The 72,089-nt window shown below is 44.4% G+C and overlaps 1 protein-coding gene, 1 long non-coding RNA gene and 2 pseudogenes across 2 annotated transcripts; 2 read left to right on the plus strand and 2 right to left on the minus strand.

The window, feature by feature from the left end:
- Positions 1-4,185: 4,185 nt before the first annotated feature.
- On the minus strand, positions 4,186-4,304 carry LOC129623893 (uncharacterized; annotated as a pseudogene).
- A 14,667-nt stretch (positions 4,305-18,971) lies between these two features.
- On the plus strand, positions 18,972-20,163 carry LOC129622803 (N-acetyllactosaminide beta-1,3-N-acetylglucosaminyltransferase 2-like; annotated as a pseudogene).
- A 9,038-nt stretch (positions 20,164-29,201) lies between these two features.
- On the plus strand, positions 29,202-55,596 carry IL1RL2 (interleukin 1 receptor like 2). The gene is made up of 11 exons (XM_055539509.1): positions 29,202-29,436; positions 29,931-29,999; positions 31,039-31,270; positions 35,083-35,278; positions 38,639-38,798; positions 41,407-41,481; positions 43,139-43,268; positions 44,178-44,314; positions 48,255-48,398; positions 52,465-52,626; positions 55,131-55,596. Exons 2-11 carry the CDS (start codon positions 29,942-29,944, stop codon positions 55,583-55,585), a joined length of 1,749 nt encoding a protein of 582 aa, XP_055395484.1. The 5' UTR covers positions 29,202-29,436; positions 29,931-29,941; the 3' UTR covers positions 55,586-55,596.
- A 9,805-nt stretch (positions 55,597-65,401) lies between these two features.
- On the minus strand, positions 65,402-67,922 carry LOC129622341 (uncharacterized). Its single transcript, XR_008699915.1, has 3 exons — positions 67,677-67,922; positions 66,817-67,153; positions 65,402-66,386 (listed from the first exon to the last, which is right to left on the minus strand). It is a non-coding gene; the product is annotated as an uncharacterized LOC129622341 (long non-coding RNA).
- Positions 67,923-72,089: the final 4,167 nt, after the last annotated feature.

Here is a 72,089-nt window from a genome sequence, read left to right on the forward strand (position 1 = left end):
CAAAGAGAAACAGACTCACAGGATGAGCAGAGAGATTTATGGCTACCAAAGGGAAAGGAGATGGGCAAGAATGATTCAGGAGTCTGGGTATAATTTATACACAGCACTCGCTACAAAATACATAATTAATAAGGACCACAGGGAACTTTAACTCAATACTCTCTATATTGTATTTGAAAAAAACTGAAAAATAGACATATATATAAACAAATGCCTACACTCTGACAAGTAAAAGCAACACAGCATTGTAAATCAACAGTATTTTATTATCAATGCAAATCATATTAGGATGGTAAATGTTATGTTATGCATATTGTACCACATTAAAAAAAGTTGGAATGAAAGTGAAATGAAATAAAATGGTAGCAAAATATTAAATACATATAAGTCAACCTGACAAAAGAAGTGAAATGCTTATATCCTGAGTACTATAAAATAAGAATTTTTGAAATGGAAGAATATCACATGCTGTTTTATTGGAAGCACTAAATTGTTAAAATAGCCACAACCCCAAGAAATCTACAGATTTAATGCAATCTTGATCACCATATGCATGGACACTTTTTTTTTTTTACAGAGCTAGAACCATTAATAATGAAATTTATATGGACCATGAATGACCCAGTATTGCCAAAGAAATCCTGAGGATAAGAACAAATTGAGAGGCATAACCCTCCCCAGACTTCAGGCAATACTCCAGAGCAATGGTCATCAAAACAACGTGGTCTTGGCTCAAAAACAGACCTATGGATCAGTGGAACAAAAGAGAGAGCCCAGTTAGCAAACCCACACACCCACAGTCCATCTTCCACAAAGGAAAGAATATACAATGGGGAGAAGACAGTCTCCTCAGCAAGTGGTGTTGGGAAAGTTGGACAGCCACATGGAAATCAATAAAATTAGAATACACCCTCACACCATACACAACAATGAACTCAAAATACTTAAGAACTTAAATCCAGACATCATACCATGTAAGTTTTAGAGGGAATCATAGGCAAAACATTCTGTGCCACAAATCGTACCAGCATTTTCTTAGGCTAGTTTCCCAAAGCAATACAAATAAAAACAAACAGGGCTTCCCTGGTGGCTCAGTGGTAGAGAATCCACCTGTGAATGCAGTAGACGGTAGACACAGGTTCAATGCCTGGCTCAGGAAGATGCCACATGGGGCAGAGCAACAAAGCCCCTGTGCCACAGCTACTGAGCCTGTGCTCCGGAGCCCGGGAACCAGAACTACCGCAGCGCTCGAGCCCTAGAGCCTGGGCTCTGCAAATAGAGGAGCCACTGCAGTGAGAAGCCCATGCGCTGCAACTAGAGAGAGCCCACTCAGCAAGAAGACCCAGTACAGCCATAAATAAATAGATAAATAAAATTATATAAGAAAAAAATGTGGCCTAATCTAACTTGTGAGCTTTTGCACAACAACCTCTAATCAATATCCTATGTAACCTAGATGATAAAGAACCTGAAAAAAAGAAAAATAGATTTCTGTATGACCACATCACTAGGCTGTACAGATGAAATTAACACAACATTGTAAATTAGCTCTAAGCCAACATAAAACAAAATTTTTTTCAGTGATTAAGATGATAAATGTTATAATATGCATGTTACCACAATAAAGAAAATTTTAGGAATATAAAATAAAATCAGATTAATGTAAATAAAATACTTAGGTTTAAACCTGACTACAAAGATGAAAGATTTATATGCTGACAACCATATATCCCATGCTTTGAATTTATACCAGTAGTATTTTTAAATGGCCATATTACCCAAAGAAATCTACAGATTTCATGCAATCCCTATCAAATTCCCTAGCACATTTTTCACAGAAATAGAACCAATGATCATAAAATTTACATGGAAACATACATGACCCAGAATTGCTAAAGCAATCCAGAGGACAAAGAACAAAGCAGAAGGCATAACCCTCCCAGACTGCATACAACACAACAGAGCTACAATATTCAAACAAGGAGGTCCTGATATAGAAACAGTCCTATGGGACAATGGAAAAGAAGAGAGACCCTAGGATCAAACCTACACACTCATGGCCAGTCAATCTTCCACAGTGGAAGCAAGAATATATTGAGTTGGCCACAAATATCATTCAGATATTTCTGTATGATGCTATGGAAAAACTTGAAAGAACAATTTGGCCAACCCAACCCAAGTGAGAGAAGACTTGTCTCCTCATCAAGTGCTCTTGGGAAAGTGGCACAGCCATAGGACAGTCACTGAAATTACAAGCCACACACACACCATTCACCAAAAAGGAGCTAAAAATGGCTGAAGACTCAAATAAGAGGCAACAAATCATTAACTCCTAGAGGAAAAAGTAGGCTAAGCATTCTCATAGGTCAGTCTCTAAAGGCAGTAAAAAATGAACTCAGGATACACAAATGGGACCTAATCAAGCTTATGATGTTTTACACAGCAAGGGAAACCCAGAAAGAAAATGATAAAAAAAAAAAAAAAAAAAAAAACAACCCATGGGAGAAAATAGTTGCAAACTTTGAGATCAAGACTCAGATGTGAAGAACTGACTCCTTGGAAAAGACCCTGATTCTGGGCGAGATTGAGGGCAGGAGGAAAAGAGGGTGACAGAGGATGAGGTGGTTGCATGGCATCCCTGACTCAATGGACATGAGTTTGGGCAAGCTCAGGGAGATACTGAAGGACAGAGAAGCCTGGTGTATTGCAGTCAAAGAGGTCTCAAAGAGTTGGACACAACTGCACAACTGAACAACAAAAACATGCACATCACTACACAAAATATATAATCAACAATGACCACAGGGAACTTTTCTCAGTACTCATTATATGGTATTTTTTAAAATAGAAAAATAATAGATATATGTATAAATAAATCCTTAGGCTCTACAAGTGAAACCAGCAGAGCACTATAAATTGGCACTATTTTATTATCAATGCAAACCTTAAAAAATAATTAAGATGGTCAATGTTATGCTGTACATATTGTATCACAATAAAGAAACTTGAATAATACTGAAATGAAAACAAAATGATAGCAAAAGATTAAAGTATTTAGAAATCAACCTAAACAAAGAAGTGAAATACTTATATCCTTAGAACTATAAAATATTAGTAAAGGAATTTGAAAAAGATTTAAATAAAAGGAGGAATATCACATGTTCTTTTAGCAGAAGAATTAAATTGTTAAAATGGCCATACGACCACAAGAAATCTACAGATTTAATGAAATCTCCATCAAAATGGTCATGGACATTTTTATACAGAACTAGAACCAAAAATACTGAAATTTATATGAAATCATAAATGACCCAGTATTGCCAAAGAAATCCTGAGGACAAAGAACAAATCCCTCCCCAGACTTCAGGCAGTACTACAGAGCAACAGTCATCAAAACAATATGGTACTGGCACAAAGACCAACCTATGGATCAATGGAACAGAAGAGACAGCCCAGTAATAAACCCACAATCAGTTAATCTGGTGTAAAGGAAACAAGAATATACAATGGGAGAAGATAATTCCCTCAACAAGTGGTATTGGGAAAGCTGGACAGCTGCATGGAAATCACATGGAAATTATATCACAACATACACAAAAATGGAATCAAAATGATTAAGGCATCACACCATGTAAGTCTGAGAAGAAATCATAGACAAAACATTCTCTGACACAAAATGTATGAGTGTTTCCTTAGGCCAGTTTCCCAAAGCAATAACCATAAAATCAAAAAGAAATAAATCTTACCTAATCAAATTCAGGAGCTTCTGCACTGCAGGGTAACCATAAGCAAAATGAAAAGACCACCCACAGAATGGGAGAAAATATTTGCAAATGATGGACCAGACTAGGGGCCAGTCCTCAAAATATACAAACAGTTCATTCACTTCAATATTTAAAAACAACAGAAAATCCATTCAAAATATAGGCAGAAGATCTACATAGATATTTTCCCAAAGACATATGGCCAAAGTGAAGTTTCTCAGTCGTGTCCGACTCTTTGCGACCCCATGGACTGTAGCCTACCAGGCTCCTCTGTCTATGGGATTTTCCAGGCAATAGTACTGGAGTGGGTTGCCATGTCCTTCTCCAGGGGATCTTCCTGACCCAGGGATCAAACCCAGGTCTCCTGCATTGTAGACAGACGCTTTACCATCCTAGCCACCAGGGAAGTCCAAAGAAAAAAAGTCTAGGGCACCCGGTATTCCCAGGCGGTCTCCCATCCAAGTACTAACCAGGCCCGACCCTGCTTAGCTTCCGAGATCAGACAAGATCGAGCGCATTCAAGATGGTGTGTCGGTAGAAAAATATTTCTTTGAGCCCCTGTTTTGGGGCGGGGGAGGCAAGAATACTGGAATGGGTTGCCATTCCCTTCGCCAGGAGAGCTTCCCAACTCAGGGATTGAACCCGGGTCTCCCACATTGTAGGCAGATGCTTTACCGTCTGAGCCACCAGGGAAGTCCATATGACCAAAAGGCACATATAAATATGTTTGACATTGATAATTATTAGAGAAATGCTAATGGAGAAGGAAATGGCAATCCACTCCAGCACTCTTGCCTGGAAAATCCCATAGACGGAGGAGCCTGATAGGCTACAGTCCATGGGGTCGCAAAGAGTCGGACACGACCGAGCGACTTCACTTCACTTCAATGAAATCTACAATCAGTGATCACCACACAACTATTGTAATTTCCATAATTAAAATGTCTCCAAATAAATTCTGGGGAGGTTGTGGAGAAAAAGGAGCCCTTCTACACAGTCAAAATATATATTTGTTCAGCCACTATGAAAACAGTATGGAGGTTCCTTAAAAATTAATTTATTTAGGGCTTCCCTGGTGGCTCAGTGATAAAGAATCCCCTGCCAAAGTAGGAGACATGGTTTGATTCCTGATTCAGGAAGATCCCACATGCCAAGGTGCAGCTAAGCCCGTGCCCTACAACTACTGAGCCTGTGCCCTAGAGCCCAGGAGCCTCAGCTACTGAGCCCATGTGCTGCAACTGCTGAAGCCTGCAGGCCCCAGAGCCTGTGCTCTGCAACAAGAGAAGCCACAGCAACGAGAAGCCCACGCACAAACCTGATCACTGCAACGAGACAGAGGCTCACACAGCAATGAAGACCAGCACAGAAAAAAGTAAATAAGGTTATATGTTTTAAAGAATAACTTATTTATAAAACAGAAACACACAGATTTAGAGACCAAGAGAACAAACTTATCCTTACCAAGGGGAAAGGTGGTGGGAAGGGATGAATTAGGAGAGTGGTATTAACATATGCACACAACTATACCCAAAACAGATAATCGACAGGACCTAATGCATAGCACTGGTAAATCTGATCAATACACTGTATAACCTATATAGAAAAAGAATCTGAAAAAAAATAGATTTATGTATAAGCACACTCTAGGCTATACAAATAAACCTAATACAACAAAGCAAATTAACTCTTCTCCAATACAAAAGAAAAACTTAAGAAATGATTAAGATGATAAATGTTCTGTTATGCATATTTTACCATAATATAGGAATTTGAAAAAAAAAATAAAATTGCATCAAAATAAATAAAACACAGGAACAAAGCTGGCCAAAGAGGCAAAAGACTTATATACTATGAACCATAAAATATTAAGAAAGGAAACTGTAGGTGATGCAAAAAATTGGAAAGATAGGCCATGCTCTTGAATTGTAAACATTAGTATTGCTAAAATGGACATACTATGAAAGCAGTCCAAAGATTTAATGCAATCCCTGTCAAATTACCCATGATGTTTTTCACAGAATTCAAAACAATAATCCTAAAATTGACATGGAACCATACATGACCCAGAATTGCTAAAGCAATCCAGAAGACCAAGAACAAAGCAGGAGGCATAACCCTCCCAAAATTCACAAAACAGTAAAGAGCTACAGTATTCAAAACAAGGAGGTCCTGGCACAAAAACAGGCCTATGGGACAATGGAACTGAATATAGACCCCAGGCACAAACCTACACGTCTATGGTCAATTAATCTTTGACAGAGGAATAAGAATGCACAACGGGGGAAAGACAGTCTCCACAGCAAGTGGGGATAAGGAAGTTGGACAGCCACAGATAATCACTGAAGTTAGTTAAATAATCACACACCTACCAAAAAAAGGAACTCAAAATGGCTAGAGTACTTAAATAGGAGATATCACACCACAAACACCTAAAGAAAAATGAAGGGAAAACATACTCTGTTAGAAATCCTCCCACTGTTTTCTTATGTCAGGCTCCCAAGGCAATAGGGAAAAAAAAAAAAAAAAAAGAGAGACCTAATCAAATTTATGGCTTTTTGCACAACAAAAAGCAGATAAAATAACAGAGAATGGGAGAAAATAATTGCAAAGGATGTGATCCATAAGACACTAATCTCCAGAATGTACAAAAAGCTCACTCACCTCAATATCAAAACACTAGCAACCATATCAAAAACTGGATGGAAGATCTATAGAGACATTTCTCCAGAGAAGACCTTCAGATAGCCAAAATCACAGGAATAGATGTTCAACATCAATAATTTTTTAACAAAATGAAAATCAAGACCGTGGTAAGGTATCACCACAACTATCAGAATTTCCATAATTAAAATGCTCACAAATAAGAATTATTGGACAGAGAGTGGAGCAAAGGGAACCCTGCTAACTGCTGGTGGGAATGTAAAGTGGTACCACCACTAGAGAGAACAGTGAGGGACTTCCTCAAAAATTGAATGAACTTACAAAAAAGAAACAGAGACACCGACTCGAGAAACAGAGACACAGACTCACAGAGTATGTAAAGAGAGTTATGGTTACCAAAGTGTAAGAGATGGGTAGGAATAGTTTAGGTGTTTGGGGATAATTTATACACACTACTCTCTACAAGGTACATAATTAACAAGGACCACAGTGAACTTTACTCAACACTTTCTATATCATATTTTGAAAAGAAAAAAAAGAATAGACACATGTATAAATAAATCTGTAGGCTCTACAACTGAAACTAATGTAGCATTAAATCAATGCTATTTTAATATAAATAAAAATCTTTAAAAAATTATTAAATGGTAATTATGTTGTACATATTATATCACAAGAAATTTGAATAAAATTGAAATGAAAATAAAATGGTTGCAAAATATTATATAAATAGAAAATACTTAGAAACCAACCTGACAAAAGAAGTGAAAACTAAAAAATATTAATAAAGGAATTTGAAATGGAAGAATATCATGAGCTTTTTTATTGGAAGCATTAAATTGTTAAAATGGCCATACTACCCCATGAAATCTACAGATTTAATGCAATCTCTATCAAAATATCTGTGAACATGTTTTTCTATAGCTAGAACCAATAATACTGAAATTTATATGGAAGCATTAATGACCCAATATTGCCAAAAAAATCCTCAGGACAAAGAACAGATCAGGAGGCACAGCCCTCTTCAGACTTCAGGCAATACTGCAGAGCAACAGTCATCAAAACAATGTGGTACTGGCACAAAAACAGACCTATGGATCAATGGAAAAAAAGAGAGAGCCCAGTAGCAAACCCACACACCTACAGTCAATTAATCTTGCACAAAGGAAACAAAGATATGCAATGGGGAAAAGAGAGTCTCCTCAGCAAGTGATGGAAAAGTTGGACAGCTGCATGGAAATCAATGGAATCAGAACACACCATCACATCATACATGGCAGTGAACTCAAAACACTAAAGGACTTGAATCCAGGCATCACACCATATAAGTTTTAGAGGAAATCATAGACAACACAGTCTCTGACATAAAATATATGAGTATTTCCTTAGGCTAGTCTCTCAATACAATAAAAATAAAAGCAAAAAGAAACAAATGCTACCTAATCTTCGGTTCAGTTCAGTCCACTCAGTTGTGTCTGACTCTTTGTGACCCCATGGACTGCAACACACTGGGCCTCCCTGTCCATCACCTCATGTCCATTGAGTTGGTGATGCCATCTTCTCATCCACTGTCATCCCCTTCTCCTCCTGCCTTCAATCTTTCCCAGCATCAGGGTCTTTTCAAATGAGTCAGTTCTTCGCATCAGGTGGCCAAAGTAATGGAGTTTCAGCTTCAGGATCAATCCTTCCAAAGAATATTCAGGATTGATTTCCTTTAAGATGGACTGGCTGGATCTCTTTGCAGTCCAAGGGACTCTCAAGAGTCTTCTCCAACACCACAGTTCAAAAGCATCAATTCTTTGGCACTCAGCTTTCTTTATAGTCAAACTCTCACATCCACATATGACTACTGGAAAAACCATAGCCTGGATTAGATGGACTTCTGTTGGCAAAGTAATGTCTCTTCTTTTTAACATGTTGTATAGCTTGGTCACAGCTTTTTTTTTCCCCAATGACTAAGCATCTTTTAATTTCATGGCTGCAGTCACCATCTGCAGTGATCTTGGAGCCCCCCAAAACAAAGTCTGCCACTGTTTCCACTGTTTCCCCATCTATTTGCCATGAAGTGATGGGACCAGATGCCATGATCTTAGTTTTCTGAATGTTGAGCTTTACGCCAACTTTCCATTCTCCTCTTTCATTTTCATCAAGAGGCTCTTTAGTTCTTCACTTTCTGCCATAAGGGTGGTGTCATCTGCATATCTGAGGTTATTAATATTTCTCCCAGCAGTCTTGATTCCAGCTTGTGCTTCATCCAGCCCAGTGTTTCTCATGATGTATTCTGCATATAAGTTAAATAAGCAGGGTGACAATATACAGCCTTGACGTACTCCTTTCGCTATTTGGAACCAGTCTGTTGTTCCATGTCCACTTCTACTGTTGTTTCCTGACCTGCATATAGGTTTCTCAAGAGGCAGGTCAGGTGGTCTGGTATTCCCATCTCTTTCAGAATTTTCCACAGTTTGTTGTGAACCACACAGTCAAAGGCTTTGGCATAGTCAATAAAGCAGATGTAGATGTTTTTCTGGAACTCTCTTGCTTTTTTGATGATCCAGAGGATGTTGGCAATTTGATCTCTGATTCCTCTGCCTTTTCTAAAACCAGCTTGAACATCTGGAAGTTCACGGTTCATGCACTGCAGAAGCCTGGCTTGGAGAATTTTGAGCATTACTTTACTAGCATGTGAGATGAGTGCAATTGTGCGGTAGTTTGAGCATTCTTTGGCATTGCCCTTCTTTGGGATTGGAATGAAAACTGACCTTTTCCAGTCCTGAGGCCACTGCTGAGTTTTCCACATTTGCTGGCATATTGAGTGCCCCATTTTCACAGCATCATCTTTTAGGATTTGAAATTGCTCAACTCGAATTCCATCACCTCCACTAGCTTTGTTCGTAGTGATGCTTCCTAAGGCCCACTTGACTTCACATTCCAGGATGTCTGGCTCTAGGTGAGTGATCACACCATTGTGATTATCTTTGTCATGAAGATCTTTTTTGTACAGTTCTTCTGTGTATTCTTGCCACTCTTCTTAATATCTTCTGCTTCTGTTAGGTCCATACCATTTCTATCCTGTATTATGCCCTTCTTTGCCCTTGGTATCTCTAATTTTCTTGAAGAGATCTCTAGTCTTTCCCATTCTGTTGCTTTCCTCTATTTCTTTGCATTGATCGCTGAGGAAGGCTTTCTTATCTCTCCTTGCTATTCTTTGGAACTCCGCATTCAAATGGGTGTATCTTTCCTTTTCTCCTTTGCTTTTTGCTTCTCTTCATTTCACAGCTATTTGTAAGGCCTCCTCAGACAGCCATTTGGCGTTTTTGCATTTGTTTTTCTTGAGGATGGTCTTGATCCCTCTCTCCTGTACAATGTCATGAACCTCTGTCCATAGTTCTTCAGGCACTCTGTTATCAGATCTAATCCCTTGAATCTATTTGTTACTTCCACTGTATAATCATAAAGGATTTGATTTAGGTCATGCCTGATGGTCTAGTGGTTTTCCCTACTTTTTCAATTTAATTCTGAATTTGGGAATAAGGAGTTCATGATCTGAGCCACAGTCAGCTCCCAGTCTTGTTTTTGCTGACCTTATAAAGCTTCTCCATTTTTGGCTGCTAAGAATATAATCAATCTGGTTTTGGTATTGACCATCTGGTGATATCCATGTGTAGAGTCTTCTCTTGTGTTGTTGGAAGAGGGTTATTGCTATGACATGTGCGCTGTCTTGGCAAAACTCTATTAGCCTTTGCCCTGCTTCATTTTGTACTCCAAGGCCAAATTTTCCTGTCACTCTAGGTGTTTCTTGACTTCCTACTTTTGCATTCCAGTCCCCTATCATGAAAAGGACATTGGGTGTTAGTTCTAGAAAGTCTCGTAGGTCTTCATAGAACTGTTCAACTTCAGCTTCTTCAGCATTACTGATTGGGGCATAGATTTGGATTACTGTGATCCTGAATGGTTTGCTGTGGAAATGACAGAAATCATTCTGTTGTTTTTGAGATTGCATCCAAATACTGCATTTTGGACTCTCTTGCCGACTCTGATGGCTACTCCATTTCTTCTAAGGGATTCTTGCCCACAAGAGTAGATATAATGGTCATCTGAGTTAAATTCATCCATTCCAGTCCATTTTAGTTCACTGATTCCTAGAATGTTGATGTTCACTCTTGCCATCTCCTGTTTGACCACTTCCAATTTGCCTTGATTCATGGACCTAACATTCCAGGTTCCTATGCAATATTACTCTCTATAGCATCAGACTTTACTTCTATCACCAGTCACATAAAACTGGGTGTTGTTTATGCTTTGGCTCCATCTCTTCATTCTTTCTGGAGTTATTTCTCCACTGATCTCCAGGAGCATATTGGGCTCCTATTGACTGGAGGAGTTCAACTTTCAGGATCCTATCTTTTTGCCTTTTCATACTGTTCATGGGGTTCTCAAGGCAAGAATACAGAAGTGTTTTGCCATTCCCTTCTCCAGTGGGCCACATTATTTCAGAACTTTCCATCAGGACCCATCTTGGGTGGCCATACATGGCATGGCTCATAGTTTCATTGAGTTAGACAAGGCTGTGGACCATGTGATCAGGTTGCTTAGTTTTCTGTGATTGTGGCTTTCAGTCTGTCTACCCTCTGATGGAAAAGGCTAAGAGGCTTATGGACGCTTCCTGATAGGAGAGACTGACTGAGGGGGAAACTGGGTCTTGTTCTGATGGGTGGGGTCATGCTCAGTAAATCTTTAATCCAATTTTCTGTTGATGGGTGGAGCTGTGTTCCCTCCCTGTTATTTACCTGGGGTCAAACTGTACATGGTGATTGCAGCCACGAAATTAAAAGACCCTTACTCCTTGGAAGGAAGGTTATGACCAACCTAGATGGCATATTAAAAAGCAGAGACATTACTTTGCCAACAAAGGTCTGTCTAGTCAAGGCTATGGTTTTTCCAGTGGTCATGTATGGATTTGAGAGTTGGACTATAAAGAAAGCTGAGGGCCGAAGAATGATCCTTTTGAACTCTGGTGTTGGAAAAGATTCTCGAGAGTCCCATGGACTGCAAGGAGATCCAACCAGTCCTTTCTGAAGGAGATCAGTCCTGGGCGTTCATTGGAAGGACTGATGTTGAAGCTGAAACTCCAATACTTTGGCCACCTGATACGAAGAGCTGACTCATTGGAAAAGACCCTGATGCTGGGAAAGATTGAGGGCAGGAGGAGAAGGGGATGACAGAGGATGAGATGGTTGGATGGCATCACCGACGCAATGGTCATGGGTTTGGGTGGACTTCAGAAGTTGGTGATGGACAGGGAGGCCTGGCATGCTGCAGTTCATGGGGTCGCAAAGAGTCAGACAGAACTGAGCAACTGAACTGAATTGAACTTTGGTGGAGGTAGTGAAGATAATGGTGACCTCCTTCAAAAGGTCCCATGCACACACTGCTACACTCATTGCCCCCAACCCTGTAGCAGGCCACTGCTGACCCAGGCTTCCACCAGAGACTCCTGGACACTCCTGGGTAAGTCTGAGTCCATCTCTTGTGGGGTCACTGCTCCTTTCTCCTGGGTCCTGGTGTGTACAAGGTTCTGTTTGTGCCCCTCCAAGTGTCTGCTTCCCAGTCCTGTGTAAGTTCCAGCAGCTCAATGATGGGGTTAATGGTGACCTCCTCCAAGAGGGCCTATGCCATACCCAAGTCTGCTGCATCCAGGGCCCCTGGCCCTGCAGCAGTCCACTGCTGATCCGTACCTCCACAGGAGACACCCAAACACAGTTCTGGCTCAGTCTCTGTGGGATCTCTGGGTCCTGGTGCACACAATGTTTGTTTGAGCCCTCTGAGGGTCTCTGGGAGGAATGGGGTTTGATTCTAAATGCGAATTTACCCCTCTTACCATCTTGCTGGGGCTTCTCCTTTGCCCTTGGACATGGGGTATCTTCTCACAGTCACTCCAGCGCCACGCAGCCACCACTCCAGTGCATACCGTCTTGCTGGAGCTTCTCAGTTGCATCCAACTCTTTGTGACCCGATGTACTATACAGTCCATAGAATTCTCCAGGATGGAATAGTGGAGTCGGTAGCCTTTCCCTTCTCCAGGGGAACTTCCCAACCCAGGGATTGAACCTAGGTCTCCTGCATTGCAGGCAGATTCTTTACCAGTTGAGCCACAAGGGCAGCCTGAGATTCATTTACTCAGAGTAAAAGTCAAGGAGGACTTCTCATGTGGCTCAGTGGTAAAGAATCTGCCTGCCAGTGCAGGAGACATGTGTTCAGTCCATGAGTCAGGAAGATCCCCTGGAGAAAGAAGTGGCAACCCACACCAGTATTCTTGCCTGGAGAATCCCAGAGACAGAGGAGCCTAGTGGGCTACAGTCTATGGTATTGCAAGAGTCAGACATGACTAAGCAACTTCACTCACTCACTCACTACAAATCAATGAGAGGAAGACCAACAACCAGGTGGGTAAAATGGAAAAAAAAAAAAAAAAAAAAAAAAAACCATGAGAAAGAAGGAATTTCACACAGAGGGCACAGGATAAACACGGGCAAGGATATCCCACCTTCCTAGTAATTAGAGAATGTAAAATAAAACCACATGATAGCCTTTATATCACTGGACTGGCAAAAACTGGCACAATGTAAAATGTGCCAGATATTCCTACCAAAATTACCAATTGTTGGTAGTGAAAGGTTGTTGAATCACGCGAATACACTGGGATTCTTGGCCCCCGGAGGAGAAGAATTCAATCCGGGGCCAGAGACGAGGCTTGATTGCTCAGAGCTTTTGTGTAATAAAGTTTTATTCAAGTATAAAGGAGACAGAGAAAGCTTCTGACATAGGCATCAGAAGGGGGCAGAAAGAGTACCCCCTTGCTAGTCTTCAGCTGGATGTTATATAGTCACTAGCAGTCCGTTAATGAAAGAAAGGAATGTCTTATAATTCAGAATAGCACCAGGCCCCTCGCCCATAAGATGCATTTTGGGATAATCTTGGGCCATAAAATAATTAACTTGAATCTTAAAGAAGGGCAGACCACCATACAAATAGTTTCATTTACATAGATTAGGGGAACAATATCTGAGTATAACATACTGGTTTGTCAAGTAGGTTTTGGGCCGAGAGGCGGAACCGACTTGGAGACCGAGTTTGGGGTAAAGGCGTAGTACATTAGCATAGCTTAAGACAAACATTTCCATAAGAAAAAGGCATTGGTTATCTCTAGGCTCAAGAATAGCTAACTTCAGGTGAAACCAGGTGTCATTATGGCAACACAGTATTTTAAGAGAAACCTCTCTTTAAATTTGTATAGAGAAGGAAAAAAATATTGCTTGTTTGTTTCCTCCTGCCGCTTAAGAGAGATAAAAATGTCTGACACTTGCAGGCTATTTCTTCCATTTGGAGACCCCTGGCCTTCCTGCCTGTTACCCTCTCAGTAGGAACATGAAGCAAGAAATGCTTAGCCTGTAAAGCAGGGGCCCCTAACTTTTTTTGGCAGCAGAGACCGGTTTCATGGAAGACAAATTTTCCATGGACTGGGGTGGGACAGATGGTTTCAGGATCTTTCAAGCACATTAATTGTGCACTTTACCTCTCTCATTATTACATCAGCACCACCTCAGATCATCAGGCATTAGAGTCCGGAGGTTGGGGACCCCTGCTCCAAAGGATACTAATGTGGAGAAAGCTAGGGATCACCGAATACAGTTGAAGATGCGTCTACCCAGTGATCCAGTGTTGTCCCCTCACTAGACAAGCTCTCCAGTGGGTTGACACGAGAATTCTGGAAAGGTGATAATGTAGTAGACCACCTTGAGCTCACCTCCTCTTATGAGCACAGCAAAATCACAACTGCTCAACCATTAATAAAACAAACTGGAACCTAGCAAACAAGTTGTTGTTATTCAGTCACCTAAGTTGAGTCACACTTTTTGCGATACCATGGATGGCAGCACACTCAGCTTCCCTGTCCTTCACTATCTTCTGGAGTTTGCTTAAGTTCATATCCACTGAGTCGGTGATGCTATCTAACCATCTCATCCTCTGTCCTCCTCTGCTGCAAACAAGATATTCTACTCCCAAAGACAAAGAAGAAACCACAATGAGATGGTAGGAGGTGATACTCTGCCTAGGTAATCAAATCTCCTACCACATGGGTCAGTGACTCATAAACTGGAGAATAATTATTTTGCACAGGTTCTCCCACACAAGTGAGAGTTCTGAGTCCCACATCAGCCTGGGAGTCTGGCATTGGGAGGAGAAGCCCCCAGAGCATTTGATTTAAAGGCCAGCAGGGCTTGACAGAAGGTGCCCCATGGGACTGTGGGAAACAGACACTACAGCCATGGAGGGTGTCCACAACCCAAGGCAGAAGTAGTGACTTCCTAGAGGGCTGGCCCATGCCTACCTGCTGGTCTGCAGGGTCTCCTAAGGATATGGGGGTGGGGGTGACTGTGGCTCATTCTGGGGAAAGGACACTGGGGGCAGAATTATCAGGGAGCATTCATCAGCACAAGCTCTCCTGAACAGCTGCATTTTGGCAACGAGACTTGACCCTGCCAACATCCTATCAGCTTCAGTGACGCAATGCCTCAGGCCAAGCAACCAACAGGGAGGGAACCCAGTCCTACTCATCAGCAGACAGGCCTGAAGACTTCCTGAGCCTGCAGCACCCACCTCTAGATGCACCACTTGACAGGACCCTACCCACCAAAGCGCCAAGACCCAGCTCTACCACGGGTGGGCCAGTACCAGCACCCTCCCACCAGGACACCCAAACAAGCCTCTAGACAGTCTCATGCACTAGGGTGTAGATACCAGAAGCAAGAAAATTACGGTCCCACAGCCTGCAGAGATGAGTCTGCTAACACAGATCAGAATCTACCCTGGGACCAGCTAGCCCCTGGGTGATGAGAGGGAGGTGTTACTGATGGGACAACAGGACATTCCCTACAGAGGCCACGTCTCCAAGGTCAAGAAACATAACTAACCTCCACATGCATAAAAATACACATAGAAATTGACACAAAATGAGACAACAAAGGAATACATTTCAGTGGTGGTTTAGTCACTAAGTCATGTCCAGCTGTTGTGACCCCATGGACTGTAGCCTCCCGGGCTCCTCTGTCCATGGGATTCTCCAGGCAAGAATCCTAGAGTGGGTTACCATACTCTTCTTGAGGGGAGCTTTCTGACCCAGGCATTGAACCCAAGTCTCCTGTATTACAGGGGAATTCTTTACTGACTGAGCCACCAGGGAAACCCAATGTTTTACAAGATGGAACAAAATAAAACCCCAGAAGAATAAGTGGAGAAGGAAATTTACCTGCGAAAGGGTTCAGAGCAATGATTGTAAAGATGATCCAAGAACTCAGGAATAGAATGGAGAAACAGCAAGAGAAATTAAAGGAACTTTCAAAAAAAGAGTTCAAAATTATAAAGAATCACCCAGCATAGCTGAAGGCTACAATTACTGAAATGAAAATACATGAGAAGAAATCAACAGCAGAAAAATTAGGCAGAAGTTAAGTGAGAAAACAGAGTGGTGGATATCACTGCCATGGAATGGGAAAAAAAAAAAAAAAAAAAAGAATGAAAGAAAATGAGGACAGTTTAAGAGACCTATGGAATAACATCAAATACACCAATGTTCGCATTATTGGTGCAATAATGGGGTTCCAGAAGAAGAAAGAAAGGACTGGAGAAATGGTACACCCCTATGGATAACAGTATGAAAATTCCTTGAAAAATTTAGAGCTATCATACAATCCTACAATCCCACTCGTGGGCATATATCCAGCCAGGAAAGACAAAAATTCTAACTCAAAAAGATACATGCACCCCAGAGTTCACAGTAGCACTGTTTACAATAGCCAAGGCATGGACGCAACCTAAGTGTCTAAATGACAAGTGGATAAAGATGTGGTGCATAGATACAATAGAATACTACTTAGCCATAGAAAAGAATGAAACAATGCCATTTGCTGCAACATGGATGGACCTAGAGAAGTGAAGCCAGACAAAGAAAAATATCATATGATATCATTTATATGTTGAATCTAAAAGAAATTATGCAAATGAACCTATGTACAAAGCAGAAATATACTCATATAGAAAACTAACTTCCAGTTAACAAAGGGGAAAGTGAGGAAGGGTAAATTAAGAATTTGTGATTAACAAATACACACTACTATATATAAAATAGATTACAAGGATCTCATGTATAGCACAGGGAACTCTACTATATTGTAATAACTTATAAGGGAAACAGTGGCTGACTTTATTTTTTGGGGCTCCAAAATCACTCCAGATGGTGACTGCAGCCATGAAATTAAAAGACGCTTACTCCTTGGAAGGAAAGTTATGACCAACCTAGACAGCATATTAAAAAGCAGAGACATTACTTTGTCAACAAAGTTTCGTCTAGTCAAGGCTATGGTTTTTCCAGTGGTCATGTATGGATGTGAGAGTTGGACTTTAAAGAAAGCTGAGCACCGAAGAATTGATGCTTTTGAACTGTGGTGTTGGAGAAGATTCTTGAGAGTCCCTTGGACTGCAAGAAGATCCAACCAGTACATCCTCAAGGAGATCAGTCCTGGGTGTTCATTGGAAGAACTGATGTTGAAGCTGAAACTCCATTACTTTGGCCACCTGATACGAAGAGCTGACTCATTTGAAAAGACCCTGATGCTGGGAAAGATTGAGGGCAGGAGGAGAAGGGGACAACAGAGGATGAGATGGTTGGATGGCATCGCCGAGTTGATGGACATGAGTTTGGGTGGACTTCAGGAGTTGGTGATGGACAGGGAGGCCTGGAGTGCTACAGTTCATGGGGTCGCAAAGAGTCGGACATGACTGAACAACTGAACTGAACTGATAAAGGAAAAGAATCTGAAAAAGAGTAGATATAGAAGTGTATAACTGAATCACTTTGCTGTACACCTGAAACTAACAATGTATTGTAAATAAACTATACTTCAATAAAAAATAAAAGATTTAATATCAAGATACTTTATGGAAATTTTTAGCAGGGCCAGAGTAAAGAAGCCTACATGATAACTATGAGTTCATAACCCCCAGAATAAATGCTAAATCCCTGTCAAACTTCTTTGTCTTTTTTTCCCATATCTGGTAGGTGACCCGTTTAAACATCTGAAACTAACATTGACTGAGTCAGGAGGGCTAATGTGACTTCCCCGAATAGTGCTTTGTTGTTTAAAATAAAGCAACTAAGAAAGAGTACGTTTAAAAAAATAAATGAAAAAAGAGCTTATGTGGTAAAGAACCAGAGCTCATTTTGGAAAAAAAAAAACTTAATCTTTATTTGGCTGTATTTGGTAGAAGTGTAATTTTAGAGAGAAAAAGAATGTTTCAGAAGATATTAAATTCTAGTTTTGTTAATTGAGGTATATTGACTAAGGCTCAGTTCCCAGATAGTTCCTTGCTGTTATATTGTTTCAATGTTTAATTAATTTATTAAAAGGATACTGAGTTTCTAATGCTTATTTCAGTAATCATTGGATAGAGATCAGATGTCCCATGAAAATACAGTAATTAAAAGGTCTGTCTCCAATTAAGATGGAAGGACCTTTATTAGATACTCTGAACTATCTCCTCTACAGCAAAAGCAACGGGAATTGACTCTTGGATTAATATTTCCACTTAGAAAGAGCACTGCACTTGTCTATATAGAGGACTATTGACCTCAAAATCATCTTAAAATACTGCTCAGAGAAAAAGCTACCAGATCAGGTTAAGGAGAAGATGACATCTGAAGTGGAGAGCTGACCCAAGACGCTGGACCAGACATGCATACCAATCACTTTGATAACTGCTTACACTTTTGCTTAGGAATCAACTGTATTTCATGCTCTTATGCAAAGTTAACCCAATTGCTTGGTTTATGGTCAGTTACCTATACACAGTGGGCTTCCCTGATGGCTCAGACGGTAAAGAATCTGCCTGCAATGTGAGCGACCTGGGTTCAATCCCTGGGTTGGGAAGATCCCCTGGAGAAGGGAATGGCTACCCACTCCAGGATTCTTGCCTGGAGAATTCCATGGACAGAAGAGGCTGGTAGGCTACAGTCCATGGTATCACAAAGAGTCGAACACAACTGAGCCACTAATATACACACCTATACCCAATATTCTTGGGTTACTTTGGTGGATTTCTCCACTCCATGGCCCTTATTGGTTGGCTCTTAGGACATTTATTCTAGAGGAAAGAAATTAATGTCTGTTTCGGAGACTACTGACATTACTAGGTGGGTTTCCCTCACCTGGCCAATTAATAATATATGCTCTGACCTTGACCATAGATATGAATTTTCCTCTAAAGTTACTCAAGCTCAATCAAGGAAACAAGAAAAAATTTAGCCAAAATTTTATGGGATGGATTCTTGTTATTAACATCAGGCTATTGGTCATTTAATAGGCCACGCATGGAGCAAGAGCAGGGTGGTTGCTGGGCTAAGCCGCGTGGAGCGGCCGGGACGAGGATGCAGCCGAGATCTCCCGCCCCTGCCCCACGGAGCAGGAGCTGTTCCCAGACAAGATATGAGAAATGAGTGTCGGATGTCGAAGAATAAAGTTGTTGGGAATCCTGATGATGGTAAATGTCTTCATTTATTTGATTGTGGAAGTCTCCAAAAGCAGTAGCCAAGAAAAAAATGGAAAGGGGGAAGTAATAATACCTAAAGAAAGGTTCTGGAAGATAGCTGACCTTCCTCAGGCATACTGGAACAAGGAACAAGAAAAGCTGAACAGGAGGTTCAATCCCATTTTGAACACGTTAGCCAACCGGACAGGAGAAGCATCCGGATTCTCCAATAAGCCATCTAAATTACTGTGAACCTGACCTGAGGGTCACGTCAGCGGTTTCAGGTTTCAACAGTTTGCCAGACAGATTTAAAGACTTTCTGCTATATTTGAGATGTTGAAATTATTCACTGCTTATAGACCAACCAGACAAGTGTGCAAAGAAACCCTTCTTATTGCTGGCGATTAAGTCCCTAACTTCACATTTCAATAGAAGGCAAGCGATTCGGGAATCTTGGGGCAAAGAAACCAATGTGGGGAACCAAACGGTGGTGCGAGTCTTCTTACTGGGCCAGACCCCCACAGAGGACAACCATCCTGACCTTTCAGATATGCTGAAATTTGAGAGTGAGAAGCACCAAGACATTCTTTCTTGGAACTACAGAGATACATTCTTCAACTTGTCTCTGAAAGAAGTACTCTTTCTCAGGTGGGTGAGCACTTCCTGACCAAATGCCGAGTTCGTGTTCAAGGGCGATGATGATGTTTTTGTGAACACCCATCATCTCCTGAATTACTTGAATAGCTTATTCGGGAACAAAGCCAAAAATTTGTTTATTGGTGACGTGATTCATAATGCTGGACCTCATCGGGATAAGAAACTCAAGTACTACATCCCGGAAGTTGTTTACACTGGCGTCTACCCGCCTTATGCAGGAGGAGGCGGATTCCTCTACTCTGGCCACCTGGCCCTGAGACTGTACAATGTGACTGATCGGGTCCTTCTCTACCCCATCAATGATGTTTATTCTGGAATGTGCCTTCAGAAACTCGGCCTCGCTCCAGAGAGACACAAAGGCTTCAGGACATTTGATATAGAAGAGAAAAGCAAGAGTAACATTTGTTCCTATGTAGATTTGATGTTGGTACATAGTAGAAAACCTCAAGAGATGATTGATATTTGGTCTCGGTTGCAGAGTGCTCATTTAAAATGCTGAATAATATGCAAACTACATTTTACATAGAAATGTATCTCAAATAGTTCCCATTTGTGTTCTCTTCCATCAGAGGTCATTTCTATGTAAAACCATCAAAATTGTCTTCATAGGTCATGTCCCTTTGACGGCCTCTAAACCCTTCAGTTCAGATGGTAAAGCATCTGCCTGCAATGCGGGAGACCTGGGTTCGATCCCTGGGTCGGGAAGATCCCCTGGAGAAGGAAATGGCAACCCACTCCAGTATTCTTGCCTGGAGAATCCCATGGACGTAGGAGCCTGGGGGGCTACAGTCCACGGCGTCGCAAAGAGTCAGACATGACTGAGCAACTTCACTCACTTCACTCATTGGTCATTTAAGCTTAAAAACTCCCTTTTGTTGGGAACAATTAAATACTAAGCCTAGTAACACTAGGAAATTGGGCTGGGTGTCTTATGGACAATGCCAATAGATAATTTCCCTTGAAGATAAGAATTGGTATAGACTAAGTCAGATAACCTGCAGTATACTGGGCTGCCCCTAGTGGAACTTTATAACTTGTTACTTATGACTTTACTGGGGCTTCCCAGGTGGCTCAGTGGCAAAGAACCCACCTGCCAATGCAGGAGGTGCAAGTTCAATCCCTGGGTTGGGAAGATCCCCCAGAGAAGGAAAAGGCAACTCACTCCAGTATTCTTTCCTGGAAAATCCCATGGACAGAGGAGCCTGGCAGGCTACAATCTATGGGGTCTCATCGGATATGACTGAGCAATTAAGTGAATACACATATGACCTTACTAATCCTGCTATTAATAGCTGTATTACTTCTAGATCCCCTTTCAGTAATCTCATGAGCGAACTGTGTTAACAAGATAGTATCTAAAGAAAAAAGATCACCAGACACTGAGAAGACTGCATACGAGCCTACACACACTTCTGGTCTTTTCATCGACCTTCAGGGGGATGGAGCTGTGTCTCCTTGGCTGGGGTGTTCATGAGCACCATCTGCAGGCTGAAACCATGTTCTGGTGAAAAACTTCAGGGTGAGGTCTATCAGAAAGTTCACCAGCTCATTCCCTCCACTGTCAGCTTTTACCTGGGTTCCTGTGGGGAGTTAGGCACCTCAGGTCCATGGGAGCTCCTGGACTCCCTGTTCACTCTTCTTTCTACCAAGTGTTCCCGTCTTTCTACCATGACAGAGGCTCTCCTCTTTTGCTGCGTCAACTACAAATTGGCACTAGCCATCTTCCTCTACAAGGATTAAATCAGGTGCTGCTGCAACTACTGATTTTCAATTCTCCCTGAAAGGAGTTCAGGGTGGAGAGCAGAAATGCAGCATTCTCTTCTTGGGTGAGGAGGGGGAGCCCAAACTCCTCATATCTGTTGTTGCTTAGTCACTCAGTCATGTCCAACTCTTTGCAACCCCATGGACTGTAGTCAGCCAGGCTCCTCTGTCCATGGGATTCCCAAGGCAAGAATACTGGAGGGGGTTGCCATTTCCTTCTCCAGGGGATCTTCCCTACCCAGGGATCAAACCTGAGTCTCCTGCATTAACAGGCGGGTTCTTTACCGACTGAGCCACCAGGGAAGCCCCTCCTATTTAGAAAAAACACTAAAATCCTTCATGGTGACGACTGCTCCTCTTGACTAGTAGAAACCTTACGTGAAAATATATGTGCAGACTGCATGCACTTCTTCTTCACCAAAATCACATATATACTGATGTTCCCCCTGCATCTTTAGAGTATTTTCTCAGAACTATCTGAGATGCCATCCCTTGGACCATAGAATCCTCATTTTGCTTCAAATAAAACTTAATTTGCAACTCTCACATTGTGCATTTAGAAAAATTTTTCCTCTTAAGTTTTAGCTTAGTGCAAAGTGTTTTCCTTGGACTGCAAGGAGATCAAAACAGTCAACCCTAAAGGAAATCAACCCTGAATATTCATTGGAAGGACTGATGCTGAAGCTTCAATACTTTGGCCACCTGATTCAAAGAGCTGACTCACTGGAAAAGACCCTGATGCTGGGAAAGATTGAAAGCAGGAGAGGAAGAGGATGACAGAGGGTGAGATGGTTGGATGGCATCACTGACTCAATGAACATGAGTTTGAGCAAGTCAGGGAGTTGGTGATGGACAAGTCTGGTGTGCTGCTGTCCATGGGGTCGCAAAGAGTTGGACACGACTTAGTGACTGAACAACATTATTCTGTGTTCCAATGTTATTCCTCTTGACAGTAGGGCATTGTTCCTTCCCCAATGGTGGCTTAATTTCTTCGGGTTACTTGCCTTCCAGGAATCCAATGCCACTGCCAAAAAAATGGCATTTTTGTTTTGTGTATTTATCTTCTGTGTTCATTCTCCAATACTGAACACTTTAAGAGCAACATCTACCAATTCAGAAAGTGCATTAGGTTCATTCCAAATGCACTCATTTTGGCAATTTTTCTCCTAATATGAGGCATTTTGCACCTCATCTCTTCAAAAAAGGCCAAATTTACCATTCTAATAGTTTCAGGGGCCTTGGGACCTGCATTAGTATGTCTGTAGGCCCAGTAAAGCTTTTCCAAGAATTCAAAGGAGTATTTATTATGAATTTCTTGTATTTTGTTCAAGTTGCTTTGCTTGCATTCCCTTTTTCAAAGACCTCCATCAACTTGCACCCTTGGGAGTGCTCTGATAAGGGAATCCCTCCCTCACCAGGGTCCCAGTGTGGTTCAGCTGTGCGTGCTGCCAAGAGGGCTTCAGGTGGAACAGATCCTCTCTGTAAGGAGGGTTGCAATCTTTCCAATTAAAGGAGTCTGAGAAACCCACCTGGCTAGTTGTTTGCGTTTAGGTCCCCTAAAAGCTGATTGTGGGGCCAGCAGTAAAGAACCCACCTGCCAATGAAGGAAACATTAGAGATGCAGGTTCGATCCCTGGGTTAAGAAGATCCCCTGGAGGAGGGCATGGCAACCCACTCGAGTACTCTCCCCTGGAGAATCCCATGCACAGAGGAGCCTCATGGGCTACAGTCCACAGGGTCGCAGAAAATCAGACATGACTGAAGCAACTTAGTACACAAGCAGCACAAGCTGATTATGTAAGAGAAATTGCCTGCCTTGGGAGTGGTTTCTGACTCAAATTGGGGGCCCTGTTGGGTCTTAGATTGCAATACCAGGCCAAGTTCCTGAGCCCCAGGAACTAACACTGGATTTCCTAATTGATTCCTATGAGGAGGGATAGTCCTGGGCTTCCCTGCTGGCTCAGTGGGTTCAGAATCCACCTACCAAGGCAGAAGACACAGGTTCGATTCCTGGTCCTAGAAGATCCCATATGCCGTGGCACAACTAAGGACAATGACTGAGCCTGTGCTCTAGAGCCCGGGAACCACCGCTTTTATAGCCAAATGCCCCGGGAAGCAAACTCACTCAGAAGGACAGTGTGGATAGCAGAGTGCAGTTTATTACACCGGTGGGTCCAAGGCAGAGCTTCCTCTCTAGCCAGGGACCCCAACTGATTTTTGTGACAACCTTTTATACCCAAAGCATACATGACCAAGCCCACAACCCCCAAATTCTCTAAAGCCCACCCTGGACAATGTTAGTACAAGATACAATCAGGTAACAGCCATAAATTTACATTTTTGGTCATGCTGTCTAACTTACATCAATGGGTATTATTAAGATTACAGATAGTGAATGATTACATAGAGGTCACTCATTCCTTTTGACTCTGGGAGGTTTAGGTATGGGGTCAGCCTGGTCTGGTTTCCAGGTGCCCGGGAGGCCTGCTGGTTGTTGGTGTTTTATCTCCATGGCCTCCCAGGTATATAGTCCAAAGTTCACCGAGAGTGTAAGATGGAGTTCCCTTTCTTTTAAAATGGAGTCACTCCAGTCAGGGCAACCTGCTCCTCTCCTTCCTCACAGTTACTGAAGCCTGTATACCCTAGTGCCTACACTTCGCAGCATGAGAAGCCTGCATACCACGACTAGAGGGTAGCCCCTGCTCACCGCTACAGAAAGCCCTCGATGCAACAAATACCCAGAACAGCCAAATGGATAAATCTTTAGAAAGGAGGGGTAGTCCTAAGCACGTCAGGAATTGGGGCTGGATAGACGCAGAAATTGGGTTTAAAAAAACGCCTAGCGATTCTTCCCTCTGGGTGCTCACTCACAAAACAAACACAAAACAAACTGGCTTATTCCACCGAAGAAAAAACAAAAAAATCCCCAAACAAGAGGAAATAAAGTTTCTGGCTGTACACACCAGAGGGACTACCTTATCTATGGGGGCAGCACTTCAGCTCCTTAATGTTGATTCTTTGCTTCAGCTGCCCGGTGCTGAGGCAGCCAGAACTCTGAAGGGAAGCTCCTTGGCCAAGTGGTCCTGGCAACTGTCAGTGTCTTTCCCGAATATTCCCCAACCAGGGTCGGCTGGCCGTGAGCCCGAAGGCTCCTGGCAAGTTTCATCAAAACTTGTTACCAAGTCTAATTTTATACTCCTCGCCACATAATAGACCAGAAAGCCTAGAGGCGAGTTGGTGGGCAAGGAGTAAGGACTTTATTGAGAAAGCCAGCAGACCCAAAATATAACAGACTGCCACCCCCTCGGGGAGCCATCTTACCTGAGTTAGAATTCTGGCTTCTTTTATATTAAGGAGGGAGGGGCAGGGAGGCGGGGTAGGGAGGACGGAAATAAGTCAAACACTTCCTGGTTCACCTCAGCCTCTGGAGGGGACCGGTGAATTTCTTCCTCTCTGCAGTCAGTCACAGGTGAACCTCATCTGGCTCTCTCGTGGGAGCTAATCCAAGGTCTTTTTGGCTTAATGATCATTACCTGGGCTGCAGGGTTCTCAGAGATGGGCCATTATGTCGAATTAAAGCTTATAGGCAACATCCCTTTAGTGATTAACTTGTAACAGAATTCAAAGTTTTCCCCTACTACAGAAAGTTTTTGTCAGTATCTGAGATGGAATCCAGAGAAGGCAATGGTACCCCACTCCAGTACTCTTGCCTGGAAAATCCCAAGGACAGAGGAGGCTGGTAGGCTGCAGTCCATGGGGTTGCAAAGAGTCGGACACAACTGAACGACTTCACTTGCACTTTTCACTTTCATGCATTGGAGAAGGAAATGGCAACCCACTCCAGTGTTCTTGGCTGGAGAATCCCAGGGATGGGGGAGCCTGGTGGGCTGCCGTCTCTGGGGTCGCACAGAGTCGGACACGACTGAAGGACTTAGCAGCAGCAGCAGAGATGGAGTCTCAAAATATATGTTCTTAATTATATCTCTTGATCTGTACAAATAAAAGAACACATTTATTTAATCAAGAAAATCTTTTTCAAATTCTGAGGTTTGGAAGAGTGAAGGGAGAGGAGGGTATATAATTTTGGTGTTAGCTGCTTAAAATGATAATGTGTTGTTGTTTGTTGTTTAGTCACTAAGTTGTGTCCGACTCTTTGCTCTTAATACAGAGGAACCTCACTTAATGCTGATACCAGGGGAAAAGTAATAAAGATCCTCACTTCTGGCTTACCTAGGGGACCTTGGAGTAGAGAGCCCCAGGGCATCCCCAAGAGCCTTTAAAAAGATCTCTGAAGTCAGTCATTTGCATTGTAATATTAACACTTTCTTTGTCTTTTTATACTTTTTCTCTGACTTGTGGACAGTGGACTTTCTCAGATGTTATATGACATGTTACATCATAAGAGACTGGATATGAAAATTCAACTCTCTTGTTAAGTTAGACATTTCCGAACTCTAAGTATGGATATGTAGTGCTATGTAGAATAATACCACTGTTCTCAATATGTCTGTTTGTTTTGGAAAGTAGAGTTATTTTCCATAAAATATATGGTATTTATATTAATACATAGACAGTTTATTGTCATTATTTAAAATAAGAAGGGACACTTTACCTTCCAAGGCAGGGAGGCGCGAATTAGACACCTGGTTGGGGGGCTGGTATCCCAAGTGCCTTGCAGCCAAAATAACAAAAAATAAAACAGAAACAATATTATAACAGGTTCAATAGGCTTTTAAAAAATGGTCCACATGAAATCTTTAACAAGAAAATAAACAAGAAAATAAATGTTTAAAACACTCGCCATCTTAATTTCTAACATAGTAAATGCTGACAGACATAACTAAAAGCACTTTGGAATCCTTAATTGCTTTTAAAGAATGTAGACATTTGCAAACTGCTGGCTCCCAGTTTATCACAGAAAGCTCTGCTGGCATCTCCCTTTGCTACTGTGGCATCTGTCTCACTGGAATGGCAAAAGGACCACCAAAACTGGATTGGCCAGTTCTGAAAGGAGATTACATTTTATATATTTTTTCTAAGTCTCAGCACCCTCAGGGATCTGTCTGGGTATCTCCTGATGATCAGGGCAACGAGTCCCTGTGGATATCATTATTTGTTGTTGTTCAATTGCTAAGTTGTATCCGACTCTGCAACCCCATGGACTGCAGCACACCAGGCACTTCTCTCCTTCACTATCTCCTGGAGTTTGCTCAAATTCATGTCCATTGAGTCTACGATGCTATCAAAACATCTCGTCCTCATATCATCGTAGTTGGAAGTTTCAGACTGGAGCAGTCTACTTGCTTGTGGTATCTAGAATTCCGGAGGTGTTGCAGGGAAAAGCCAATTCTGACTCCACCTTGGAACTGTTTCTTTGACTTACTTTCCATTGCTTTTGTTACACATCAGATCAGATCAGATCAGTCGCTCAGTTGTGTCTGACTCTTTGCAACCCCATGAATCGCAGCACGCCAGGCCTCCCTGTCCATCACCAACTCCCGGAGTTCACTCAGACTCACGTCCATCGAGTCAGTGATGCCATCCAGCCATCTCATCCTCTGTCGTCCCCTTCTCCTCCTGCCCCCAATCCCTCCCAGCATCAGAGTCTTTTCCAATGAGTCAACTCTTCTCATGAGGTGGCCAAAGTACTGGAGTTTCAGCTTTAGCATCATTCCTTCCAAAGAAATCCCAGGGCTGATCTCCTTCAGAATGGACTGGTTGGATATCCTTGCAGTCCAAGGGACTCTCAAGAGTCTTCTCTAACACCACAGTTCAAAAGCATCAATTCTTTGGTGCTCAGCCTTCTTCACAGTCCAACTCTCACATCCATACATGACCACAGGAAAAACCATAGCCTTGACTAGACGAATCTTTGTTGGCAAAGTAATGTCTCTGCTTTTGAATATGCTATCTAGGTTGGTCATAACTTTCCTTCCAAGGAGCAAGCGTCTTTTAATTTCATGGCTGCAGTCACCATCTGTAGTGATTTTGGAGCCCAGAAAAATAAAGTCTGACACTGTTTCCCCATCTATTTCCCATGAAGTGATGGGACCGGATGCCATGATCTTCGTTTTCTGAATGTTGAGCTTTAAGCCAACTTTTTCACTCTCCTCTTTCACTTTCATCAAGAGGCTTTTGAGTTCCTCTTCACTTTCTGCCATAAGGGTGGTGTCATCTGCATATCTGAGGTTATTGATATTTCTCCCAGCAATCTTGATTCCAGCTTGTGTTTCTTCCAGTCCAGCGTTTCTCATGATGTACTCTGCATATAAGTTAAATAAGCAGGGGGACAATATACAGCCTTGACGTACTCCTTTTCCTATTTGGAACCAGTCTGTTGTTCCATGTCCAGTTCTAACTGTTGCTTCCTGACCTGCATACAAATTTCTCAAGAGGCAGATCAGGTGGTCTGGTATTCCCATCTCTTTCAGAATTTTCCACAGTTTATTGTGATCCACACAGTCAAAGGCTTTGGCATAGTCAATAAAGCAGAAATAGATGTTTTTTTGGAACTCTCTTGCTTTTTCAATGACCCAGCAGATGTTGGCAATTTGGTCTCTGGTTCCTATGGCTTTTCTAAAACCAGCTTGAACATCTGGAAGTTCACGGTTCACATATTGCTGAAGCCTGGCTTGGAGAATTTTGAGCATTACTTTACTAGCGTGTGAGATGAGTGCAATTGTGCAGTAGTTTGAGCATTCTTTGGCATTGCCTTTCTTTGGGATTGGAATGAAAACTGACCTTTTCCAGTCCTGTGGCCACTGCTGAGTTTTCCAAATTTGCTGGCATATTGAGTGCAGCACTTTCATAGCATCATCTTTCAGGACTTGAAATAGCTCAACTGGAATTCCAGTTGTGTAAGATTAACGTCCTTTTTACTTTGTTTCCTGACCTCCCCTGCCCATTTCTGAGCCATAAAATAACCTGGCATCCAGACCCTGAACAAGATGATTATTTCAAGACATTAGTCTGCCATTTTCTCAGTCAGTCAGCTTTCCAAATAAAGTTGTATTCCTTGTCTCGACACCTTGTGTCTCAGATTCATTCACCTGTCCTGCACCTATCAAATCAGCTTGAACTAGGCAACAGTGGGATGTCTGCTTTACAGAGGTTAACCAACATGACTCAGGCAGATATTAATAAATGATATTCCTTAAAAGCCATCTGAGTTGGCTTCCACTTTGGGAGCATCCTATACAGGCCAATGCATGTCATAATTGCTCAAATGGAGCTCGGAAAGGAAGGAATAGTTCATTTGCTGGGATAATTTAGAATAGATTTCAGCAGACATTTTTGGGGATGGGGATTTTTCCCTGGTGTCTCAAATGGTGAAGAATCCACCTGTAATGCTGGAGACCTGGGTTTGGTCCCTGGGTCAGGAAGATCCCCTGGAAAAGAGAATGGCTACCCACTCCAGTGTTCTTGCCTGGAGAATCCCACGGACAGAGGAACCTGGTGGGCTACAGTCCATGGGGTCACAGAGAGTCAGACACGACTGAGCGACTAACACTACTGGGTATGGAGGACTTTTCAGCTGCCAGACAATCTGGCCAAAACCCTTCAAAGCCACTTCCTAGTGTGATGGCATTCTCCTCCTTAAGCTCCCACTGGGAAGGCAGGCCTGCCCTGCCCACGTGGTGAGGAACTAGGCTGGTATGGAAATGCCACCACAGAGCTCAATCCCGGGCTGTCAGTCTGCACTTTCTGTGTGATCCTGCGCGCCCATCCAGTTGGGCAGGCACACACCCAGTTGAGCTCGGCGGTGAGCAACTCGCGGGCGGGGCGCCAGGCACTGGAAAGGTGCTCAGGGAAGGAGGTGGTGAAAATGCTCTCGACTGGGGCCGGGGGCGGCGATCCGGACTCCCGGGAGGCCCCTGTCCGGCTGGGCGATCTTGGGGGAGACAACTCCGTCTCTGGACGAAGGTGTGGAGCACCCGTCCACTGCCCGTGCGTCTTCCTACCTTTGTTCCTGCCGGCCTTTGCCAAGTAGGCCTAAGCTGGCTTCTCCGGAGTGAGTGGGTGTTTGGAGTTTCCGTGTAGACTGCGGGGCCCAGAAGGATCCCGAGGTCAAGTGCCCGCAGGGGAGCCTTCCCGCGACGCGCGGCTGAGGACCTGGGCGCCACCACGGGGGGCAGGGGCCGAGTGCTCGGTGACAGAGGGGATGTCGCTGAGCCCCCAAGGGAGGACTGGGCAGCCTGGAAGAAGGGATCCGCCCCGAGGCCCCCACGGCGCCTCCCGGGGCATGGAGGCTGCCACTGATGCCGGATTCTGGAGATGGGCGCTCAGAGCGAGGACAGGGCCGGGGAGGGAGCAGTCTTGGGGGACACGTCAGGGTATACGGGGTGGGGGAGCCAAAGTTGGAGGGCTCCGGGTGCCGAAGGGAAGGTGGGTGGCCCGGTTGGGATCTCTGAGATTCAGAGGTCTCACTACCCAGGCCCTGTGCCAGAGGAGCGCGCGCCGTGCCCGCTGCGCCCCTTACCATGCCATCCTCTTTCTTTCTCGCAGCTAATAGGGGAATGCTGTCCTTGCTCCTCTGCGTCGTGTCCATTGCTCTTCCGCGCTTTATCAGAGCAGGTACGTCCGGTTAGTTCGGGTCTCAGCGGCTGCCCTCCCTCCCGACCTCCCCGCCGCTCTGTGCGAGCCCCGTCTCGAACCCTGGAGCATCGCGCGTGCGGTGACTCTTGCCCCAGTGGTCCAGGCAGAATCCCGCGGGATGGGGAAACTGCAGGTTTCAGCTCCCAGTGTCTGATGCCCTGCGCGGAATGTCACCTTTGAGCTTTGAAGTGACTTGAAGCGGGGAGGAGTTGGGCAAAGTTGCAAGTCAGGACTCGAGTTAAAACGCACAAAGAGATTATGATGCCTCTGTTTTATATGTCAAAGGGATGTTTTAGACCAAGGTAAAAAGCAAAGAAACTAGCAATGGAACAGATTACTTCTAAGAAAAACTAAGCAAGGTGTTAGAAACGAACTTTAATGTGAGGGAATTGTTTAACAATCCTCTGTGGGACAAAATACTTACAGATTTTATTTGGGACAGATTGAATTAACTGGAAGGCAGTGCTGAAGAAAAACAGGTCAAATGGGGCTCAGAATAGGAATGTTTTCTCTGAAAGAGGAGGATGAAGGAATTAGGGTCTTAGAATAGAAGAAAGTGTGAAGAAAGTGAAAGTTGCTGTTGTGTCCTACTCTTTGAGACCCCATGAACTATACAGTCCATGGACTTCTCCAGGCCAGAATACTGGAGTGGGTAGCCTTTCCCTTCTCCAGGGGATCCTCCCAACCCAGGGATTGAACCCAGGTCTCCCACATTGCAGGCGGATTCTTTACCAGCTGAGCCACAAGGGAAGAGTAGGGAAAGAGAAAATCATTCCAAATGGGAAAGATGATTTGGGGATGAGGGGAGGATTGGACTCAGTAAATTCCCTCTTAGGGACAGATGGAAAGAGTTTGGGTTATACTTCCACATCAGCAGACTGTTTTTAGGAAACTCTCATGCTGAGAAAATTTGTAAATAAAATTTCAAATCAGCAAGAAAATTGAGGTGTTTGTTCAAACAAATAATAACCAACAACAGCACTCTCAGTAGTGATTATTTTTTCCCTTTCCTCCCTAGATACTTGCGAGGACTTGACTCTGCAAGAGATGGCATCAGTAGACCAGCCTACAGCTTTTAATTGCATCTACTCTCTGCGAACATCAGGGAAAGTAGATGCAACGTGGTATAAATATCCTAGCAAAATCCCAATATCCAAAAACACACAGTCTAGAATTCACCAGGACCAAAATTGGATTTTGTTTCTCCCCGTGAAAGGAGAGGACTCTGGGATCTACCAATGTCATACAAAGTAAGTTCCTCATTCAAAATAGAACTCTCTCTTACTCATATATATGTGTGTATATATGCAGTTGTTGTGTAGTTGCTAAGTTGTGTACGACTCTTTTGCAACTCCATGAGCTGTAGCCCACAAGACTCCTCTGTCCATGGGATTTCCTAGGCAAGAATACTGCACTGGGTAGCCATCTACTTCTCCAGGAGATCTTCCTGCTCCAGGGATTGAACCCAAGTGTCCTGCCTTGGCAGACAGATTCCTTACCACTGAGCCATCGGGGAAACCCTGTGTATATATGTGTCTATACATATGGGTATAATTCTTTTAGAAAAATTCTTGATAAACTCTTGATCAATGTAGAAAACTCAATGAGAAGAGTATAGTTTTTGTGATTGTTATGAGATGGTTTCAGTGAATAGGCTTTTAAACAGAAGAAATTTGTAAATCAGCTATTGAAACAGGAAATGCATCTTTTCTCATTGAAATGCTGCCCAAGGTCAGCCCAGCTTACAAAGCGTATTTATCCCAATATTATTGCTGCCTTCTTTCTTGAAATAAAAGTTTTTTTGTAAGGAATCTGTTGTAGGAATTTAACAGTATCCAAGCATCAGGTGTGTTCCAGACCTCACACTAAGGCTCATGCTAGGAAGTAACATGAGTGAGTGATACAGGTCTGGTGGGAGGTAATTGAGTCTGGCGGGGACTGCGGTGAACAGGAAAACATATGCCTCACCAAAATCAGCAGTCTATTCAGTTCAGTGGTGGCACAGGCAGTAAAGCATCCACTTGCAATGCAGGAGACCTGGATCCCTGCATTGGGAAGATCCCTTGAAGAAGGGAATGGCAACCCATTCCATTATTCTTGCCTGGAGGATCCCATGGACAGAGGAGCCTGGCAGGCTATAGTCCTTGGGGTCACAAAGAGTCAGACACAACTGAACGACTAACACACACACTCATTCATTTCAAAGACAGCTTCCAAATTGTCAAGGTAACCTGGAAATTAGAATGTGGTTACCTTTCCAATAAGCTTTGTGTGTGTGTCCTAATTAAAACACTTCTGCAGACCTAATTTTGGCTGAGGGTCCCATTTTGTTATCCTCCTTTGCCAATGGGCCAGAGAAGGCAATGGCACCCCACTCTAGTACTCTTGCCTGGAAAATCCCATGGACGGAGGAGCCTGGTAGGCTGCAGTCCATGGGGTCACTGAGGGTCAGACACGACTAAGCGATTTCACTTTCACTTTTCACTTTCATGCATTGGAGAAGGAAATGGCAACCCACTCCAGTGTTCTTGCCTGGAGAATCCCAGGGATGGGGGAGCTTGGTGGACTGCCGTCTATGGGGTCACACAGAGTCAGACACGACTGAAGTGATTTAGCAGCAGCAGCAGCAGCCAACAGGCATGACCTGCATTTATTATTTAACCTCCACAAGCCTGGCTTTCTTATCTGTAAAGTGGAAATCAGGCCGGTCAGATAGGATTGATGTAAAAATTACCCCAGATCCCATTTAAAGTACCCCAGAAATGCAGTTGCATGTTTCCTCTTTCACAGTCCCTAGGGTCTCTAGGTCCTTTTCTGTGTTTCCAGATGACCACATGCCTCTCTGATTCCTGCCAGATTCCTCATTTCCGTGTGATTGACTCAGGGTACGCTGTTACTCAGTGACACGCGTGCAAGCGCCGGGAGTCCCGTCCCACAATTTCACTCTCTGCAGACCAGCCACCCATGTCTTACGGGGTCTGATTTCCCATTTCCTCTAGGTTATTAATTAACTGGAGTTGGAGATCTGATGTCACATGAATCTGTCTGGCTGTCCAGTCCGGATTTATTCATTTTCTACTCTAACTGGGGCTTTATTTTTCTTTATTTTTGTTGGAGGATAATTGATTCACGGTGTTGTGTTAGTTTCAGGTGTAGAGCAAAGTGATTTAGTTATATACATATGAAAAGTGAAAGTTTTATTTGCTCAGTCGTGTCTGACTCTTTGCGACCCCATGGACTGTAACCCATCAGGTTCCTCTGGCAAGAATACTGGAGTGAGTTGCCATTCCCTTTTCCAGGGGATCTTCCTGACCCAGGGATCAAATCCTGGTCTCCTGCATTACAGGCAGATTCTTTACCTTCTGAGACATCAGGGACCCTGATGTATTTCTCTCATTTCAATATGTATTTTCTCTCAACAAGAATATTCTCTTACATCATCACCAGATAGTTATCACATTCAGGAAATTTAATCAACACAATACTTTTATCTACTCCCTGATTCATATAGTAGTTTTATCTATCTTCTACAGGATGACTTTTATAAATGTTTTTCTTCCTTTTCCTGTAGAGGATCCAATTCGGGATCATTGCATTGCATTTAGCTGTATTTTTTGTTTTTGTTTTTGTTTTAAATTGGAGGATAATTGGTTTACAGTGTTGTGTTGGTGGGCTTCCTTGCTGGCTCAGTGGGTAAAGAATCCACCCACAATGCAGGAGACGACACAGGCAGATATGGATTCGATCCCTGGGAAGGGGAACTTCCCAAGAGGAGAGCATGGCAACCCGCTCCAGTATTTTTGCCTGTAGAGTCACATGGACAGAGAAGCCTGGCAGGCTACAGTCTGTGGGGTCACGAAGAATCAGACATGACTGAAGCAATTGAGCACACACACACACTGTGTTGGCTTCTGCTGTACAACAGTGTGAATCAGCTGTAAGTATAAGTGTGTCCCCTCCTGGAGAGCCTCACTCCCACAACCCCACATCCCACCCCTCTTGATCATCACAGAGCCCCGAGCTGAACTCCTGGTGCTATAGAGCTGCTTTGTGCTAGCTGTGTATTTCACACATGGTAGTGTGAATATGTCAGTGTTACTCTTTCAACTCGTCCCACCCTCTCCTTCCCCGCTATGTCCAGAAGTGAAGTCAGAAAAAGAAAAATGAATATTGTATATTAATGCATATGGAATCTAGCGGAGAAGGCAATGGCACCCCACTCCAGTACTCTTGCCTGGAAAATCCCATGGATGGAGGAGCCTGGTGGGCTGCAGTCCATGGGGTCATGAAGAGTTGGACACGACTGAGTGACTTCACTTTCACTTTTCACTTTCATGCATTGGAGAAGGAAATGACAACCCACTCCAGTGTTCTTGCCTGGAGAATCCCAAGGACGGGGGAGCCTGGTGGGCTGCCGTCTATGGGGTCGCACAGAGTCAGACACGACTGAAGCGACTTAGCAGCAGCAGCAGCATGGAATCTAGAAAAATGGTACTGATGAATCTATTTGTGGCATAGAGACTCAGATGAATAGAATGGACTTGTTTATTTTTAATCTCTTTTAATTGGGAACAGATCTTCAGCTTGTTGTGTGTGTGTGTGTGTGTGTGTGTGTGAGAGAGAGAGAGAGAGAGAGAGAGAGTGTGTGACGTTGACATTCTTAAGGAGTATAGGCAATTATTTTATATTCTATCTCTTAATTTGGGTTTGCCAGGTATTTCTTCCTCAGTCGGTTCAGGCTGAGCCTCCTTGGCTGGAACGCTATGGAAGTGGTTTGCATTCTTTTCAGACAGCACACTCAGAGGTGCCTCTTGTTCACATGCTTGTTCTTGGGGATGTTCATTTTGATTATTTGGATAAGATGTCCTCCCATGTTTCCACAATCCAAATACTTTTTTTTCCTTCTATAATGAATGACTTGTGAGATGTATGTTGTCTTGTTGAGGTAAAAGGTTGGGCACAGTTCCTGGAAGAGGATCAGGAAATTTTTGGAGATGGACGGAATCATTTGGTTCTGTGACTGTTTGAGTTCCTGAAGTTACAATCTGTTGTTTTCTTACAGTGGTACGGACATCTGTCCCAGAATGCAAGTCAACCTCACTGTGTTTGAACAATATTGGTGTGGTGCTTCCGGAAACAGTCAACTGAACGTGTCTTATGAATACAAGCAGATCCTGCAGGTTGGAAGAGATGACATCCTTATATGTCACCTCAACTTCCCGAACAATTTTTATTTAGATTCAGTAAAGTGGTATAAGGTAAAAAAAAAAAAATTCTAATGATGTTTTCCTTCCTGCTTTTTAAAACCTCGGGTTTTTTTTGTTGTTTTTTTAAATTTACCTTTTTTTTAAATAACTTTATTTGTTGGCTGTACTGGGTCTTTGCCGCCGTGTGGGCTTTTCTCTGGTTGTGGCTACAGGGGATACACTCTCAGTGTGGTCCTCAAGCTTCTCATTGCGGTGGCTTCTCTTGTTGAAGAGCATGGACTCTGGGGTGTGTGGGCTCAGTAGTTGGGGTGCTCTGGCTTAGTTGCTCTGTGGCATGCGGGGTCTTCCCAGACCAGGGATCGAACCCATGTCTCCTGCATTGGCAGGCGGATTCTTTACCACTGAGCCACCAGGGAAGCCCTGTGTTGTACTGTACTTAGTCGCTAAGTCGTGTCTGACTCTTGTTGACCCCATAGACTGTAGCCACCAGGCTCCTCTGTCCATGGGGATTCTCCAAGAAAGAATACCAGAGTGGATTGCTGTGCCGTCCTCCAGGTCTTCCCAACCCAGGGATCGAACCCAGGTCTTCCCACCACAGAAACCCTTCGTTGTACCTTCTAAAGCAAAATTGCTAAAAAGAGAGATTTGTGACCTAATTGCAATTGATAATTTAACCCTGCAAATTACTTATTTTTAATTTATAGTTATTAGAGCTTTGTAATTGCTTATTTGTATCCACCCCTGCCCCAGTTATTCTTGCTTTTCAGACTATGTTTCATTATTATTTTTCATTAAGATTAATTAAGTAGTTTCACTGAATGGATAGTGGTTTCTTTGCATGCACAGTCCACGCACAGGATTCAAGAATCACAAAGTATCGGAAGGCATGCCCTGGAAAGTCTCCTTCTCAGTTCTGATCCATATTTCCTGGGCCCATTGGCTGCTATCATTAGTTCGTTGCAGGCTTTGCATCATCCTTGTGTAATTCCATACAAGCATACTGGTAGCAACCATCCTGGGAGGCTCAGCATGCTGGCTTAAATCCTTTTGGAGAAGGTCGCCATGTGTCCTAGTCCTTCCTTTTTTATGGAAATGGGGCATCATATGCTCACCCTTCTACACGTTGTGTTTTTACCTTCAGACTTTCTCCTTTCTTGACCGTATCAGCAGATAATAATGTATAAGGCATAATCCTGGGCAAGCAGGTGCACCATCTAGCATAGCATTTAACATTTGAGCTAGTTTTTCCCTGGCTCTGCCTGTTAGCCCTTTGCCAGTACAGCCATCTGGGTCAGAAGTTCTCTTTGTGGGAATGTTTCCATCTACTGACTCCATTTATTTAATGGTCATAGGATTATACAAATTTCTTGCTTATCTTGAATGGGTTTTGGTAAGATTTTGTTTTCTAGGAAGTTGTTCTTTTCATTAAATGTTACAGATGCTCTGGCCTGAAATTACAAAACAATTTCAATGCTCTGCTTTTAATGTCTCCTTCTATAGTAAGGTTTACCTTTACTCCCTACTACAATGTGTTTCTCTGTATCTCTGTCTGTCTCACACACACACACACTCTCTTATTCAGTCTCCTAAGAGATTTGTCAGTTCTGTTACTCCTTTCAAAGAACCAGTCTTCGCCTTTGTTGATCATCTCTGTTATATATTTCACATTCATTGAGTTTGTTTCTATTTTCTTCTCTTACAGGACTGTGGCAATGAATGTCCTTTTCCCTGCCTTTTATTTTATTTTTTCTTTTCCACTATGGTTTCTTACAAAATATTGACTATAGTTCCCAATGCTGTATAGTAGGTCTTTGTTGTTTGTTTTATATATGGTAGTTTATATCTGCTAGTCCCAAACTCCTAATTTATTCTGCCATCCCTTTCTTTGACAATCATATATCTTGAGTCTGTTTTTGTAAATAAGTAGTTGTATCATGTTTTATTTTATCATATGATATTTGTCTTTCTCTGTCTGACTTACTTCATTCAGTATGATAATCTCTATGATTATTTGATATGACATTTGTCTTTCTCTGTCTGACTTACTTCATTCAGTATGATAATCTCTAGGTCCATCCATGTTGCTTCAGATGGCATTATTTCATTCTTTTTATATGACTGAGTAATATTGAAATATAGATAGATAGTTGCAGATATATACCTCAGATCTCCTTTATCCATTCATTTGTTGATACCTGCTTTATCAGTCAAGTCCTCACTTGGTGAATCAATCAGAAGGACTTGAGTATGGTGCCATGTTGATCTTTAGACTATTTGAGAAATTGAGTTAGGAAGTGGGGATCATCAAGACAGTGTGTGAGGTAGAACGGATGGAATGAGGGGGCATTCCTTACTCACCTGGGCTTGCAGCCTTACTTGGTGCCATTGGATGGTGGTGCATTGGGGGACTTGGGCTCTTGTGGGTGGAGGACATTCTTGCTTGATCACATCCTCCTACCAAACTCCTTTATGGAGCAGGTGTAATCCTTCCCATGAAGTCTTACTTCCTGCCTACGCAGGCTTCTCTTCTCTCAACTCATATTTATAACACTCACTCTAGCCTATAGAATACTCTTTGTCAAATTTTCTGGGGATATATGTTTCATATATATGTTATGCTATGCTATGCTATGCTAAGTCACTTCAGTCGTGTCTGACTCTGTGTGACCCCATAGACGGCAGCCACCAGGCTCCCCCGTCCCTGGGATTCTCCAGGCAAGAACACTGGAGTGGGTTGCCATTTCCTTCTCCAATGCATGAAAGTGAAAAGTGAAAGCGAAGTCGCTCAGTCGTGTCCGACTCTTAGCGACCCCATGGACTGCAGCCTACCAGCCTCCTCCATCCATGGGATTTTCCAGGCAAAAGTACTGGAGTGGGGTGCCATTGCCTTCTCCGTTTATATATATATATGCACACATATATATATACTGGTGTGCTCAGTCGTGGCTGACTCTTTGCGACCTCATGAACTGTAACACCAGGCTCCTCTGCCCATGGAATTTTTCAGGCAAGAATACTGGAGTGGGTTGCCATTCCCTTCTCCAGGAGATAATATATATGTATTTTATAAAATATATATCTTATATAAATATATGCTTCTCTGGTGGCTCAGACAGTAAAATGTCTGTCTGCCTGCAAGGCAGGAGACCCAGGCTCGATCCCTGGGTCAGGAAGATCCCTTGGAGAAGGAATCTGGTAGGCTGTACAGTCCATGGGGTCGCAAAGAGTCAAACACGACTGAGCTGCTTCACTATATAAATATATATGTCTTCAATTAGCTTATAAATTACCTAGGTCTAGAGAGCACATATTTCTTGTCTCCCCATGGTTCATGGACTGGTGCCAATTAGGAATGTAACTGATACCCTAAGATATTCTTTCAATTGAAAAAAAGTGTTGTTTTTTTTTAAGGACTGTATAGAGATAGAAGGAGAACGGTTTATTTCTCGGGGAAAAAAGCTTTTAGTGAAGAATGTCTCGGTGGAGGACAGAGGGAACTATGAATGTGAAGCCAGCCTCACACACGCAAATAAACAGTACACTGTTTTCAATAGCATCTCTGTGACTGTCAGTAAGTATGCACTTATCTTCACCTTGACTGCTCTTGGGTTTGCTCGAGATCAGTGGTTTTGGGCAGAAGAGTTTCCCCATCCTGATTTTCCTGAGGATTAACAGGCTCTCAAATATGTCTTTATTAGGATCAGAAGTTAGGAATAGTGGGGTGAAAGGGCATGAGCAGTTTAATTTTCTCATCTGAAAAAATAGAAGACTCAAAACTCCTGGTTTATGCATGAAAATTTTAAATGAGATTGTGTCTATAGAGAAGCTCATGGGTGCCTGAAAAAGTATAGGTATTCCATAAAGGTGGGAGTTGAACCGTAAAGAGGGTAGAGCACCAAAGATTTGATGCTTTCGAGCTGTGGTGCTGGAGAAGACTCTTGAGAATCTCTTGGACAACAAGAAGATCAAACCAATCAGTCCTTAAGGAAATTAACCCTAAATATTCACTGGAAGAACTGATGTTGAAGCTGAAACTCCTATAGTTTGGCCACCTGATGCGAAGAACCAACTCATTAGAAAAGACCCTGTTGCTGGGAAAGATTGAAGGCAAGAGGAGAAGAGGGCGGCAGAGGATCAGATGGTTGGATGGCATCACCAACTCAATGAACATGAGTTTGAGCAAACTCAGAGAGATAGTGACAGACAGGGAAGCCTGGTATGCTGCAGTCCACGGGATCTCAAAGAGTGGGACATGACAGCAACTCAACAACAGCAACAATACGTCTCCCCAGAACAAGGCAGCATCATTGTCTTGTTGAGCACTGAATTCCCAACACATACTCCAGAGCCTGACTTAGACTACACACAAATCTATCAATGAACTGAATGATTGACTACTCTTATGCTTTAGTATTACATTGGGAGTTCTTTATAAGGTGAAGTTTCCAAGGCAAAATGAAGAATACCTTAAAGAATCATTGAGTCCAATCATCTATATGTCACATCTTTGCAATAAACGTTTACTTGTAATCTGTTATGTGCCAAAACTTGTTAAAATGTGATGATAAGAAAAATTTTAAAATTCTTTCTTCTACTGAGGAGCTATCAGCCCAGTTGTAGTGGAGCTAGAGATATACATGGATTGTCTAAACATTATGTGGCAAAGAGAGAGTTATAGACAGGGTCTGGGGGAGCAGGAAAAAATCAAAAGTAGATGCATGGGTGGCAAATAAATAAATGGTCTTGGAAGGCTTCCAAGAGGAAGTATCTTCTCAACTGAAGTTTGAAGGATGAGCAGGATTTACAGAAGTAAAGAGGGAGGAAAGGCAGAGATAAGAGCCTCAGACAATGCGTAGAAATGTGTACCGTCATAGTTCATGTTGGCTTTAAGAGTAATCTTGCTAGGGCATATAGAAGTGTGAGCTAAGCAGTGATGGGAGTTGAGGTCGTGGAGTTAGAGGGGCAAGGTCAAGGGGGCCGATTATACACTGGCTTTACCAAGTTGCCACTGAGGAGTCCTTGAATGCATGCAAGTGCGGAGCCCCAAGGCTGCACTCGCAATGGAAGAGATCAGTTCTGAGATGGTTCGAGAAGGAGTTGAAGAGGGTCTTGAGATCTAGGGACCACTTAGAAAGCTGCCATAGCATCTTCTGGGTGTGATCATCTGCACTTGGCTGCAAGTGGTAGGAGACTGTTCTTCAGGCAGTCACGTATGGACCCTTTACTGGGTGCTCATCAAGGTCAGGTCCTGTGCCGGGCAGGGAGATCATGATGATGAGAAGAGCCGTGACCGCTGCTCTGATGGAGCCATGAAGTCTGAGCGGGAAAGAGGCCGAGATAAATCAGATGATTCACGAATGAGATGGGTAATTTTTTCACTTACTTCATTGTGGCTGTGCTGGGGCTTTGTTGCCGCGTGGGCTTTTCTCCAGTTGTGGGGAGCGGGACTGCTCTCTAGGTGTGGTGTGCAGGCTTCTCATTGCAGCGGCTTCTCTTGCTGTGGCGCACAGCCTTAGTTGCTCCACGGCATGTGCGATTTTCCCAGACCTGGGATCGAACCCTTGTCTCCTACCTCAGCAGGTGAATCCTTTAGCACTGAGCCACCTGGGATGCCCAATTGCTAAATATTGGTAGACAAATGGAGAAGGGAAGACATGGAGAAAGTCAAAGGGTTGCAGAGCCAACACAAGGAAGACAGTTATAACGTGAGGGAGAGGGATGAAAAAGGTGAAGGACATAGGGGACAAACAGCGTGAAGAATACAGAAGGGCAGAGTCAGAGAAAGGAAGAATGGAACTGGCGATAGACCGTTAGGGTTACTATTTCTGTCTAGGACTCAGGTCAGAGCTTCACTTATTGCCACTGCTTAGGAAGTATATTGGATGACCAGGCAGTGAGAATTTATCACACAATCTCATCTGTTTATATTTATGTCATATATATAACAGTGACATGACTTCTCTTGGTAGCCTAGCGTTCAGATTTTCCCCTTAGCAATTCAATGATAACCTGGTTGAAAAATATGCATTTATGGAGTGATATTTGGTTGCACCATGAGTTTTGTTTTTTCTTGACCAATGTTTATTGAAGCTCTGCTCAGTGCCATGTTTTATGGTATGATTGCATTCAAGTAGTTGAGTATGTTTCTAACACAATCTCATGTGTTATGATTTTTTTAGCAGAAAAAGTAGGGAATGGAGGAAGAATCCCTAAGATCATTTATCCAAAAAACAATTCAATTGAAGTAAAACTTGGTGAGTAAACTTATCGGAGCCTCTGAAGTTGCTAAGGGCTGAAGGCTTGGGGCAGGTATGAGGCAGAATAAAAAAGGGAGAGGAAGCTCCTGCAAACTGAATCTCTCAAATGCAGAGAAACTCAAGGATTAAAGACAGAGATGAGAAAGCTTATAAAGCAAAATAGGAAATCAGATGTGTGCGTGCTCTCAGTCATACCCGACTCCTTGTGGCCGCATGGACTATAGCCCAGCAGACTCCTCTGTCCCTGGGATCCTCCAGGCAAGAACACTGCAGTGGTTTGCCATTCCCTTCTCCAGGGGATCTTCCCGACCCAGGAATCAAACTGAGGTCTCGTGCACTGCAGGCAGATTCTTTACCATGTGAGTCACCAGGGAAGCCCATCTGCTTAAAAGTCTCTGGACCCACATGTTTTAAGGAGGGTTCTTTCGTCCTTTTGAATATTCAAGGAAAGTTCAATAATAATAATAATAACAATTAGGATATTTGTTTACAAATCACTCACCATGTGAATACTCTTGTGGATTTCATAAACACCTAGACAAGGTAAGTATAGCTGTTATTAACTCTCAATTAACTTTGTTCCCCTCTCCTGTCTTTGAAAATTCTAGTCATTGTGCTTAGATAATTAAGAGAGAAAAGATAAGCCTTGGCAGAGCAAAATAGTCATATAAATTAATTTAAAATCTTCCCACAAACAGAAATCTGGGTTTGTTTGGCTTTCCTGGTGAATTCTAAAAAGCATTTAATAAAGAATTAACACCAATTTTCAACAAATTGTTTAAGAGAGAAGAAAAAGAGGAAATAATCCTTATCTCATTTCATAAGGTCAGGAAAACCTTGACACCCAAACCTAACAAGGACATTATTACAAAGGAAAATTTCAGACCAAATCATTCATAAATACAGATGAAAAATGTAAAGCACATTGCTAGCAAATTTATTTTAACAATGTACATAAAGGGCAAAACTGGGGTTACATGGAGCAATGCAAACTTGTTTAATATTAGATAATTCATCTTTTGCATAAACGAGCTTAAGGAGAAAAAAAATGATACACTTACTGCATAGATACTGAAAAGTCATTTAGAAAACTTGAACTAGGAATTCATTATTTAAAAATAAAAATCTTTTAAAATTAGAAATGAAACGGAATGTGCTTAATCTGACTGGATTTGGAATTAGAAAACCAGAGTTCATATCTTGCTCCTTCCTCTAATGTGTGACTTTGAGCAAGTCACTTGATCTATCTGGACCTCAATGTTCTCATCTGTAAGATGGGGATAATAGCACCACTCCTTTTCTGCTCTGTAGGAGTGTTTTCGAGATGAAGACCAAAACATGTGTGAAATACTTTTTAAATTGTAACGTTCTTTGCTAAGAGGAGAAGTAGTATCTGTGCCCCTGATGTGACAAACACTGGCCCCAGCCTGGTGATGTTTGGCCGCTTATTCTTGTCTGCGTGCAGTACACATCCCGCATGGTCTCGTGTCCTCCTCATCTCTGTCCAGGGAGAGAACAAAGCAGATGGATGTTGACCTCAGGGAGGATATTTTTGGTCATTGAAAGCTATTCAAGGTTCAGCAGCAAGGTGCCTTTGTGAAGCAGGTCACCTTGGCTGGGATCTCACTAAGTGTTTCTGAATTTGATTGTACAGGCTCCACGCTCATCGTCAACTGCAACATAACAGACTCGCGGGACAACACAAACCCACGCTGCTGGAGGGTCAACAACACCCTGGTGGACGACTACTATGGGGAATCCAAGCGCATTCAGGAAGGGATTGAGTGGGTGTCTTGCTTTCCTGGCTTCTCTAAAACCTAGCAAGAATTTCCCCATCTAAATGACATTGGTGCTGGTACTGCTTGTTAGGTGACTCTCACAGCCTCTCCCTCGTTCCTTTTGGTGGTATGTTTCAGAAAGCCAAGCATCTGGGTCAGAGAAGATGCTCAGAGACTTTGCTGGTGTTCCAGTGGTTAAGACTCCAAGCTTCCACCGAAAGGGGCACAGATTCCATCCCTGGTCAGGGAACTAAGATCCCTCATGTCCCGCAGGGCTGCCAATCAATCAATCAGTAGTAAAAACAATTTTTTAAAAAGATGCTCATGCTACCAATCCTGCTTACATCTTAGAGAAAGGAGGCAAAACAATCAAACATGGCTTCAAGCATCCTCAGCTAGGCCTTATAATCAGTCTCATTCATTCCTACTTAGTTATGTCATGAGCCATGGGCCTTCAAGGATTAAACAGTGAAGTGGACAGTGACATGGGGATTCTTGGGGGAGATGGTGCATGATCATTAGCTAATGGAGTGGTACAAACCCAACTAATGATGGTTTAAGCCGAGTGGTAGAAAAGAAGGTGAATGAAGTCAAAGGACAGATGTGTGTTGGGTGTTGCAGTGTAAATAAGTTAGAATGGGTGGAGAGGAACAGGGGAGGACCCCTTAGGGCTGAGGACGGTGTCTTGAATGAGAAGGAGTGCACTTTTGTGTCACTTTCTGAAAGAAAATGTACATTACATTTGGAGCTACATAATCCATTACCTCATTGAGCCAGTGGGGTATTCTCAGGGTAAAATAATGGTTCCAAGTGTACTCCAAGAAAGAACTTTACTCTCCAGACAAAAGTTCATAAAAATCTGGTGGGTAAAGACAGCTCATGTACGTATTAATGATGGGCTCTTTTCTTTTATAGAAACTACACTATTTTTCCAGAACATATTTTTTACACAGTGAACATAACCTTCTTAGAAGTGAAAATGGAAGATTATGGTCACCCTTTCATGTGTCATGCTGGAGTGTCTGCTGCTTACTTTATACTAACGCTCCCAGGTAATGTCCTACTGGGGTGGGCACTGATCAGAGAGTTCCAGACGATGGCAAGGAAACACACAGGAAAGAGCTTAAATGCTTGCTGTGAGCCCGCAGAGTGGTTTTGAGTAAGGAAACTCAATATGAAATCTAATTAAAAACTGATACCCTGTCTGAATATGCTCTTGGGATCAGGCTGTTTTTTTCACTGTAGTGTCCTTGGAAAGCTCCTTCTGAACATACATTGAGATTTTATGCATCAGCACTCCAGGAAGCAGAGGTATTCCTTTATGACACCTGATTTGCTCAACTTTTATAATCACTTGTGATTATAATAATCACAAGTGCTTGTGATTTTCAGCTTTTTGGTTGTTTATTAGAAGCCGTGTGATATAAAATACCAATGTATATTTTTATCATGTAGCTTTGTAAAATTATCGATAGAGGCTAAATTCAGGTATTCGAGCAGGAGGGATCCTTCTCTCCTCTCGTGTCATCAGCAGGGGTGAATTGCTAACATCAGTAGTTGCCTGGAGCCTGGACTTTGCCTCGTGTGTGTATGCAGATAGTGAACTTAGCACTGTGCAGAGTGTGCTCACTGTCTAATGGAGGCAGTGGGACCAGAGAGTAGAAAGTGAAGGGTGAAATCATCTGGAGAAAAGTCAGAGGAAGGGTTTGAAGTACCTTGTAGGAGACTGGCCTGTGGTTTCCCAAGACAGCTTTTTTTTAAAAATAATTCTATTAATATCAACTCTTTAGTTTTCGCATCTCTTCACACAAGAGAGAAGGCTTTGACTTGTCAGAAGTACTCATGTAGAAGCAGTTCTCTGTGGTTCATCATCAAGAGTAGAATTGCTGGACAGAGTACCTCAGCGTCCAGCCCAGAGGAAAGAGGGGAATCTGACTGTGGGAAACCTTGGAGCTCACCCAAGACCTGAAATGGCTATGCCTGAAATCTGCCTCAACTAGACTGAGGATGAGCAGTGAGATTTCTGTGTCAATACTGACTTAGAGATACTGACCTCGTGGAAGCACTGTGTTCAGAAGGATTCTGAGGCTCAAAGCAAATGAATGGTGCTGGCGGTGAACACCTGCTTGATCATACAGGAGAAGGAAAGGGTCCTTTGTCCGCTTTGTTTTAGGTTAGTTAAGAAACCTACACTCACTGAATTAATCACTGTTCCTGTTAACGCTTATTTCATATCTCACATGCAATGTATTTCTGGACCGGTGCACTCTGTTATGTTTTCCCTAAATTCTTAGGAACTTAAATTCAAGCTTCATCTTGGTTTACTTGAAACCAGAGCTAAGATGACAGCTTCTCCGTTAGACTTCCTGATTTTTCTTGAAGACACCTATAGGTGTGAATCTGATTTCGTTTATCAGGATCTCCAGAGAGTTGTTTGGATTGGGTGTGCCCTTCTATAAATTTCTTTTAATCACTTGTTCTTGGCTTACCATCTCAGCTTAAGGCTGGTGGTGGCCATGTGGGCCCAAATGAGAAATCCCACTTTAAATAGAGTTTTCACTCGGATACCTGATGTCTCAACAGAGAGATTCCCACTTATTTCAGTTTCAAAGCCAATACTCCCTTTGAATGTATTCGTTCGTTTCCTGTTTTGAATGTCATCGTCTTTTAGCTCATTTATAGAGCAGAGGAAATCGGCACTCCTGAATGCAGTGAATGATCAACCCAAGAATTTCAGGCCATCACTCCTGTCTACTTTACCGGGGGCTTTTTGAGTCTCATAAACATTGTGGGCATGATCTCTTTATCATGATCGTTTATAATGCCAATATCCCTGACGTGTACAGTGAAGATCCCCAGACTCAGTGTTCCTAAAAAGACAGGTGGTACAGTTGGTCCAAGAGCTGGTAAAGGGTGAAGAAATCGGGGGTGGTGGGAGGGAGGAGGAGGAGAATCCATTGAATAGTTAGGAGCTAGAGGCTCAGACAAGAGGTCAGGACCAATGGCACCAGCGTGCAGAGCAGCTCCACTTGGCAGGGCTGGAACTTCAACAGTGGATTGATTTTAGGGTACAGAGGTGTTTTTATTTCTCATGCTTTATTGTGCCATGGATTTGAAGACATACAAGTGTGCGTAAGGATTTCTTTGCAAAATGTTTGCAACATGGTGTGGCCTGGGGCAGCTTGTGATTGGCTCTTTAGTAAGCTCCCCTCCCCACACCCCCCCTCCATTCCCTACCTACACACACTTTCCAGTGGGGACCAGAGGACCAGGGAGGATGAAGGAAGTGGTAGACGTGTGGTGGATTCTAAGAATGGACAGAATTTCTCTTCCCCTGTCCTGGTTCCTCTTTTATGATTCTCTCCCTCCTGGAGCCTCCTTCTTTGGCAGCACAACTTTGGGCCATGGTAAGGCAGAAAGCTGTGGGCTGTTCCTCTTCTCAGATATGTAGAAGCATGTTCTCAGGGACTTGGAGTTCCAGAGAAACTGGTTCTGCTCCTTGGATATCTGCCCACTGCTTTTTGCCTTAATTGCTCAGCAAGGTGCTCACAAAACACAACCAGGTATAAATGCCCTTCCTGAGCTAGTGTCTTGCAGACAGGTGCCTCCCTGGCTGCTGCTGGCGAACAGGGCAGATGAGGCTGGAGTTTGGCTCTTGGCCAGTCTTGTGCAGCCATGGGGATGGCTTCCAGGGGTGGCAACTGGTGGTTCGTTGTCTATGATGGGGTGTGTGCATGCATGCTAAGTCACTTCAGTCATGTCTGACTCTGTGCTACACCATGGACCATAGCTGACCAGGCTCCTCTGTCCGTGGGATTCTCCAGGCAAGAATACTGGAGTGGGTTGCCCTTTCCTTCTACAGGGGATCTTCCTGACCCAGGGATCGAACCCGCATCTCTTATGTCTCCTGCATTGCAGGCGAGTTCTTTACCACTAGTGCCACTGGGAAGCCCCACGGTGGGGGTCCTGCTGCTCAATTCTGAGTCACTGGGAAGGTGATTATAAGAGTAATACAACAGAATCAAGAATGTGCTCAATATTACGTAGCAACCCAAATGGGAAAAGAATTTGAAGGATAGATACAGGTATATGTGTAACTGAATCCTTTTGCTGTACACCTGAAGCTAATACAACGTTAATCAGCTGTAGATAGATAGATAGATAGACGTGCTCAGTGTTGTCTGACTCTCTGCTGCCTCACGGACTGTAGATGACCAGGCTTTTCTGTCCATGGAATTTTCCAGGCAAGATTACTAGAGTAGGCTGCCATTTCCTGCTCCAGGGCATTTTCCCCACCCAGGATCGAAACCCTGTCTCTTGTGTCTCCTGCATCGGCAGGCAGATCCTTTCCCACTAGGCCACCTGTTGTGGTTCAGCCGCTAAGTGGTGTCTGACCTCTGGAGAGTCTAGGGATGAGTAAGGAGTTACCTGGCCAGGTGTGCTTTGACAGGTGAGCAGTCTTCTGCAGTCAGAGCTGTATCGCATCTACCATCCGGAGCTAGGTGTCTACAGAGTTTCCCTCTCCAAGTTCCCAAGAGCACATTTCTTCCTCAGAGTCATGGCCAAGACCAAGTTAATCTACTCCCCATACCTATTATTTAACTGTGAAGAGATTTTTGGGCTTCCCAGGTGGCTCAGTGGTAAAGAATCCTCCTGCCAATGCAGGAGACGTGGGCTTGATCCCTCGCTTGGGAAGATCCCCTGGAGGAGGAAATGGCAACTCACTCCAGTGTTCTTGCCTGGGAAATGCCATGAACAGAGGAGCCTGGTGGGCCACAGTCAGGCCCATGGGTCACAGAGAGTCAGGCATGACGAGTGACTAAACGGCAACAACAAAAACCTATTATTTAACTGTAAAGAAATCTTTGTGTTATTCTCATTAACATTTAATGCATTTCTATTTGGCATATGTAATGGGATCCATATAAGTAAAGTGCATAAATGACTCTTCGTAGTATTATTATTTATTTTTATTTTTGCTGTCATTTGTAGTTCCAGATTTTCGAGCTTACTTGATAGGAGGGCTTCTCATCTTGACTGGTGCAGTGGTGTCTGCCATGTGTATCTACAACATTTTTAAGATCGACATTGTACTTTGGTATCGAAGTTCCTTCCATTCTGCAGGGCCCATAGAAGGTGAGTGTACTTGCTGTTGTTCAGTCACCAGGTCATGTCCGATTCTTTGCAACCCCATGGACTGCAGCATGCCAGGCTTCCTGTTCTTCGCTATCTCCCAGAGTTTGCTCAAGCTCATGTCCATTGAGTCGGTGATGCCATCCAACCATCTTATCCTCTACTGCCTGTTTCTCCTTTTGCCTTCACTCTTTCCCAGCATCAGGGCCATCAGGTGGCCAAAGTATTGGAGCTTCAGCTTCATCATCATTAAATCTGCTTTAATCTCTCTTAATTGGATAGAAAAAGGCATACACGGCTGGGAGAGGCCTGTCTGTGCAGCTTTCTGCACGGAGATCTGCGGAGGCATCACTTTCAGGTCCTCAGACTTGCAATGCTGATGGGAACTCAGGGGAGTGGGGAGTCCAGGCACGCGTTAAGAATCCTTGTTGCACAGAAGGGTGATATTCACATGAAGTGCCTGCCTTTGCATAGGAAAAAACACATGCTTATGCACAGGTTTGATAAAGCATAGGTGTCCTAACTTGGAGTTTAAATGAAATTTCAGAATTCAAAATCAGCAGCCATTGAGCAACTTGGGAAACAATGAATTCTTTCTTGATAGCAAAATTTACTCGTGGAAATTGGCTGTGCGTGACCAGTGCAACCTGAAGCTCTTTTTTCTTAAGATTTTTTTAAAAATTTATTTTTCATTGGAGGTTAATTGCTTTACAGCATTGTGTTGTTTTCTGCCATACATTAGCATGAATCAGCCATAGGCAGACATATATCCCCTCCCCCTGGAACCTCCCGCCCACCCCTTACTCCGTCCCGCCCCTTGAGGTTGTCACAGGGCACTGGGCCGAGCCTCCTGTGTCACAGAGCAGTTTCCCACTGGCTATCTGTTTTACACATGGTAAGTATATGTTTCCATGTTCATCCCACCTTCTCCTTCCCCGGTTCTGTGCATAAGTCTGTTCCCTATCTGTGCCCTGAAACTCTTTTAGTGCTGTGGGCAGTGGGCTGGGCTGAGCTGGGCTGTGGTCCCTGGAGAGCCTGTTCCGTGTCAGCCCATCTCTGCCCGTGATCCTCCTGCATCTGTTTGAGAAGAGGTTTCAGGGCAGCAAAGCTGTTTGTCTTCCCTGACACAGAGCTGCTTCATGCATTGACGGACAGGGGCCTGTTGGGGTGTCCCCAGAGCTCCGTCTCTCTGACTCACTGGGATTCCAGGGAGCGTGAGTGCAGAGCCCATGGTGAAGCTGCCGCAGGTGAGTCAGATGTAGCAGGAAGAGGAAAAGGAATTGTATGGCATCTCATCCCAAGCGGCGGAAGCTGGACAGACAAGCGACTCAGGGAGCCCCGCCCTCTGCTCAGACCCGGCTGCTGACCACGATCGGAGCCAGTGGGCTGAGGAGATGGGAACAGACAGTCAGCCAGAGGTTCTCTTCTTCTTCTTTAAGTGAGCAAAGTGCATGCGTCCTTTGTAGCTACATTTCCTCCAGCTCAGTTGCTGATTCCCCTCTGAGTGTGACTTCAACAGTCAGTGAGTGATGAGACTCTTGAGGTGAACCCAGATGCTGTTCCCAGCTTTGTGTCCTGTGAGGACATTCTCTGGTTATTTGGGAACATGCGGAGTCAGCGGCAGCAAATACCAATGAAGAAGAGAAAGTGCGTCCTTCTCCTGATAAGTTTATTCCAACAAGATTAGTCAAGCTGCAGGAGTGATTCATAGTGAGGTGTGTCTAATTCACAGTTTGATTAAGTAGTCCTGGACGATCTTGGCTAAAGTCCATAAGTTCTATGTATTGTCTGTTAAAAAAAATTTTTTTTTTTTTTGGCGTATAGTTGCTTAACGATGTTGTGTTAGTTTCTACTGTACAGCAAAGTGAACCAGCTATATGTGTACATACAGCCCCGCTGTTTTGGATTTCCTTCCCATTTAGGGTCCGTCACCACAGAGCACTGAGTAGAGGGCCCTGTGCTGTACAGTAGGTTCTCATTGGTTATCGATCAATATTTTATGCGTGCCTGCTCCGTCGCTTCAGTTGTGTCTGATACCCTGCGACCCCATGGACTCTAGCCCACCAGGCTCCTCTGGTGACCATGGGATTTTCCCAGCAAGATACTGGAGTGGGCACTGAAGTGCGCAGGCGTCTCACTGCAGTGGCTTCTCTTGTTACGGAGCACGGGCACACAGGCGTAGGTGCCCCACAGCACGTGGAGTATTCCTGGGCCAGGGATTGAACCCATGTCCCCTGCATCAGCAGGCGGATTCTTAACCACTGGACCACCAGGGAAGCCCTCCCCTCTCACCCACATAGTTTTTAAAATGACTCAGACCTTGGATTTCTAGTGTCGGTTCTACCACGGTCATGCATCAAGGCGGCTGCAAAGTCTTACCCAATGCAAAGGGAGGGGAAACTGAATCCTGCTCTTTATGGGTGTGGCGAAGTTTGAAAAGAGCCTGCGGGACTGGAAATACTTCTGGAGCTATTTTTGGAAAATACAATCTGACCCAGTTGCCCATAATGACTCAGGGATGAACTTTGTGAAGCTTCCTTTTCCTAATTTCATCAAACCAGTCTATGTAACAAAGCCTTCATACAAGCCCTAAAGGACAGGGTTTGGAGAGCTTCTGGGCTGGTGACCAGGTAGAGTCTAGGGAGAATGGGGCCCTGGAGAGGGCACTGAGCCTCTGCCTCCTTGCCCATCCTTTGCCCTGTGCATCTTCTCATCTGCCTTTTGATTCATATCCTTTAAAAATCCTTTTATAATAAATCCATGATATAGTTATTAATAGTAGCATGTTTCTCTGAGTCTGTGAGTTATTCTAGCAAAATAATTGAACCCCCAAGGCGGGGGTCATGGGAATCTCCAGTTTATAGCTGGGTGGTCAGGAGCAAAGGCAGCACTCTGGACTTGTGACTGGTAGCGTGTTATTGTGTTGTTGTTAATTGCGCAGTCATGTCTGACTCTTTGCGACCCCATGGACTGTAGCCCTCCAGGCTCCTCTGTCCTTGGAATTCTTCAGGCAAGAATACTGGAGTGGGTAGCCATTCCATTCTCCAGGGGATCTTCCCAATCCAGGGATTGAACCCTGGTCTCCCACACTGCAGATAGATTCTTTACTGTCTCAGCCACCAGAGAAGCCCTAGTAGCATACATGTTACCAAACTCAACTCCAACTGCTCACCTCTCAAAAGCCACTATTCGAGAGACTGGGATTGGTTGGAAAATGAAAGGCTACTTTATTCAGGAGGCTGGCAACCTGGGAGAGGGTGGACTAATGTCCCAGAACTACTTCCTAAGATTCTGCTTGGCCATGAACATTTTTAAAGGGAAAAGGAGAAGTAATTTTAGTTAATCATCAAGAAGGGGGCCAGGCTGGTTGCCATCTCTCACTGCAGGCAGGCTCCTTGACTCCTTGGGGTCTTTCTTTAGAAGCTCTCTTGTTCACACAGTCAGCTTGTGAGCTGACTGAAGGGGAAGCTGGGGAAGAGATCTGGTCATCTCAAATTACTTATTCTTCATTTTAGCTTCTTTAATCTAAGAAAGGAGTCAACAGGTTAGGCAAGGTATTATGTGACCAAAATATTTGAAAGGTGTGCTTCAGACAGAGATGAGTTAAGGATGGAGGCACCTGATGTAAAGATTAAATTGAAATATAGCTTTGCTGAGTGACAGGACAAAAGGGCCTCCTGCAAGGAGATTTTGGACTTCCTTCCTGTTGAGGTCACTACAGAGCATTGAGTAGAGTTCCCTGTGCCATCCAGTAGGTTCTTATTAGTCATCTATCAATATTTTATGTCTTTGAGAAGCTGCTTGCATTAGGGAGGTGTCCAAGGTGGCTCAGTGGTAAAGAACCTGCCTGCTGATGCAGGAGACAGGGGTTTTATCCCCGGGTCAGGAAGATCCCCTGGAGGAGGAAATGGCAACCCACTCCAGTATTCTTGCCTGGAGAAGTCCATGGACAGAGGAGGCTGGTGGGCTATAGTCCATGGGATCGCAAAGAGTTGGACATGATTGAGCAACTCACACATACACAGTTTGGTAAGAATAATTTCACGAGCTTGCCCCATTTCCTTTTCAGATGGGAAGCTGTACGATGCTTATGTTTTATATCCCAAGCCTCAGAGAGAAAGCCAGAGTCATGATGTGGACACGCTGGTGTTGAAAATTCTTCCGGAGGTGCTGGAGAGGCAGTGTGGATACAAGTTATTCATATTTGGCAGGGATGAGTTTCCTGGACAAGGTATGTTTTCAGTGAGGTATAAAAATAAGAAATGAAGAAAATGAAAAGGAACAAGAATTCCCTGGTGGTCCAGGGGTTAGAATTCCTCACTTCCACTGCAAGGGGGCATGGGTTCTATTCCTGGTCCAGGAACTAGGATCCCTCATGCTGAGACTCAATTGAAAAAAAAGAAAAAGAAAATGGAAAGGGATCTCTGTCTTCCTGTACTTCACAAATGGCGGGAAGTATGATTGCCTTCTGCATGGAACCACAGGGAGCCCTTTACCTCCTCTGCCCACAGCCCCCAAGCTGAGGAGGTTAGGATCAATCTCTCTTCTTTCTTTAGGTTCATTCCTCTGACAGGATAACCGTGATTCCTGGTTGGGTACGGATATGGTTGACGCATTTGTATGACCAGCCGGTCGATCAGATACCTAGCTTGACCAAGAGACCCAAAACAGACAACTGGTCCTTGGCTGTGGAATCCTTGAGACTAATCACTGAGTATTTTCTGTTGGTTTGCATATGTAAATTAATACATGTTTAAAGCTGGTTTTTATGAGCTTCAATCACCTCCAATCCTCCCCTTGTTGTTGTCATTCAGTCAATAAGTTGTGTTCAACTCTGTGACTCCATGGGCTGCATCATGCCAGGCTCCTCTGTCCTCCACTCTCTTTCAGAGTTTGCTCAAATTCATGTCCGTCAAGTCAGTGATGCTATCTGACCATCTCATCCTCTGCTGCCCTTTTCTCCTTTCACCTTCAGTCTTTCCCAGCATCAGGGTCTTTTCTAGTGAGTCGGCTCTTCGCATCAGGCGGCCAGAGTATTGGAGCTTCAGCTTCAGCAACAGTCTTTTCAGTGGATATTCAGGGTTAATTTCCTTTAGGATCAAATAGTTTGTCTCAACTAAAAGTCCTGCATGTGAGAACAAATATCAAATATCCAATGTGCCACAACTAAGACCTGGCACAGCCGAATAAAGAAATAATTTGATAAAGAATTAATAGGGCTTCCCTGTTGGCTCAGTGGTAAAAGATCCACCTGCTGATGAAGGAGACACAGTTCAATCCCTGGTCTGGGAAGATCCCGCATGCCACCGAGCAGCTGTGCCCATGTGCCACAACCACTGAGCCTGTGCCTACTGCCTGTGCTCCGCAATAAGAGCAGCCCCCCAAATGAGAAGCCCATGCCCTGCAACTAGACAATAGCCCCCGCTTGCTGCAACCAGAGAAAAACCCCTGCAGCAACAAAGACCTAGCACAGCCAAAAATATACAATAAAATTTAAATAAATAAATAACGGTTTCTAAGTACCTTGGTTTTGTAGGCTGCTTCTATACATAGCTTATCACATCTTTTCAAGTTATGAAATCCTTCTCCAGGAAGAAATGAAAGTGTGATCCAGGGCTTGTTACAAACATGCAGAAGAGCTCGTGTTTCAATAACGCTGCATTCATTCACTTCTTCAAGAAACATTTATTGAGCCCCTGCTCTGTGCCAGGCAATGTTGTAGGCACTAGAAATGTTAAAATAAACCAAAGAGGGAGGACATGCTCTTGGGGAGGTTACAGTCTGTTCTTATATCCTAAGGATAAGGGTGATATAAAACTTGGTCTTTATTTCTAAAAGACCCCAAGTTTATTTCCCTTCCCCAAGTCAGCAGAATATGTTATTTGGTTTCAAGTTAGTCCTGTAAGTCCTGGTCATTTAAATAGCCATGAAGCACAAGCGAGAAACACAAATGAGATTAGTACATTTGAACTGAGTACATGTGTCCTATCCTTTAAAAGTCTGTTATTTAAAAAAAGAAAAGCATTTATCCTCTAATATATACCAGACCTTTAGCTAAGTTTCGATATACAAAGTTATACATGATAAAAATGGGAATTATAACAAATACTGAATATTTATACATATGCAAGTAAATTATATACTATGAGCTTAATAAGTTTTGCATTAATCAATAAAAATTTAAAGATCCCAGTGGTTTACTATAAAACAGACAATAATAGACTTTTCATCAGAATAGTTAATTCAGACAGTGGATTCTAGATATTATGGATCTTAGTCAATAAAGAAAACGCTTTACTAAAAATTTATTTATTCAGGTGGAGAAAATTCTAGAAGACCTGTACTTCCCATAGGAATGCAGTTTTGGGGAAATAAAAAAGACAGAAACCTTAAAAAAAAAAAAAAAAGGTTAGACATGATAAAATCCTTGTTCTGAGTAGTTCATAACCAGTGGCTGTTTTTTTTTTTTCATTTATTATTTTATTGTTATTTTAAAAATTTATTGATTTGGCTGCCTTTGGTCATGTGGGATCTTCTGTTAAAGTGCATGGACTCTCGAGCTGTGGCTCATGGACCTAGTTGCTCCAGGAATTTGGGATCTTAATTCCCTGACCAGGCACTGAACCCGTGTCCCCTGCATTGCAAAGAAGATTCTTAATCACGGGACCACCAGGGAAGTCCCTGTGGGGCTGTTTTCATTGTGAGCTGTTTTACATCTTCTTTCTTAATTTCCAGCTGTGGTCAATGTCATCGATGAAAATATTAGGCTGTGCAGAAGATTGATCATCATTATCGATCCCGACGAGCTGAGCTTTGACCTATTAAAGAACCTGCCAGAAGAACAAATTGCGGTCTACAGTGCCCTCATCCAGGACGGGATAAAGGTCATCCTGATTGAACTGGGGAAGGTCAAGGACTACACGGCCTTGCCGGAGTCTATTCAGTATATCAAACAGAAGCACGGGGCCATCCAGTGGAGTGGAGACTTCACAGAACAGTCCCAGTGCGCGAAGACCGAGTTCTGGAAAAAAGTGAGATATCGCATGCCTCCCAAGAGGTGGCCACCTTCTCCTCCTGTGCAGCTGCTGAAGCACACGCCCTTTGACCTCACGGCCAGCAAGTGGGAGGCCTGTGCGGGGTTCATCTCCCCTGATGGAAAGAATATCATCCCAAGGGTTGTACACAGTTAGACAAGGAAGCCTTGCATCTGGGCTGTTTGCTTGAAGCTTACTGTTTCTTGTTGTGTCCTATGGAAAGACCTGGGTTTATCTGCTGCCTTTGCTCAGAGCTACTTCTTTAGGGGAAGAAGCACCTCTCGAGAAGCCCTCATTAACTGACTGGCTCTGAACATTCATGAAGACTTGTGCACATGGAGGATTAGCCTTTGAGCCCCTGGGTGGGAGCCTTGGAGGGTTTGAGTCATGGTTCAGCTGTCAGGAGGTCTGGCAGGTGGTGTGACCCCCATGGGGCTGGAGACAGGAGCCTGGGTGGTCAGATCCATGGGGGGAACCTGTGGGCTTGGGGAGGGCTGGCAGAGGGCATACCTGACCAGCCTGCCAGGGCCCTGTCTTCAGCCCCTCTCACTCCTCCCGTGCAAATAAACACTTGTGACACTGAAGTCTGGGCACCTTGACACTGGAAGCAACTTGGAAGTCACCTAGACCTGTTGGGACCAACTCTGGTTGCCCATGAATCCCCCCTGCTGGTGGGATTCCAGCTTTGCCTGTCCAACCAAAACAAGTCATAAGGCCCTTATTTTTCCAGCTGGCCTCTGGCAGCCAGAATTCTGAGCCACCCGTGGTAGTCACCATACTAAGATGATGGAGTTCTATTCTGAGCAGACAAAGTCATCCAGCCAGCATGCCTTCTTCACAGGTCAGTTCATGATTGAACAACTCAGAAGGATCGTCGACATTAAAATTGACTATAAAGTCTTATCAGTACTTTCAAACCCTGACATGGAGGAGCTCAGATACAGTCCAGCTCTTATACTGTGGTTGACAACAGCAGCCTGCAAAGGTGGCTGCTGTGCTCGGAGAGTTCCTGTCCCCTAAAGTCATATATTTGAATGCTAACACCTGAACTGCGGTGTTGGAGAAGACTCTTGAGAGTCCCTTGGACTGCAAGGAGATCAAACCAGTCAATCCTAAAGGAAACCAACGCTGAACATTTATTGGAAGGACTGATGCTGAAGCTGAAGCTCCAGTACTTTGGCCACCTGACTCAAAGAGCTGACTCATTGGAAAAGATCCTGATGCTGGGAAAGATTGAGGGCAGGAGGAGAAGGGGGCAACAGAAGATGACCTGGTTGGATGGCATCACCAACTCAATGGACATGAGTTTAAGCAAGCTCTAGGAGATAATGAAGGACAGGGAATCCTGGCGTGCTGTAGTCCATGGTCTTACAAAGACTCAGAGATGACTGAGCGAATGAAAAACAGCAACTCCTGGCATCATACTTTTAGGAGGTGGGGCCTTTGAGAGGTGACTGGGTCCCGAGGGAGGAGCCTTAGTGGATAGAATCAGTGCTCTTAAAAAAGAGACTCCAGACAGCTCCCTTGCCCCTTCTGCCACGTGAGAATATAAGAAATCTGCCACCTGGAAAGGGGACCCCCCCACCTGGCCATGCTGGCACCCTGGTCTCAGGCTCCCAGCCTCTGGAACACTGAGAAATAAATTTCTGTTGCTTATAAGCCTCTCAGTCTATAGTATTTTGTCACGGCAGCCAAGCAGACTAGAGTATGGCCCTGATGAAGCATCATAGAGGCTGGTGGGGGTCGGCCTGTGGGCAGTCCTTAACATGTGCATTTTCACTAGTTTGGGGGCATCCTTTGATATTTTATCTCAGCAACTGAACACATCTCTAAGCTGCTAAAGATTACAAATTGTAAATCTCAAGTGAAATATTTGCCATTGTGAATACCCAAGAATTCTCAAATCATTCTCTATTTCAGCACCTTCATTTTTAATTTCCACTCAAATTTTAATGAAATCGTAGGAAAGCAATAAAGTGAAAAGACAAATAATTCAGTTAGACTGGCTTTGCCACTGAAATGTAGGTTGGCCGGTAAAGAGCTGAGAATGTTCATTTGTTAGCTGACAAGGCATGCGTGCGGGTGTATGTAGTCACTCAGTCGTGTCGACTCTGCGATCCCATGGACTGTAGCCTCCAGGCTCCTTGGTCCATGGGATTTCCCTGGTAAGAATAAAGCAGGTTCCCATTTCCTACTCCAGGGGTTCTCCCTGACTCAGGGATTGAACCCTGCATTGCAGATGGATTCTTTAACACTGAGCCACCAGAGAAGCAACTCAGCTGACAAGGGCTCATGCTCAATGTGCATAAAACAGAAGGTTTAAGTGTCAAGAAAATGGACAAAAAGGCAGGATGTAGGAGAGCTGAAGGCCACCACTGCTTCATTCACTCAATTCAGCAGCTGGACTTGGTGAGGTGAAAGGAGCTGTGTCCCCTGTCCTTGGGGGCAGGTCCCATGTCACCTGGGCGAACCTCAGGGGACAGAAGCTGGCCTGGAGGTAGGGGTGATGTTAACACAAGTTCATGTGCCTGGTGCACAGCGAGGTCAAACAAACTGAAACATCGGAGGCAGGGCCAGAGGAAGGTTTATTTCAGGGCCATGCAAGGAGAATGGGTGGCTCGTGCCCCAGGAAGCCCTGAACTCCCTGAGGGTTTCAACAAAACCCTTTTAAAAGCCTGATGAGAGAGGAGGGTCACAGATCTGTGATCAGCTCGAGCATGATTCTGATTGGCTGATGAAGAGGCAGCAGGTGATGTCATACGGACAAGCATCACCAGTCCCAGGGCAGGGGGCCCAGGGTTCAATCCCTGGTCAGGGAACTGGATTCCATGTGCCACTGCAACTTAAAACCTGGAGCAGAAAAATAAATATTTAAAAACAAAACATAATCAGTCCTTAGGCTCCAAGAGGCCTGGGGCTGTGTGCTCATGAATGTCAAGTAGTTAACATTTTCATTTGCTGAAAAGGGAGGCTTTTTATTTGATCTACCAAAAAACCTCAGGAAATGTGCACCGAATACTGTCATCCAGGTGCTTCAGCGAGGAGGTCAAGCAGAGGACGCAGGGGAAGGCCCCACGGGTCCTGCTCCCTTGCAGTGAGAGGTGAAGAGGTCAGTCAAGGTGACATGCAGGTGCTACGCTCCTCTAGCTTCTGGTTCATTCCTGTAATGACTGAGTCGCCCACAAAACCCACTTCCTTTGGTTTCTCCCCTCGAACACCATGCATCTGTCCCTGAGAAAGGGCAGCCTCAAGGCTGAGTCACGTCAAACAAAGGGTCCAGAGAGGGCTGGTCTTTCCCCAAAAGACTGAGATGCAGATACACATGTGAAACTGCCTGGCACGCTCCGAGGTCCGATGAGGAGCTGTCTGACCAACAGGGAGTGGGTGGCGGGCCCGGTTCCTCAGTGCCTCCTGGCACCCCTCCATCCCCCTGGCCCCCACAGTGACTCAGAGGCTTCCTGCTGGCCCCAGGCAGCTGACCTTTCCACAGTGCCCCATCCCACTTCACAGTTATAAACTTTCCTTCCACACTCACTCCTGTGGTTGATTTATCCAGGGGTGTGTGTGTGTGTGTGTATGTGTGTGCAAAGTTCAGAGAGTGGAAAATTCCTCCCTGGTTTCCTTCTTAGAGACTTCTCTACAGAAGACGAGCCCACAACATCTGGAATAAATGATGGGGGTTGGGGAGCCCTCACAGGACATTGGGACGAAGCCCTGGAGGCCACACGTCTTGAATGGAATTCTCCTGGGGCCCTTGAGTGGCGGAGGATGGAAACTCTGTGCCTCTGTGCCTCTTCCCCTGCCAAGCCCAGGCAGCTCCTAAGGGACACTGGTGTTTTTTGCAGTCAAACTGAAACCTCATGCTCCTCTCCTTCCTCCTAGAGGAAGGTGGAAGCAGACCTTGAGCCCTGGCTCTTGCCCTCGTGAGTCACCTCTCCCCAGAGGCTCTTTCATTCTTCTTATTTTTTAAATCAAATCCACAAAATCGAGAAAGCCAGTACAGTTCCTGCCTGTGAGTTGTAAAGGGAAACACAGATTCCAAAACCTGCACGTTTGCCTATCTGTTTAGGTAGGTTTTTCAGGAATATGTCTGCTTTTCCCTAAATAATCTGTTGGTTCTGGTCTACCATTGACTCAAACTCTTGAAACAGAGCAGGACCTTATGGTCCTTCTCCCAGCAGGTCCTCTGCCTCCCCTCTGTCCGTGGAAAACTTTAGTCAAAGAGTAAGTTTAATCAGAGAAATGAGAAAAGCAGAAACAAAGGGAAACAGTCAGAGGAGACCGGATAATAATGATGTAGTCGTTAAGTGCAGTCAAGGGTCTTTAGTTTCTTGTCAAGGGCTGTAGATAATATTCTCAGCTGTATCCTGTGAGCTGTCTTATAGATACTAAAACAGCAGATGGGAGAAGTTAACTACATGATGGAAAGATTGTACAGAGGACATAAGCTGCCACAAATCCAAGAACTGGCCTCAGACAAATGGGAACAAACAAACCCCGGACTGAAGATTAACTGTATCTAAAACAATCAAGACGACACTGGTCAGGCCACCAGTGACAATCTGAAGCTGACTCTGCTGTTCTGCATGTAGCCCGCCCCTCCCCCAACCTATAAAAGTTCTGTGGGGGGAGTTGGCTTTTGGACAGATGTCTGCCCTTACCCCCAAGTTGCTGGCATCTGAATTAAAGCAAACTTTCCTTTCCACCAACCTAGCCTGTTTATTGACTTTTGGGCATCGAGCAGTCAGACCCACCCCACGCCTTTCAGGAACAGTCTGACAAAACACAAAAAATAGCTTTTTGCTACTTTGGCAGGATATAAACAAGCTGCTTTAATATGGCAAGTGGTTGTTTGGTTTTCCCACCTTTCTCAACTGCTTTGGGAGGGTTTACATTTTAAGCTGTCTTGATCAGAGGCTCTCTTATTAACAACAACTGCCACGCCCCACCTCTGATGCTCTGATCTGACTGTTCCTAGGAACACAGCAGATGTTGATCTGCAAGGACCTCAGCGACTTTCCTGAAGGAGAAGGAGAGCAGGAGAATGGAATCCACGGGGAGACGTCATCAGAGGCCTGGCCCTCAGGTGGTTTTCTTGTCTTTATCAGGAGGCTGCCCAGCCCCCGCCTCCCAGCCCCTGGGAAGCGGAGAAAGCGCATCTTTTCTGAATGCAGGTGCAGACTGCAGGTGTGCAATGCAGGGGCTATGGGGGACAGGGCTGCACTCACATCAGCTGAAACGGTGGCACTAAAATGTCTCACGGGGCGGCTCGTGCTGTGGTTTGCTCTGTCTCCTCTTCCCTGCCTGCCTCCAGTTTCCTGATGCAGGAGGGGCTAGGGGTGGGATTCCTAGATCCACCTGAGCTCTGCCACAGAGGAGAGCTGGATGGGGTGAGAGCCAGTGGTCCCGGTGGACTCAAAGCCTGTGCCTGAAGACTGTGTACCCCGACCCACCTCTGTCCACAATGAAATACTGTGTTGTTGTTGTTGTTCAGTCACTCAGTTGTGCCCGACTCTTTGCGACCTCATGGACTGCAGCATACCAGGCTTCCCTGTCCTTCACCATCTCCCAGAGCTTGCTCAAACTCATGACCATTGAGTTGGTGATACCATCCAACCATCTTATCCTCTGTCATCCCCTTCTCTACTTGCCCTCAATCTTTCCCAGCATCAGGGTCTTTTCCAGTGAGTTAGCTCTTTGCATCAGGCGGCCAAAGTACTGAAGCTTCAGCTTCAGCACCAGTCCTTCCAATGAATATTCAGGGTTGGTTTCCTTTAGGATTGACTGGTTTGATCTTGCTGTCCAAGGTACTCTCAAGAGTCTTCTCCAGCATTACAGTTCTAAAGCATCAATTCTTCGGTGCTCAGCCTTCTTTATGATCTAACTCTCACATCCATACATGACTACTGGAAACACCATAGCTTTGACTACACGGACCTTTGTTGGCAAAGTCACATCTCTGCTTTCTAATACGTTGTCAAGGTTTATTATAGCTTTTCTTCCAAGGAGCAAGTGACTTTTAATTTCATGGCTGCAGTCACCATCCGCAAGGCTTTTCTGGTGGCTCATACAGTAAAGAATTTGCCTGCCAATGCAGGAGGTGCAAGTTTGATCCCTGGGTCAGGGCATGGCAACCCACTGCAGTATTCTTGCCTGGGCAAGCCTATGGACAGAGGAGCCTGGCAAGGCTACAGTTCATGGGGCCACAAAGAGTCAGACACGACTGTGCAGCTAACATTTTCACTTTTCAGCCACTGTCCGCAGTGATTCTGGGGACTAAAAAAGTAAAATCTGTCCGTTTCCACCTTTTCCCCCCATTTGCCATGAAGTTATGGGACTGGATGCCATGATCTTCATTTTTTGAATGTTGAGTTTTAAGCCAGCTTTTTCACTCTCCCCTTTCACCCCCATCAACGACGACGACGACGACGTCACTTCAGTTGTGTCCGACTCTGGGTGACCCCATAGACGGCAGCCCACCAGGCTCCCCCATCCCTGGGATTCTCCAGGCAAGAACACTGGAGTGGGTTGCCATTTCCTTCTCCAATGCATGAAAGTGAAAAGTGAAAGTGAAGTCGCTCAGTCGTGTCCAACTCTTAGAGACCCCATGGACTGCAGCCCACCAGGCTCCTCCGTCCATGGGATTTTCCAGGCAAGAGTACTGGAGTGGGGTGCCATTGCCTTCTCCGACCCCCATCAACAGGCTGTATCAAGTGGTGAGTCTGGCTCCTCTTGGGTTGCATAACTTTTGGGTCAAAGGGCTTTGTTTGTTGTTCTGTGCCCGCAGGGCAGCAGAAGTCTTCCCTACAGCCAAGTCTTGAGCCAACAGAACTTCCTGCCTGTGTAACAGGATGACATCAAGAGGGAAAGAAAGTAGCCCCGTGGGTGAAGGATCTTGTGAAAGAGAAAAGCATTTCCTTTCTTGAGACAGGGGAAACCGAGGTTAACGCCCCATCTTGGAGCCATCAAAGATCTCCCCGCGGCGCTGCAGCGCCCTCTGCTGGCGAATTCGAGTTAATGCGCCCCTTGCATGGGAGCCTGTGGAATCCCGGACTGAGAACGCAGCATCCTTACCCTCGCAGGTGCCCGTGCAGCCTGTCGGGGTCTCCACCTTAAGGCCATCTTGTCTCCTCCTTCTTAGGCTGTGGGAAAGGTTGAGAGAGGGCCATTTTCTAAGCCTGTCACTGAGTTTCTAACCCTTGGGCTTCCAAGCCTGCAGCCATCTGTCCACGAGTTGTGATGGGGACCACAGGAGGCTGTGCTTTTATGCCCACAAGGCAGGGGTCTGAGGTGGTGGTTCCTGAAAGATTGCCCCGCCACCATACTGCCTGGATTCCAGCCACACTCCACCACGTACTAATTGAGTTCATTTGCTAAATCTGTGACTTCTTAGTCCCTCAAAGCAAGTCACATATTCTCTGTTTTAGTTTCTTCCTCTATAAAAAAAGTATGAATATTGCAGGACAACCAGCCAGTAAAGTACTTCGTGGTGCCTAGTGAGACCCCAGTGAACACTGGCTTTTATTATTCTTATATTGTTACAAGAATTCATGGGCTTCCTTGGTAGCTCAGCTGATAAAGAATCCATCTGCCAATGCATAAGGTGCAGGTTCCATCTCTGGGTCAGAAAGATCCCCTGCAGAGGGCATGGCAACCCACTCCAGTATTCTTGCCTGGGAAATCTCATGGACAGAGGAGCATGGTGGGCTACAGTCCATAGGGTCACAAGAGAGTCGGACATGACTCAGTGACTAAACAACACCAATAATAATTCATATTATTTTCACTGTAATGTCATTTTTACTATAGCTATTATTTTGCAGTTATTAATTTTGTTGCCACACTAATGATAACAGCGAAAAGTAACATTTCAGACATTCACTCACAACATTTCAGACATTTTTCTACATGCTTTGTACATAATGGTTCCTCATCAGCTCTGCGAGGTGGCACCCTAAGGATTTCCACTTTGCAAGTGAAGAAGGAGGCTTGGTCTGGTGTTAGAGGGGCTTGGGAAGCAGAGAACCTGAGTTCAAGGTGGCTAGTCTCTCTGTTCCATTAGCCCAGTGAACCGTCTCTAGAATCCTGGTGACGGTAATACTTTCTTGATAGGGAGTGGTACATATTAAGTGCAATATGTGGACAGGACTGGAAGTCCTACACACAACTGCTAATCAGTATTACTGTGAATATAGATTACCCAAGACTACTGTATATAACTGAGTTCAGAGTAGTTCCACCTTATGAAAAACCTGATTTTACATATATAAAAAATAAGCTCATGAATTCAGTGAGTGATTATATTGGGTTGGCTAAGATGTTTGTTCGACGTTTCCCATAACATCTTACAGAAAAAACATGAGTGAGCTTTTGACCAACCCAATATTTTTGCTTGTTTAGTGAAAATAGATTATGGGGCTCATTTAGTGAGTTATTCTCAAAGTTTATGTGAGCCAAATAAAAAACATAAAAACACAAAACACTGAAAAAATATACATATATATTATATTGGATCCAAACAAAGGAAAGGAAGGATATATTTTCCCACATAATTGTAAGTAAAATAGAAAAGCATAGAATAAACTAAAAAAAATGTGAGCAAGCATAAGAAAGATAAGGGTTGCTATTCTTAATACCCACTAGAAAAAGGGCCAGAAGATATGAATAGGAAATTCATAAAATAAGGGCCGGTGCCTACAAATGCCTAGTAGAAGAGAAAGTGGAGAATATGGCAAGTCACCCATCGCTACTAGTTTAGGATGCTTGCAATGTGCCAGACTCCTATACTAACCTCTTTCATATAATCTCTCATTTACCACTGTCAGTGACCTTATATTTTCTCCACATTAAAAATGAAGAAGTTAAGGATATAAGAGGTCACCCAGGAGTAAGCAGTTGCAAGAAATGGCCCCAGGGAAATGCATCACTAAGTGTTTAATGATACTGTAGCTTTGCCCTTCAACATCTTGATGTGATAATAATAGCATTGTTACATGTATAATATCATATAAAAATGAATCACCAGTCCAGGTTTGATGCAGGATACAGGATGCTTGGGGCTGGTGCACTGGGATGACCCAGAGGGATGGTATGGGGAGGGAGGTAGGAGGGAGGTTCAGGATGGGGAGCATGTGTACACCCATGGTGGATTCATGTTGATGTATGGCAAAACCAATACAATATTGTAAAGTAATTAGCCTCCAATTAAAATAAATAAATTTAAATTAAAAAAAAATAGCATTGTTATGTTTCCAAAAGAGTCCTTGTGTTTTGGATGGGATGTAATGTAGCATTTATGGATGACATACTAGGATGTCAGAGATTAGCCTCAAAATAATTCAGCATAGAGAGGGATACTTGGGGTCTTGAAGGGCCAGGTTACACACTTCTTGGGGCGGGGGTGCAGCTGTGTAATCCCCAGGCCCGTCTCCCTGGTGCGTGCACCTGTGAGCCTGTGTGCGTGCTGATGCTGGTGGCCCTGGGGGGTGCGGTCTCCAGCAGTACCTTGACTTGGTGGCGGGGCCACTCCTGCAGGTCTGGGCTCTCTTGCTGCCCCATCCAGCTGCATCCTAAAACCTTGACAACCAATAGTATAGAGATGAGGAGAAGTACAGGGCTCCAAACAAATGAAGGAGAGAGGCAGCCAGGCATCTAGTGTGCCTGCTACCCACCCCGGTAGAGTGAGTTACTTATACAACAGCTCCTTTCCCTCCCCGCCCCAGGTGAAAGAGGCCGATGTCTTTGGTTTTAAGAGAAGAGGACCAAGGTGAGTCAGATGGGCTGCTGTGGAGAGCTGCTCCCCTGTGAGGAGTGTGATCCCCTAAAATTAAGAGGAGGCTTGTGATTGAAGGATGTCCCTGCTCTGCTCTGATGTCACTCGCTCTGAGTTAATTTCGCATAGCACAGGTGACAGGCACAGATATTCCTGAGAAGAGACGCTTGGGGAGGCTATAGGTCTTGTGAGTAGGTATTAATATCAGCTTGTTGGGAAACTGGGTCATTCGTAGAAATGTGGCTGGACCTAGAGACTGTCATACAGAATGAAGGAAGTCAGAAAGAAAAAAATATCATATATTAACACACAGATGTGGAATCTAGAAAAATGGTACAGATGATCCTATTTGCAAAGCAGAAATAGACACACAGATGTAGGGAACAAATTCATGAACACCAAGTGGGAAAGAGAGGGATAGAAGGAATGGGGAGATTGGGATTGACACATATTCACTATTGATACTGTGTATACAATAGATAGGGCTTCCCAGGCAGCTCAGTGGTAAAACAAAAACCGAAAGAGTCCGCCTGCCAATGCAGAAGCCTCAGGAGATGTGAGTTCGATCCCTGGGTCTGGAAGATCCCCTGGAAGAGGGTGTGGTATTCTTGCCTGGAGAATCCCATGGACAGAGGAGCCTGGCAAGCCACAATCCATAGGGTCACACAGAGTCGGACATGACTGAAGTGACTTGGCACATACAATAGGTGACTAATACGACTATACTGTACAGTACAGGGAACTCTATTTAATGCTCCGTGGTGGCCTGAATGGGAAAGTCCGGACGGGAGGGCATATATGTATATGTATGATTGGTTCATTTTGCTGTACGGTAGAAATGTATACAATGCTGTAAAGCAAGTCTCCAATAAAAATTAATTTTTAAAAATCTGCTTGTTGGAATAAATCAACAGTGCAGAATCCTTTACTGGGGTGGGTGGAAAATAGCAGGACATGTACTCCTGGCCTCCGTGTTTGAAAACCATTCGCTTCTGAAGTTTCCATCTTTTCCGTTTCCAATAACATCAGTCAGCTGGGAAAATCCCCACAAATGGCTGAATGAACGAGAGGCAGGCTCTGTCCATCTCATGCAGGGTGAAAAGAAGCATCCACACTCTGACTCGGATGGAGGGTGGTGGTGGCCCCGGATTGGGGGAAGGTTCCGCTTTGCTGAGGACAGAGAATCTGGAAGAGAATGACTTGTCTCAGGGCTGCTGCCCCCATCCCAGGGCAACCCCCAGCCCCCTGCCCCGCCCCCAGTCACGGTCGGGAGGCCGCTGTGGCGCAGCCTGTCCGTGAACCTCCCTTGGGAGGTAGCTACCTGTCTGCCCCCAAGGACCAGAACTGACTTTAAAGCCCCCTGCAGACAGACAAGGGCTTTCCTGGTAGCTCAGCTGGAAAAGAATCTGCCTGCCGTGCAGGAGACCCCAGTTCGATTCCTGGATGGGGAAGATCCCCTGGAGGAGGGCATGGGAACCCACTCCAGTATTCTTGCCTGGAGAATCCCCAAGGACAGAGAAGCCTGGCCGGCTACATCCATGGGGTCACACGACTGAAGTGCCTGAGCACAGGACAGCAGACAGACACGCCGCGGGAATATCCCCATGCCTCAAACCTGGGGCTGGTGCAGGCCGCCCTCGAGGCGTCTGTGGTTGCTCCAAGTGTCCTGCAGGGGGAGCCCTGGCATTTTTAAAAATTCAATTTCAAAGGGTTTCTGTGAAGAACTGTAACCTTGGTTTGACACAAAGCAATAAACATCTCATGCTCCTGTTGCTCAGTCGGGTCTGACCGTTCACTCAGGGACGATTCTCTTGGGCTTCCCCCACCAGGAGAGCGGAGAAGGACTAGGCTGTTTCCATGAAACAAACACTCTTAGCAGAGATGGCCCATGGAGTCTCTTCAGACCGGGTGGTTGCTCCTTGGGGTGGGGAGTGGGGAGGAAAGCGGTCAGGCTGTTGCAGTGAAAAGGAAAAAGAAAATTTTTTTAAAGAATGAGTTTTTTTTTTTTTTTTTCTTTCCCTTCCCCAAGAACAAAGAAGATAAAGAGAACATTGAACAGGCCTGACCATTCCTAGATTTTTTTGGTTTTGTTTTTTTTATTTTTACTTTAACTGCTCCTAACTCTCCATGTCTGTAACCGAGTTTGCTTTTCTGCCCCTCAACTCTGCAGGAGCTGCACTTCACACCTATTATCCTTGGACTCTATGTCTGATACATCCTGTATCTGGTGTTTACCTTGACAACAGCCTTCCCCTTGTACTTACATATCAGAAAGTAGGCCCCAGAGGCACCGAACTGCCAGACTCAATTATTGGGTTACTGACTCCAGCCTATGACTGTCTTTGAAACAATGCAAGAGGAAAAAATCAAGATCCTACCACCTTTGGTCCTCATCACCAACACCTGAGTGCGAGCCCTCGAGTACGCCCCTAGACTCCTCACGGGAGGGGCCCAGATCTTGCAGCACAAGCCTACTGTGTTCCCCTCTCCGCTGGCTGAGAAAGCCACCTTTCTATTTCCTGCAAACTCTGTCTCCGTATTTTTCATCTGGCTTCGGCGGGCAGAGAAGGCCAAGAGTTTGGCCAGCAACAAGGCCACGTCCTCTGCAGCACCCCCGCCTCTCCTTGGTCCCGTGGCTGTAACTGTCTGCGTTTAGGTTAGGGCGAACTAAGCGCATTCTCCCCTCCGTCTCAGGCTCAGCTGAAAATCGAGACAAGAGAAAAGATCCTGCTTGGATTCCCTTTGGCACAGATTTTCAGACAAGGAAGATAAAAGGTTTCAGGTGCCGAGGCCACACCTAGGTCACTTGATCCAGCACTCTTTCCAGAATCAACCCCCCCCCCCCCCCCGCCCCCGCCTCCGCCCCCGCCCCCGCCCATAGGCATGGAGCTGGAGATAGCCTATTCCCTCTGTTCACTCAGCTCTGTGAATCAGTGTTGGGGGAAGAAAGGAGACGGAAAGGGTGGAGGGAAGGAGCGTGAGAGGCAAAGTCAGATTTGCGGTCTTCCTGACACAGATTGGAACAGGCTCAAACGGGAGAGAGCTCTTAAAAAGACAAAGTAAAGAGCTTGTGAATGACAAGCATCTGACTTTCAAGTTACAGAAACACAGTCTCGGATCTGTTTTCTGGGTGGTCACTTAGCTTTGTGACCTTGGACAAATCGTTTATCAGAACTGAGCACTGCTTTCCCCATCTGTAACAGTGGGACAAATGATTCACCCTGCAGTGCCCTGGGAAGATTAGCTTTAGCATCCATAATTAAAAGGACGGAGGACGCTTGGTGGAAAATGTTACTGATCTCTGTAACGTCATCCAAAGGAAAAGTCGACTTTCATAGAAAATTTCCCCAAAGTCCTTAAAATTAGAATTACAATGTAAAATTATATTACAAAGTATATTAAAAATTACTGATCAGGAGGAAGACTTCTAAATGAAACATTTTAGAAATTTAACTATCAAAGAAGACCCGTGCTTGTGTGCTCGGTTCTGTCAGACTCTTTGCAACCCCAGGGACTGTAGCCCACCAGGCTCCTCTGTCCATGGGATTTCCCAGGCAAGAATACTAGAGTGGCTTGCCATTTCCTCCCCCAGGGGATCTTCCCAACCGACGGATTGAACCCACATCTCTTGTGTCTCCTGCATTGGCAGGCGGGTTCTACTTGCACACAATGACAGAAGATAAATATCTGAACCATGAAAAGAACTCCTAAATATTAAACAGAGATAGAAGGGTGATATAAACAGGAAAACCAAAACAGGACAGGAAGCCAAATGGCCCAGACACACAGGGAAGCCCAGGCTCAACAGCAGTGAGGGAAACGCATGAAATGGCACGATGTTGCCTTATAGCCAACAGATTAGCAAGGTGCCAACAGTCTGACAACATTGGCAAGATGCTGGGGCAAAGGGGGTGCTCCTGCACTTCTGATGAGACGGCAATTTGGTTAAGGTCCCTGTGGAGAGAGTTTGGTAAAAGCCAGCAGAGCTGTCTAAGGTATGACCTAAAGAAATTCCCACATGTGTGAGCAATGACCCACGTGTGAGAATGCTACCGAGTCCAAGGCTGCTCTGCTCAACGTATGACAGGCCAATGAATCTGAGAGACAAGGGCTTGAGGTGAGGAAGAGCCTTTAATTGGGGAGCCAGCTGACTGAGAAGATGGCCCCTCAAAATAACCATCTTATCAGGGTCTGGTTGCCAGGCTCTTTTATGAATCAGAAATGAGGGGGAGGTGAGGAAACAAAGTAAAAAGACTCTTCAGTCCTGGCAAATATCCCCTAGAAAGGCAAGCCTCAGACTGGGCGATGTGTTAGTTTCACTTCCTTACAGCCCTTCACAGGTGGGCAGCTCAGGTTATTTCCCCAAGGCAGGCCATTATGTCTGCTTATAAAAACAAAAAAGGGTTAAAGCCACAGACGTAGAGCCAGTGTAAATTTAAAATTAACCCTTCCCCAGTTAAAAGAATACTTATTGTTGCATTGTTTGTAAGAATGGAAATTTAGGAGCAAACGAAATATACACACAGATAGGAGAACACCAAAGCTGTAGTATGTTCCCCAGATCAATTCTTATTCCCAGTTTAAAAAGAATGAATTTGGGCTTCTCTAGTGGCACAGTGGTTTAAGAATCTGCCAGACAATGCAGGAGACATAAGAGGCGTGGGTTTGATCCCTGGGTCAGGAAGATCCCCTGGAGGAGAGCATGGCAACCCGCTCCAGTATTCTTGCCTGGAGAATCCCATGGACAGAGGAGCCTGGTGGGCTATGGTCCATGGGGTCACAGAGTCGGACACAACTGAAGTGACTTAGCACGCACCCACGCATGCAGTAGAAAGAAGAAAGATTCCTTAAAATGAGATGTCCCCAGGGGCTTTATTCACACACTTGCAGGGGGAAAGTTAGCTGACTGTGTCACAATGGGACGGGTAGCTGAGAAGGAGCAGAGCTATAAAAGGGGGGATTTGCTACTGGAAATGGAGAAGGCAATGGCACCGCACTCCAGTACTCTTGCCTGGAAAATCCCATGGACGGAGGAGCCTGGTGGGCTGCAGTCCATGGGGTCGCTAGGAGTCGGACACGACTGAGCGACTTCACTTTGACTTTTCACTTTCATGCATTGGAGGAGGAAATGGCAGCCCACTCCAGTGTTCTTGCCTGGAGAATCCCAGGGACAGGGGAGCCTGGTGGGCTGCTGTCTATGGAGTCGCACAGAGTCGGACACGACTGAAGTGACTTAGCAGCAGCAGCAGCAGCTATTGGAAAGGAGTAAGGGACAGACATTCAGTGTGGGCTGCTGTGGGGAGATGGTATCGTGGCACCACTCTGGGGTACAGTATATGCTCTTTGCAAATGAGAGGAAGGGAAAAGTTATGAATGTGGGTGTTTGTAAAAACATGTAAACATGTCACAGGGCACGATGCCTGGTAACTTCAATGACTGTGGGGGTTAAGTTTCGTTGAGCATCTACTTATGTTCCAGTCACTTAGCTCACACCATTCTTGTGAGGTACATTTTGCAGATGCTAAAATTGAGCTTCCAAGTTTAAATATTTTTCCTAACTACACAACAGTATTTGAATGCAGTGTTAGTTGACTTAAGAATTCAATGTGCCATGATGTCACTGAACGATGGTTTTCCTCCTATTTTATTTCTTGTTCCTACACAGGACCTGGGTTTGTGGTGGACCACACTTTGAGTCTGACTATACATTTTCTCACCCTTCTTTTGATCCCATTGAGAAACTCCCACTTGTATGTAAATGGACCCTGTGGTCTACGACCCAGGCTCAGGCAATCCTAATAAACCATTGTCTGCACAGTTTGAAGACAGTCTTGAGACCAGGATGGGTGAACCAGAATACTCCGTGGTTCTTTTCAGCTGGAATAAGTGGCGGAAATTGTCTGCTTTCCTCTATGTCTCTCTCCGTCTTTCTTTCTCTCTTGGAAGTGGATTGCCAGGAGCAATTTTTCTTCCCATAAACAGAAACTGTCAGAATTAAGAAAGAATAATGCCCAAAGTGAAGAGCTGAATCAGAGAAGGAGAAAGAGAGCTGGAAAGAGAAAGCCTGACTCATGACCTTGTTGGAGATGCTGGATCCTGCTGCACCCGAATTCCCTAGAATGCTCAAGCTCAGGAATTAGATCTTCCTCCTTTCTGCTTAAGGTGGATGTCTGTTTCTTCCAGTTGAAAAAATTCTGACAAATATAAGCCTCCTCAATATTTTCACCTTTTTCTTCAGATGTTTTTATTGATATCAACCATAAGCAATGCAAGTTTTCCTACAGAATAGTATCTATTTCTCCATTTAAAAAAAGGATAAAAGAACTATATTAGGTTTGAATCTCCTTTGATGAAAGGGATTTGAGCCATTATAAAATGACTCAATGGCTCAGAAGCAATTTTTAATGTATCTATTTGGTATAACCTAGCCAAATAAATAGGCTTTTCAGGTGGCTCAGTGATAAAGAATCCACTTGCCAATGCAGGAGATGCAGGTTTAGATCCCCGAGTTGGGAAAATCCCCTGGAGAAGGAAATGACAACCCACTCCAGTATTTTTGCCTGGGAAATCCCATGGACAGAGGAGCTGGGCGGGCTATAGTCCATAGGGTTACAAAGAGTTGGACATGATTGAGCAGCTAAAGAACAACAATAACAACAACACAAAACCTCATAAATGCTTTTGATAGTAAAATGAAATGAAAGCTGAGCCTCCAATGGCATGCTTCCCTGGCCCTCCTTCAGTATGCCTTCCCACCACAAGTCAGGAGTAAATGAGTAAGAGCTGGTCCTTGCTACTAATACAGCAGTTTGGAGCAGAAGGGTCTTTTATTAGTGGGTCTCTTCTGGGCAGCTGGCAGGCAAATAAGAGACAGCACATCCAGGAGAG

The sequence above is a fragment of the Bubalus kerabau genome, chromosome 11 (assembly GCF_029407905.1).
Source record: "Bubalus kerabau isolate K-KA32 ecotype Philippines breed swamp buffalo chromosome 11, PCC_UOA_SB_1v2, whole genome shotgun sequence".
NCBI classification, from domain to species: Eukaryota; Metazoa; Chordata; class Mammalia; order Artiodactyla; family Bovidae; genus Bubalus; species Bubalus kerabau.

Bases quoted from the DNA above. Each gene is read 5' to 3' on its own strand.
- IL1RL2 (XM_055539509.1), top strand. From the start codon at position 29,942: ATGCTGTCCTTGCTCCTCTGCGTCGTGTCCATTGCTCTTCCGCGCTTT. The intron at 44,315-48,254 runs GTAATGTCCTAC...TGTCATTTGTAG, and splicing joins CTTTATACTAACGCTCCCAG to TTCCAGATTTTCGAGCTTAC. The intron at 48,399-52,464 runs GTGAGTGTACTT...TTTCCTTTTCAG, and splicing joins TTCTGCAGGGCCCATAGAAG to ATGGGAAGCTGTACGATGCT.